We start from the raw sequence: 72,089 nt of genomic DNA, 5'->3' as shown, positions 1-72,089 counted from the left end.
CTTATATTAAGGACCAAAGGTAGTAAATTATGATGAATAAAGTATTAAAAATCAAATTGGTTATTGAACCAATTAAGGCACTATTTCACAATTTATTGATTGTTAGATCATCATACCCTTAGCATCCATATGCATTGCAAATGACAAGCCATGGCTCCTTCAAAGTTCCTGAATGCCATAGAAAAGCAAGAAAATGAGAGGATGGTTGGAGAAAAAGCTTGGAAAATGTTGGAGATGGGCATGACTGCTTTATATTGAATAAATTTTGAGGGTTGGATATATAAATGACTTGTATTTATATTTAAATTTATATTTTTGAAAGATTGACTAACACATGTTTGTGGGATTATTAATAATATTTAGTAAAAAAATAAAAAGTGACACCCTTTTGTACATTTTGATTTGCTTAGGGAGGAAAAGGGACAAGAATAATGAATGTTGAGTGTGTGTGTAGAGAGAGAATGAGTGATTGGTGAGGAAAAAGCCAACAAAAATAATATACACACACACTCGTGACTCTTCCTTTGGATGAGGCTGCATGTCAACCCAAAGTTTTTGTTGTTTTTTTGGATATGCCTTCAATTAATGAACCTTCCTCAATGTGTGGCATTCTCATCCCTTTGTTCACAACTACTCCCCCTCTCACACTTTTGGGTTGCCTTGGCTTAAGTACAAGTATGCTTACTCTGCTCTTCATAATTTTATATAAAATGCAACTTATTATAAATTTTATCATATATTTTTTAATCCTTAATATAATAATTATTTTACTAATTTGAATAATCTAAGAAAGTCAGATAAATCATTTAATTATAACGTATGCGATTTGACCTATGTATAAAATACTTTTATATAACATTAAATTATATATCAGTTTATAAGTTAAATAAGTTATTTTAGATAAAATAATAAATATGAGAAATAAAATGAAACGAGGTATTATATTTAGAATCAAAAGTAACTCTCTAACTAACTCCTGTGTTTAGCTAGGATTGGATGAGTATGAATTTATGTTTTGATCGCTGAGTTAGATATTTTTCTATGTAGTTGATTTTAGGAAATGGCTTGCCTTTTGCTAAATTAAGAGAGTAAATTAATTGAAATGCATGTAAACTAATTCAGAGTAGTAAGATATTTCCTTTTTCGGAAAAAAAAAAAGGAGAAAATTTATGTGTGTGAGGATGATTGGGATATCCCTATCATATATTGCCTGAGGTGAAAGCAAAAGCATTATTGTCATATTGTGAGAGCGAAAACAGTGATGGGGGAAGAGACCTCTTCGTCACGATTTCTGGATGACACTCTTGTTCCATCTCCCTAGCTTCAGGCCATTCCCCCGTTTAATGCCACTCTCAAGTTTAAATAAATTCGTGACAAAACTGGTATGTGCTTCTCAAGTTCTATTGTTTCGAGCAATTTCTTAATTCTATATACTTCATCCGGTTCTTAATACTAAAACTAGTTGATTAGTTTGAGAAGATTATGAAAACTAATTAAGTTAGTCATTTGTAATAAATAAGTATTGTTTTTTCTAAAATATCCTTACTGATCTAGTTTATTAGCTATAATTATCGTTACTACAAGGACTACTTTTAGAAAAAATTATTAAATATAAGAGACAAAGTAAATTAAAGTTAAATAAGTTCTTATAGTAAGAACCAGAGGTAGTAACATCTTTATAGCAATGCCACTCGTTACGTTTAGATAAGATTTCATATTGAAATCTGATGTCAACATGTTAATATTTTGAGTGCCTCTGTATTGATTGTAACAAGAAGAAAAATTGTTTAATTGGTTATGAAGTCAAAGAAGGGCCACCAAGAGCAGCATGAAATATAAATATTCCATATTCCTTCATACTTTAGGACCCAATTTATTCCATTTCGTTTAAACCATTTGCAAATATCTTGCAATTTTACAAATAAAAAGTTATTCCCTGCAACTTGTTCATCTATCTTCTTTTAGCATTTTGATATTTTTGAAGTCAGAATCTCACCATCGATCATGACTTCATTATATATTTTAGCCACTCTCACTTTCAAACCAACATGAGCCCCGGGATGTGAGAAGCTAATTAATGAGTACAATGCGATTAAATGACGAAAATAATTAACATTCTAGATTGAGAAAAAAATTTTCTCATTTGAATCTGTCAATATTTACATTTGGATTAGTGAATGACTGTGAGATAGTCTCCAAAAAATACAACAACATTAATAAACTTTATCCTATTAGGTGGGATTAATTATTACCATTATACTCCTCCGGTTCTAAATGTAAAACCCTTATACTAGTGTGTATAAAGGTATTAGTATAAGAATCTTACATTTAGAACCGGAGGAATACTCTAATAACAACTAAATATTTAAATAAATGGCTAACTAAAAGATCATGCTCAATAATTTTATTATATTAAAATTAAATACATAAACTGAGATAAAGTAAAATGTGATGTGAAATTTATATATATATATATATATATATGCAAATATATAATATTCAATAATGCCATAACATATTTAACCATTGTTTTGACTCAATTGAAGTATAATAATAAACATGAATTTTTTTCTATCAACAAAGTTTAAACCTTTGATCTTGTTTAAGAAAAATCAAGTTTTTTTCCTCCTCCACTATAACCACAATTAATCTATATTTATTTTTTTAAGAAATTTGGTACAAATTATATTTGAAAGATGCATGTGCTAGTGGTCCAAAGTAGCTGGGGCCCAAAAAACTCAAACAACAAACAAATGGCATATAACAAAAATTGCAAAACACAAAAGAATATGGCAAGGGGACCCACATAAGCCTAAAGTGGCAAGCACTAAAGGCAATCACACAAGTGTGCATGTGAATATGTTGATTTTGGTGGAAGCAAAATGGTTAGTGGTTGGTTATTTGAATTGAAGCTCACTTGGTGGTTCAACCAACAACAATTCATGTACTTTGCTTCTCTGGCCTTCTTTCTTCTCTCTAACAGATCCATCACAATTTTTAGAACATTCCAAAGTTGTATAAAAAGTCAAAATGAAGGACACAAATTATCTTCTCATCTTACTAATGGAAATTTTTTATTTTTTTCTTATTTTTTATTTATATGACTGTCTGATTGAGTCAAATTTAAGTATTGGTAGATCCAATTAGAAATACCTCTTCTAAAGACATTTTATGCATTCACACGAACTCAAACTTAAAACGTTATGTTCAAGCGATTAAAACATCTTTTATTAAGATTAATGCCTGTTATCTCTCATCTTATTTTTATTTTAACTTCAGTCAAATCAACACTGATAAAGCAACCTCCCAAAACAACCTTTTCTTTCATATATTTTAACTAATGGGTATATAATTTAGGGGAAAAAATCTTAAAAATCAGGATTCAAATATGGAGTTCCTTTTGGGACCAAGATTTACCCATGGGAATTTAAACATTCAGCCACAAGTGAATCATGCTATTAATTAATTCATTTATCTCCTAAAACTTTGTTACCGAATAGCAACATTTAATGATTTTTAAAAAAAGAAGTTAGGTCAGATTCATCATATTGTTGAGCTAACACGTCTTCCACCACAATGATAAATGAATTAGCTTTAGCACATTTAAGAATCATAAAAGATGAACATGATGAGAAGAACAAGATAATCTTTAATATCAAGCATATAGGAACCACAAACACACGGAGATCCTAGTCACTGGCTATAGAGTAATGATCTATATGATCACCAGAATATGAAGTTGATTAAAAAACGTGACTATATATATATATATATATATATATATATGATTTTGTAGTAATAATGACTTGATTTTAAGAAAATTAGAGAAAAACCTCCCGGTGAAAATTTTTATTGATAAGTAGGTCCTGATAGATTTTTATAAACAAAAAATATTAGTACTCTGTAAATTTTATGCATACAAAGTAGTAATAATTTGATTTAGATTTTCCTTCTAAAAAAATTTCAACCAAGAGGTTTTTCCCCAATTTTCTTCTTGATTTTTCTCCTTTTTAATTCAACAATGGTTTGATGCAAATGTGTATCTGTTTGAAAAGTAATTAGTGAAGCAGGTAGGTGATTGGTTAAGACGTCAAATTAGGTGAGATAGACACCCTTATTATTACAGCTCATCAAAGGCTGGAATTATATTCTTGATCTAAAACAAGTACAACAAAATCTCCCATATGATTAATCTCTATTAATTAAGAATGCTAAATATGAACATGACGAGAAGACCAAGATAATCTTTAATAACAACAAACATATGACAAATTATAGAGATATCCTAGTCACTAATAACTAGATCAGTGCCCAAAAAAAAGTCTTTTTACGTGAATTAAAAAAAATTATCTGGATTCTTTGATCATGGGTGTAGAAATTGCTAGCCGGTATTTAAAAAACAGGAAAAAAAAATAAAGAAAATCTTCTTCATTGTTTATATCAGTTGAAAGAGTTGCATCATTAATTGGGTTTCATAATGTTTTTTTTTTGTCAAAGGTTTCATAATGTTTAAATTTGATCTAGTAATGTGTTTGGGATACTTGAAAAGCACTTAAAAATAGTGTTTTCATACAAATTAAAATAAAATTCCTCTCATGCATTTATCTCGGACTCTGTGGAATCCAAAAACCTCTTATACATCTCAAATGAATGTGTTAAAGAAAGAATTTAAAGTATATCCGGAAAAAGGGATTATAATTTAGTGGTAACCATAACATGATTTTCCTCCTTTTTAATTCAATAATATTGATTGATGCAGATGTGTATCTGTTTGATAAGAAATTAGCAAAACAAGTGGGTGAGACATCACATTATTATGTGATATGGACACCTAATAGTAAACCCTACTATTAGTACAGCTCATCCGAGATTGGACTTCTTGATAAAAAAATAAAAAAAACAAGTACAAATAATCTACCACTATTAATTACTTAAATCATTGCCTTAATCTTTAATCCCTCACTTAATTTTTAAATCAAACTAATCTCTCTATGTATCATAAAAGTTTGTAATGATATCTCATACTTTTGTTATATCTTTTGATTTAACCAATGCAATTATATATGTTTTTGTTAGCGCGTTGTTAAATTTTGCTAGTGTAATCAATTTGTTTTACTAATCCTTTTAAAATTGGGAATATTATAAATGAAGATTATTTTACATTTTTTAAAATCTTTTTTATACTTGATTTTCATTCACATAAAATCAACTAATAGATATCAATAGATATGGCTTACAAAATTTACAATAAATTGCACAGTTTATAAAGTGGACTTCGAAATGTTTATCTTTTTTCACACCTCATCTCACTTTATTCTTACCACTTAATTAATATTGGCTTCACCTTTGAATTTCATATGCTCCATAAGGATCCATCTTTTTATAATACTCTTCCGATTTTAAATATAAGACCTATCATGTAATATAATTTACATTAAAAAATAAGTATTATATTTAGAGTCGGGAAATATAAAATAACCCATGACCCAAATATACGTGTCAATAAAGTTGGTTTTGATCTTATCCAGCATTTATTTTCAAAAAAATGTGACAAAAATCAACCAAAAGAACTATAACTGATACGAACATTACAATAGTTTAACAAAACAAGTGTAAAAAAAAAAAACAGAAGAATAATATTGTCGTTTTGCACATGTTGTTATGAGTCCTTCAAAAAGCAAAGGAGCTTATCATAACTAATCAAAGAAGAGATGTAATTATTGCTTTAGTAGGGAACTTCCTTTAGTTTAACCTCCAAAATTATTTGAAATTTAAAGAACAAAGTTCACTTCCTTACACGCTTTGACATATAACTTATTTAGTTATCTATGTTAAAGAAAGCTTAGAAGAGAGAGATAAGACTAATATTTTTTTTTTTTGACAAAAAGAACTCTATATATTTAATGGCTAATTTTAATAGAAGCCTCACAATTTTAGTGGAAATTAAAAATATCGATTACTCGCTCACATATTGTTAAAAAAGCTTTAAATGGAAAAGAGAGACCAAGACGAACATTTTTTTGGGGGGAAAAAATCCTATAATTCCACGGTACTGATCCTAATTCAATTTACAGGAACACTACTTAATTTTCATAATTTTTAATATAAGAATTAGATAACTAATTATAAATATTAATAAAATTAGTTAAGTTAGTTATTTATAATTGGGTTAATATAATTTTTTATCCCTCAAAAGGTAAAATGATTTAAATTTTTATTAAATTATAAGGATTAATATTTTAAATAAAAAAATTTGAGAGACCAAAATTAAAATTAAAATAAATTTAAATAATAAAAAATTATATTAACTTTTTATAATAAATATCTACTGTCATCTTTAAAATATTAGCGTCAATTATTTGCATTGGAATTACTTGTGATGATATTTTTTTTATAACAATCTGTCATGAAACTTTTAAAATATATAATTATTATAAAGACTATTTAAATAAATAAATAAATATGAAAAATATACATTTTTAATTAATTTTTGTATTAAAAATCAGAATTAGCACGTCACATTAATAATTATTGAGATGATGGTGATGGATAGTGACAAGTCTTGATCTGTGCCACGCACAACTGGGACTTGGATCTCACCTTCAAACCAATTTCAGCCACAAATGTGCGTGGCATGCTCATCTTTTATTTCACACACACACTGCCGATACTTATTTGCACTCAATTATTCACAAAAACTACTATGTGATGGAGTTCCCCAAATTTTTTAGGATCCTTTTTTTGTAATTTATGAGTTTTAAATTTCAGTGGTGAAACTAAAAACTTCACTCATTCATTCTGATTCAAGTTCAACAATAATCATAATGTCATTGTTCTTCTGGTTTAAGTAAAACTAATTAATATAAAATATAAAAACTTAATTATTCATAATTTTTTAACGATATAACAACCTTTTTTTAATAATTATTAGACCAAAACAAAAGAATGAGATTTCTGGGACTAAATTGGGCATGAAGCCCCAATGTGTTTGTACATATGAATAAATGCAGCCCTTGGGAGGGCCTGAAGAGCATTTGTGACTCTGAGGAACTGTACCAATGAATGATGTAACATCCTAATTTTTAATCTCCAAGACTTAAGTAAATCCATGAGTAAAGATTTATTGACATCATTTTATAGTGGTTAATTATATATATAAACAATTAAAATATTTATGATAATATGTGTGTATACTTATAGCTATTTATATATGAACCAATAAATAAAACAAAAAGGTTTAGAAGTCCCACATGGACTAAATGATATGAAGATGGGACTCTATAAGCTTATAAATAGATGGTAGTAAGAAAGAATTAAAAATAAGTTAGATATTTTCGCACAAAACTGAGACTGTCTTAGTAAAGTGCCATGTGCAAGTTCGTAAACCGTTGGATCGGATTAAAATTTGGTCTTCCAGTCCGAGACATCTATTTCATCAATTTCAACGGTTGGATTAGTGATTCAATATCTAAAGTATGAGTTATTAGATATGCATTAAACTCTTTATTTTCAGATTTTGTAGATAGAGCACTGAGTAGTAAAGTATCATTTGTTTAAATTTTTTCACCGTTAGATCAAGCTAAAATTTGGAGAATAGACTCAAGACATATAATATTTTAATTTCAACGGTTAGATTAATAATTAAACATCTGTAGTGAGAATCATTTAACTTGTATTAAATATGTTTTTCTAAGTTTTCGAAAATAGAACATAGGCTATAATTTGAAGGTTTTCTACTTGAGTTGCAAATAAATTATAATGACATGATTTAGAAATTTAAAGATAATATAAGCTAAAGAAACTTAAGAATTTAATCTAAAGCATAGTATCTATGTTCTTACTTCAGATCTTAGAAAAATTGCACGAACTAGAATTCTGAGTAACAATTCGGAAACCTTAAAGAGGGAGTTATGGGTTAAAATTTAATATGTAGCTTACCCATAAGATATTGTAGTAACATATATTTTCTGTTTGTAGATATGATATTTGGTTTGACGATTCCAAGTTCAAGGTCTTAATCTTTAACTTGTAAGCACTTGTTGGACAACATGTAACGTGAATTCTTATTTGTTTTCTCCTATCAGTTCCTTTAAGAGGAGTTTTTAATTAAATTGAACCCTTTAGGATGGGCTTGAATAATATGGAATAGAAAAGCTGTTTTGAAACTACCAGAAAACTTTACAAACCTTTGGAAGTTGCTTGATGGGAGTGATTTGTGAAAAATGAATGAATTGCTACAACTTTAGGACTGGATAGGAGCCTGATGAGTGATTTTTGGATGACATTATGGACTTGGGATGTACTATGTAGTCTGTTGTGGTGAAAGGTTATTTGTTCACCAAGGCGATTTATCCAAGCTGCTATTTTATTTGATCGTGATTTATATGTTAGCATGAGCTTCTGGAATGATATGTTTATGCCCTTGATTATCTAAGAATGCTATTGTATGGTATGATATTAAGTATCTTATATGGTTAATGTATGTTTTGAATCTCTTAAGATACATGTTCTTGAGATACCTGATAAGAATTTAGAACTGTCATGATTGTGATTAATTCGTTTAATATTCGGGGAGAGATGTGGTGATGGAGCCTGATATACATATATTACCACGTGGTTTGCCTCCATAGCGCGCACCATGGTTGGCCTATTAGAGAGGGCAGTATCTCCTCATTCGCGACACTCCAGGAGTATCCCGGGGCAATATCCCCTGAGGGCAGCATCCCCGTTAGGATACTGGGCAGTAAACCCATTGGGGCAGAATCCCCCTTTTCTGGAGGAACCCATGGCCCGCGTGTGCTCTGTCGACTTTGGCCGGTCCGCATCACACGCGTGGGAAGCTCGTGAAAGTTATCAGTCACATGATTAAGACTCAGCCCATGGGTTCAAGTCGGCAGGTATAAGGAGGATATAAGGCAGGAACCGAATGATGAATAATGATGATGAATGATGAGTAAAGCAAGCACATAAGTTGATATTTTCCTTTAGCTTATATGTTTATGATATCCGGTATCTGTTCTGTGATGGTAACATATTTAATGATTATCTTAATTGTTAGTCCCACTTGGCACCTCTTAGGGGTGCTGGTAGGTGAGGTGGGTAGGAGTTTTTGTTACTGAGACAGTAGTCTCATTCTGTTACATCTAAAATTTTCAGGTAAGCGTAACAAAGGAGTAGCAGCAGGGAAGGAACCGGAGGTGTGAGGTCACCTTCGTTGGTGATCACACCCCGAACTCTGGTTATGTTTAGTCATTAATTATTTGCCACCTAGGATATCATTATGCATCTCTTTTTATATTATGAATGTTGAAACATTTATGATTGTACATTTATGAGGATGCCTTCGAAATAAGTTAAACTTAATTTTGTTAGATTAATTGTGACAAACTGTGTCAATCAGGTATATGAAAGGCTTTTTATAACCATGTTAGGGGTATAATCCTTTCCTAACATGGTTATGCATAATGGGTAAGTATAACCCTTTTATAACCATGATATGTTATATTGCTAATTGTATGTCTTATTCTTTTATATCATGGTTATGTCATAATGAGTGAGAAAATTTTGAAAATAAAGTTTGTAACCTGTTTTCTTTAATTACCATGGTAATGATGTTGACATTCCTATATTGTATTAAGAATGACAAGTTTCTAGATAGGGTGTTACAGATGATGTCTGAGTTGGCCCATGGCCCCACGTGGCCTTGCTGATGTGTCAATGTGTCATTCTTATTATTATCACTTTTCCACTTGTCTTGCTGACGTGTCTGCCCCTTGCAGTAGAAGCTTTCTCGCCTTATCCTCTTATTTCTCTGCCTCTCCTATGCTCTCAAATTCCCATGTTTTCTTTGTTTCCTTGCTCTCATCATTTATTCAATTCAACAATAACGAGCTTGATTTTATTAAATGAGGTCAGCTATATGGATCGCTCTGTATAATTATACTCTATTAATGACTATTTTTAAAATAAGTTGTTAGCCGTAAAGTTCTGTTTAATCATTTCATCGTTCATTGAATAAAATTTAAATAAATAAACCGTAAAGTGTAAAGGACAAGCAAGTCACTAATTATTATTTAATGTGGGGTTGTTACAAAAATCTTTCAAAAAGAATGGAGCACAAGAAACGTGGATTTGGTGCAATCTTAATTTAAAGATCATGCTTTATGGAAAAAAACTTCAACAAATAAAGAGCAAGAGTGAGGGGGAATTAATTTAATTAAAGTAAATTAATTTTTTTGGGTACAATAAAGTAAATTAAATTAAACAGATTGGGGGAAATCCGTAGGGACCAATTCATATTGTCCACCCATATAGAACATTGGGCCTTGGGCCCATTGAGGGGGACCATATCAATGTATTATGCATGTGTTCCATTTGTTATGTGGTGAAAATGCGCTAAACCTTGGGAAAAATAAGAAACGTTACAACAGGGAATTTAAAATTTCAAAACATTAATATAAAATTATATGAAGGCTAAAGTATATTTTTAGTCCTTTAAATTTAAACAAGATTTTATTTTGGTCTCTTAATTTTATAAAGTAAACTTTTACTTCTCTAATATTAAAACTGTTAACAAAAAAATGATCATATTGAATTCTTAAATACTGATAAAACATTACAAAATACTAACATATTAAGTTTAATATTCAAAATAACCATGATTGTTAAAAAAAATTATCATTTAAGACTAATAATTTTAGAATTAAATGACTAAAATTATATTTTTTAAAGTTAAGACACCAAACTGAAACTTTAAGACTAAATGTATACGTTAACCATTATATGAATAAAAATTTTCATTTCTTTTACCAAATAATAAAAAATTTCATTCATACCATTAAGCCATCATATTTATCTGCGTCTAATTTTTTTCACAGAGTCTTTAATGATAGGATATTTCCACAATTTAAGTATTGATTATATATGGGACATTGTAATTGTGATTTCACCCCACATAAAAAAAAAATAAAGTTTATATATTATGAATAAAGGAGAGAGAAAAGGGTAGTTAAAGTGGGGAAAATAAGAGGAGGATATATTCTTATGGATATAAAGGACATGACGTATAGGGTCCAGGAAATGATTCCATTATATTTGCATATTTCTTCTTGTTGATCTTTGCTTTTGTTCTTTTCTTCGCATTATTTTAATGTTCCTTTATCTGAAGTATAGTCATAGAGAATATTATTTTTTTATTCCACTACGTAGTGCATATATGTTCATCAAAGTAGAGTTTCTTTACAATAATTTATCACTACTTAACAATTATTTATGCATTATCCAATAACTCATGTGACACCTTCACTCTCATTCCCTCTAATTAAAAAATTTACATTATTCTCTCTCAAAATCTTATAAAAATTTATTATTTTCACACGCATATATATATATGAATTATATAATTCTTATTCCCTTCAACCATTTTTTTCCTGAAATTTATTATTGATTTTTGTAACTTGGCATTTTCCTCTCTGTCCCCTGTAATATTTTCCTAGTTTCACACTGTCCCTTTGTCCCTTGAAGCTTGAGAATAGTTACTACTTCAGTTTTATTCAAAATTCAAAATCAATTTTTATTTTTTTAAAATAAAAAATATGTACTATCTATCTTCTGACAACCAAATAGTTTGACTTAGAAAACATCACATGTATTGATGCCAGATAAAAAGAAGAAGAAAGCAACATGCCATGTACTTGACTCTTCAGGAGGCATTTTCAAATTTTCAATCAAATTAAATATATACATATATATATATGATAAAGTTAAATAAGATAATTAAGTTGATTAAGAATATAAACAAAACCAGAAAAATCAAGCATGATTAATATTTTCAGCCAAATTTACTCTTAATAATGAGATAGATAACAATGAAAAAGAGATTAACCTATTGAAAAGTGGACTTGGCATATTTTTTATTTTTTTCCCCATGAGTTATTTGATATATTTATTTTAATGGACCGAAATAATTCTAAAACTGTGAAAAGGAGGAGAGAAAAAAAACAGGAAGTCAAGACGGATCATTATTACTCCTCCGGTCCTTAATATAAGACCCATTTAACTAATTTGATTAGATTAAGGAAGTTAGGTAAATTAGTTAATTATAATAAATGTGACACATTTTTCCTAAAACACCATAATCATCTTTCTTAATACCCTCTCTTCCTCTTCTACTTGATTATGGTTGAGGGAATATCCATAAGGATAATTTAGAGAAAATTGATAAATATGAGAAATGGGTCTTATATTTAGAACCAAAACCAACTCAACAATTGGGTCTTATATTAAAGACCGGAGGAGTATTAGATTTGTAAATATGGTCAACACGGTTCTAATGTTTGGTCATCAAAAGCCTTTGCCTGGGGCCTCGGGCCCTACCTTTGGGTGGACCCCAGCAATTCAATTCTTAACTGGCTCCCAGCTAATCCCCAACGACAAATTATTACTCCAGTTAAAAAAAAAAATACATATATTTTTGGGAAAATTGCAAAAAAAGATCTTGGAATTGCAAAAACGCAGATAGGGACCCTTGACAACTTCACTATGGGTTTTGACAAGAATAATATGCCCTGAAGTTGTCAAAACCCATAGTGAAGTTGTCAAGGGTCCCTATCTGCGTTTTTGTAATTCCAAGGTCTTTTTTTGCAATTTCCCCTATATTTTTCTTTATGGTTCTTTTAAATTAAAGTGCTATGAGTGTGGATTAATTTTAGGTTATCTAGGTGAAAAAAGTGAGTAAAACGTAGAGGATAATGACCTTTTTTCAAAAATCATGTTGATATATGCTGTAACAAAAAGGTGATTTTCACTGGATTTCATAAACAAAGTACATTATTCAAATTATTAATATAACACATGACTTGATATATATATATATATATATTTTATATTTTATATCAGCCAATAAGCGTGTTGTTTTTTATATTAATAATTCTTTTTTCGGGAGAAAAAAATAATGCCACAGTTGAGATTTTGAAATGAATAATTAAAAATCCTTTTTAAAAGGTGGCCTATCTATTCATTTCCCTAGTACATGTGTATGTAATGTTGATGGTTCTTTTGGAATGGAATTGACAATTTTTTTTATAAAAAAAACAGAATTATGAGTAACTTTGGCTAAAGTCGCTACAAAGGATATGTGGTTAATGAAGTAAATAATAGAGATTTTAATTAAAGTTGACCATGTCTTGGAGGCTAATTCTCTAATAATTATGTTGACATTGATCTAAGGTGAACTTAATTTTAGGGATTTAAAATGGTCTCTATTTTTCCCAATCACAAATTAATTGCATATAATAAGATATAAAGATTAGGAAAAGTTAGGATGGACATGTTCCTACGTGTAAAGAGGGAAAGTAGGTCCCATACATAATTTTGTTACCTTGTGTCATTATTTGTTGCATAACGCAACTCTGAACTCTCTTTTAAGTGTGTTTTAAAGTTTTAAGTATGTCTTGTTTCTAACGAGTTTTTAGAATCTAGTTCAACTAAATCTTTTATTTATTTTTTTTAACATGACTCTCTTGCAAATATAACAGCCTTGTGAATGATCAAATTGTATATATGATTTTGAAACTCTAAAATGATTAAATTTTGATTATGAAATCTGCTGAGAAGAGGATGATATGGTAAAAAGATGAAGATTATTCAGACTGGTTTGGTTGGGATCTGAAGCTTCAAAATCAAAGCCTAAAACTAAAACTAAAACAAGGTTTAGGCCCACATCGAAGCAGATACAACAACCAAAAGATTAAATTTTCTTTAAAAAAAAAAAAAGATTATTAGTGGAAGACAGAATACATCTATTTAATATGCACCATTGACTTTTGATTCACTTTCATGGTCCCATTTCTGAAAAATCTCAGATAAATAAATGCTCTAACAAACATTTTTAAAGGAAAAAAAATACTTGTGTACGGCGCCAGATATACTAATTACAATGAGAGCTTTGATAATTCCCTTGTAAGTAGGAGGGGATAAGTGTGATCATGCTTATAATCTCATGTCATTAATATCTACCACTCTAATTCAAAAAAAAAAAAAAAGTGAGGCCCTAATTCACTATATGTCTTTCAAAATTATATTCCTCCGATTTTAAATGTAATACTCTTCCGGTCCTTAATATAAGACCCATTTAACTAATTTGATTAGATTAAGGAAGTTAGGTAAGTTAGTTAATTATAAGAAATGTGACACGTTTTTCCTAAAATACCATAATCATCTTTTTTAATACCTCATTTTCCTCTTTTACTTGATTGTGGTTGAAGAAGTATCCATAGGGGTAATTTAGAGAAAATTGATAAATATGATAAATGGGTCTTATATTTAGGACCAAAACCAACGCATTAATTGGGTCCTATATTAAGGACCGGAGGAGTACTTATTTTATGATACAATTTATTACTCCTCCGGTCCTTAATATAAGACCCATTTAACTAATTTGATTAGATTAAGGAAGTTAGGTAAGTTAGTTAATTATAAGAAAAGTGACACATTTTTCCTAAAATACCATAATCATCTTTTTGAATACCCTCTCTCCCTCTTCTACTTGATTATGGTTGAGGGAGTATCCATAGGGGTAATTTAGAGAAAAATGATAAATATGAAAAATGGGTCTTATATTTAGGACCAAAACCAACTCAATAATTGGGTCCTATATTAAGGATCGGAGGAGTACATTATAAAATGAGTCTTATATTTAGAATCGAAGGAGTAGTAATTTTCTTCAGACTATTCCTAATGATTATATATATTAAAGGGATTTTGATCAGTGAATAGATTCAATGTATATGATTAAAGGTGACATTTTAAGAAAATTAACACATTTTTTATAAGTAGCTTAGCTAACTAATTTTTTCATACCTGTAAATTAGTTACAAAGCCTGTAAATTTAGGACAAAAAAGAAAGAGTATAAAATAATATAATTTTTGGAAAAAAATTCAACCCTTCTATGAATTCTAGATCAGATTCAATGTACGTAATATTTAACACTAACATTAATTTTTTAAAAGAAAAATATGAAACATAATTAAGAAAAATGAAATTTATTTAAAAAAAATCACAACGTACGTTTTCATGGGGCCATGAGATGTGATTGACAAACAAGCTTCCCACTTGCAAAACAGCAGCAATTGATCATTGCTTGACTCATAAACAAGAGAGAAGCATGTCGGCTTCAAAAGATACTTACACTGAATACTTAATTTTAAATCCCTAATCATCCCAAACAAATGAAAATTAAAAAGAATGTTAAAAAAAAAAAAACATTCAATAAGAAAATTCGAAAAAAAAACAATTGAATTTTGTTGAGCGAAAATCAATTAAATTAAGGTTCATAAATTATCTCTTGATTTCAATACTGAAAACGAAGTTTTTTGGGGGGGGGGGGAAGAACCTTTAAACTTTAATCTCCTACCTCCCATGATTATAATTAAAGAATTGAAAGAAAAAGGAAAGCCTAAAGCTTGTGAAAGGATTTAATGTTTGGTAATTAATTTAGCCAATTTTCACCTAACATATTAGGCGATTTAATTAATAGAGAGTCTATATTTGAAATTGCCCACTAACGAGGGAAACATCATTTTCAATCTCAGTTTATATAATGAAGGACATCATCAACACTAGTCTCTCTTTTGTCGTTATCAAAGCAACAAAAAGTAAAGTTTCTTCCTTTCTCCCATAAATTATTCATTGCATGCACCGTCTTCAACTACATAAAACTCAAGTGCTATTCATTCACCCAAAAAATAAAAGGTTTAAGTGCTATTTTTAAAAATTTCTATGATAATAAAGCAAAACGATATATAAGTGAGATGGCAAAATATTTATATATAGAGATATAAGTTCCATTTTTTAAGTTCAATGCTTATATCAGGTTCTTCATATTCATTATATCAAAATTTTTAATCATGATGACGTGTTCTATTTTTAAAATAATATCTTCAGTCCTGAATATAATATTTAATTTGTAATGCAAATTACACTAGAAACTAGACCTTATATTTAGGAACAGAGGTAATATTATGATTTAACAACATTTATAAATTCATATGAAACAGAAAAAAGACCCATGACTATGTGTAATTGCAAAACTTGGCATAATAAATACTATCTCCAGTCCTTAATATAAGATCTTGTTTGACTTTTATTTTGATCCTAAATATAAGATCCCAATCCATTTTGTCTCTAATATTTGTGTATTTTTTTTTTTCAAGATGGTCGTTCTAATAATAGTAGTTTTAGCCAACACATTTGATTAGTAAGGATATTTTATGAAAGATAACACCTATTTATTACAGATAACTAACTTAACTTATTTCTTTAATCTCCTCAAATTAGTCAATTAACTCTTATAATTAGGTTCAGAAGTAGTATAAGGAACTTGACCTAGGTTTTTTTTTAATAAATAAACAAGAAGTTATTGTTACAGTTTTCTTTTCTTCTTTGGGATAGAATGTTAGAGTTTTATTTAAAATTCTAAAAAATTACAACAAATTTGAACATCTTCTGCCATTATGTTACATGACTTCTCTCCAATGAAGAGAAATTTTCAAAAATATCTTACTCAATTTGCGATCCTATCTTATTTATAAATTTCTTTCGTGGAAGTCATAATGTTTTGCCGTGAAAGAAGTTGCAACACTTTAACAAAATCCAATTTCTACCAAACTCACTCACTAATGTCACTAAATATATACTGCTTCCGGTCCTAATTATAAAAGTCAGTTGACTAATTTGAGAAGATTAAATAAGTAAGTTGAGTTAGTTATTTGTCTTAAATAGGTGTTGTTTTTCCTAAATATCCTTACTAATCAAGTGTCTTAACTAAAACTATAATTATTAGAAGGATTATCTTAAAAAAAATTGAGTAAATATAAGAGACAAAGTGGATCGAGATCTTATATTTAAGACAAAAATAAAAATCAAATAGGGTCTTATATTAAGAGCCGGATGTAATATTAGAGTTGATTATGTGCATTTGTAAACATACTTTGAAATAACCCCTTTTTTTTTTGGATATATTGATTGATCAATTGAAAACTATCACTCATATCATCAATCAATTAATATCCTATAAAAAGATTAGATTAAGTTTGCGGATGTCTTGTTCAACAAGCCATTAATAGAGAGTCCATAATAAGGAGGATTTTTCCTTATTTAATCTCTTGTTATTTATATCAAACAAGATAAATGTGTAGAAATGGTGTACACCCAACAACACTACGCGTTTATAGATGTATATTCCATGTGCTTGGTGTTTCCCACATTAATTATATGTTTCAATAATTTTGTAGAATCCAAATATTTGGATTTATTGTCCAATAAACAATATATATGAAGGTTTCTTGATTCCTTTGACGGAAAGCAAATCTTATCCACTTTCACTTTTTCTGCATTTCTTTAGTCTTCTGGGTTTCTCCAATTCCAAACATTCTCTGCAATTCTGGTCAGGTCCCCATGTTTGCACAACATGAATCCATTTTATTTTCTCAATATACAATATTATCAATTTGAGCAGCTGGACAAATTAACTCATTAATAGAGCATGATATGTATTAATTATAATTAGTCTGGATAAATCATTTTTATATTATCAAATTATGCATACTTGTATGAAGTAACAAGTTAATGGGATTTACTATCAAGTTTTAATACATGGGACAGAAACTTTACATAACGTATAAGGTCCTATGGTGAGGTTATAAAATATGGTTATTAGTCATTTATGAAATAAAGTTTTTAATCCATCTTCTTTGTTAAATAATTAACATGGGAATGTTTGAGACTGAGAATTACTCTTATGTCCCGTTTAGCATGAAGTATTGAAAATGAGGGATATGGATTAAGATTGTTATTGAAAAAAATTATTAAAATAGTATTTACAATGAGTAATTGTTTATTATATGAGATTAGACAAACCCATAAAAGTAGGATTGGAAAACACCACTTTACTCTATGGTATTCCCTAATCTCACATACAGGGGTTTGGCTAATCTTATATAACAAGCAATCTCTTATGTTAAATACTCTTTTAATAGGTTTTCTCTATTCCAATCCCAATCCTTAATTTTTAATGATTCCTATAAAAAACAACCTTAATGTATATAATCGATGATAGAGTTATGTAAAAGTAACTCGATATGTTTTATAAAATATGAGATCGACTTGAATTTTATGAACCGAAAAAAAAAACCATATTAAAAGCATTACCATTTAATTTAATTATAATAATATTTAAATAATTATAAATGACTCGTACCAAATACCATACTTTGAAAATTACGCCTAATGTAGAATATGACACTTGGATTGGTAGGGTCTATGATTAGTTTTAGTGTATTTTGGTAGGGTTAAGGAAGGGGTTGGTGTTGGCAATGATGGAAACGCTAGTGGGAGAAGAGTATAGATGCAATGCAAGCATAGGCTTTCTTTTTTTGTTTAATTTTTGGAAAAATTTAATTAAATGGATATGGAAGGTGCACCAGAAAAAAAAAATCACTTTATATTGCTTCCTGCTTATAACTAAAAAAAAAAAAACACCTTTTCCTTCCTTCTTTCTTTTCCTTTCTCCTTCCGCCAAGTAATCCATCCAATCCCTCTTTCTATTTCTCCAAGTCCATACGTCTCTTCTCCCTTTACCCCTCACTTCTCATCAATTCCGTTTGGCTGTGCTGATAGGAAAAGAAAATGGAAAAGTAATGTTCCGTTAAAGTTTGTTTGGTATGCTTCATACACTTTGCCATCAATTGAAGGGTATTATGAGAATAGGTTTCCACATTGTGCTTTGACACCAATAGGCGAGTGAAATAATGGTTCATTACACTAGCCATATAAAAAGCCTTTGCTATCTTCTTTCTTTTTTAATGAAAAGGATATTTTTGTTATTTTACTTCTTCGAAGTTCCCAATTTTTTGTACCATATTTTTCTTAAAAACCAAACCATTTGAAAGGTATTCCTAGGAGATAAAAATAATAATAATCATAAAATAATCTCTCTCTCTTTTTCATTAAAAACCTTATTTTTTTTAGCATTCTTTTTTTTTTTTTGTGTGGGGGAAAAGTACTATAATGTTAGTTATGGGTTTGCATTTATGAGTGTAGAGAGAATTATGAATGAGATAGAGTGGTTGTGGAAACAAGTGGTTGCTGCTGAATCATATATACGAATGGCACAGTTATGAATCTCGAGCTTAGCTCTTTATCTTCTGTCTCCCTCTTATTATCAACACGCTTACAGCTGTATTACAAAGCTACGACTCTTCAACCCCTTCTATTTTTTCATTAAAAAGTTCGTCACGTTAATACTCCTCGGGTCTTAAATATAAAACTTTTATACTAGTACATACTCCTCCGGTCTTTAATATAGGACCCAATTGTTGAGTTGGTTTTGGTCTTAAATATAAGATCTATTTATCATATTTTTTAATTTTCTCTAAATTACCCTTATAGATACTCCTTCAACCATAATCAAGTAGAAGAGGAAGATGGGGTATTAAGAAAGATGATTATGGTATTTTAAGAAAAAAGTGTCACATTTCTTATAATTAACTAACTTACCTAACTTCCTTAATCTAATCAAATTAGTTAAATGGGTCTTATATTAAGGACCGGAGGAGTATAAGAATATCATATTTAGAACTAGAGAAGTATTATATTTTTATTATAATCAATTTAAACACATAAATATGTTAATGTCGAGTTCGAGCTCAAGACTTCAAACATAACGTATAACAACTTGTTATTAAATATAATAACTTGTTTTTAAAGAAAATTGACTCATTAGAATTCAATTTTCCACTTATTATTTTTGTGGAAGTATGTGTGAGTAGTTCCTCCTATGTAGTTGGGAAGGTATGGCAATTAATTTTACCTTTCATATTTTGAGAAAAACAGATAATACTTCTTCTTTTTTTGGTTTAGATAAAAAGATCAATTATATAAAAACAAATACTACTTTTATCTTTATTATTTGGAGGAAAGCAATTCCCCTTCTACCTTATGTATTAAAAAACATTGGCTTATTGCTTTAAACTCGATCACAAATTTATAGCCTCAACTCCCACCAAATTATAGATGGGGAAAAAAGTCAATGTTGTCGAAAGTGAATTGAGCATTAAATTAGTTTTTCTTAATAAAAAGGCAAATGATATTAATAAAAAGATCAACACCACAAGTTCCCAACTAACAATGATCAGCAAGAAAATAGATATAAAAGATATAGGAAAATAGTTTAGAACTTTTAACATTTCGAGAAAATAAGTGTAAGAAAGAAATAATGTCGTCCATAATTATATTTCCTGATCCCGCTATTATACTTTTAAGATGAGCAAATTGCTTTATAACGACCATAATTGTGATTGGAGAAGTATAAAAGCAGGAAAAAAAAAAGAATTCACAATCTAGAAAGCATCTAGTACTTAACAATTTGCTTTAGTGAAAAAGATTGTTCTTCAAAATATAATGTGATGAATTAACATTCAAATTCTCTTTAAAAGAGGTGTCTACATTCAGTACCCAACAGTGTCTCGAATATAATCGAATAAAATTGTCTCCAATAAAATGATACATATGTTTAGCAAAAAATATTTTTTAAAATAATACCTAAGGAAAAAAAATGAAATTAAACATTAATTATTCATATATTTTTAAATAATACATCCGGTTACATCCAAACAAATATAATTCTTTTTAATCTCACGTATACCCGACTCAAATACTATTTATTGTCTATTACATCACCAAAATCATTAATTATGCTAGATCAATTATTCAACTAAACTAGCATAAGCTTTCGTAATTAACCAAAAATACTGATAAATCATGAAATATATATGCACTATTAAAGGAAAACCAACCAAAAAACAAATAAGAATACGAAATAACATAGTTTTGGCCTTTTGGTTTATTAATTTTGTTAACAAGAAAAAAGCGGTTATTATTATTTTATTTTATTTTTGGGAGAATTACAATGAGATTCTATGCAAGAAAAAATACAAAAAAAAATCCCAGAAATTGTTATTCTTCACTTTAAAACTTGTCATTGTAAGTTGCTCAAGTTGTTATTGGACTTTTTAGTAGTTATTTTTCTAATTTGGAACTTGATTATAATTCTCTTTTTTTATTTTTTCTGCGTGTAGACGGCGACAAGAAGTTCACGTGACTTTGTAAGTGGGAGAAGTGAGCAGGAAATGAAGTAGGAACCGACCGTATTGGGATTGATCCTTTGGTTAGAGAATCTTTCTGTCGTTTTGTATTTTGGTGAAAATCTCACTGTCGTTTTAAATTAGAAGGAACATAACAGGGTTGGGAGGGACTGCCAATCATCCCGTGTTTTGGAAGAAAACTGTTTTTCTTAGTGCTATTTTATCACTCGTTTTATTAAATTTTTGACACGAATATTATTTATTATTTTTTTAGAACTCTATATATCAAATATGAATAATAAAAATTGTTGAATTTTAAAATAGTGTTAATGATGCTTCAAATTTTTTTTAGCTCTATAAAACACAATAGAAATGATTTATAAATAAAACTAGAGGGATAATGTTTATTTTAATATATGTTTTCTTGATGTGAAAAAAATACAAATGAAGAAATTAAAGTAAAATTTATTTTAAATTTTTTTATATACATTTGTGTTTCTTACAGATATTATATGCATTTATGGTAACATTCAAAAATATTTATCTATTTATAAGTACATTTTTCATAAATTGAAACAAAATTTCTTTTACATCTCTGTATCCTATAAATACAGTAAAAGAAATAAAAAATTCATTGGATGGCGCGGAGCGCCAGTTGAAGTGAAGGACAAGGAGTGGGTCCCACTCTCTCCCCGAGAGCCTCCAACAGAGTCTTCACCTCGCAGTGTTTAAAAGCAGCTGCAAAGCACCTTCGTTGTAAGCAAAATTCATCTCTTTTCAAACTTGTCAAAATTAAAGCGCTCTTCTTTTCTCTGAAAAACCTCTCATTTTTTCTCTCTTCACTTTCCTTCTTCAGCTATCTCTTCTTCAATAACGTTTCACACTTGAAAAAGAGTAAATTAAGGAAAAGGCCATCCATCCAAGCATATAAAATAAAGTGCAAGGGAAAGGCCAGTGCTTTACCAAGCTGAGGGAGAAGAACATTACTTTTTTTTTACTGTTCATGGTACTCATGGGCTTCTTCAAGCTCACTATAATGTGGAATGTGCTGCTGGTTCTGGTTCTAGCAAGTTCACTTGTTGGTTCTGCTTCAGCTTCTGTGTCTTATGATCGCAAAGCCATCACTATCAATGGCCAAAGAAGGATTCTCCTCTCTGGATCCATTCATTACCCAAGAAGTACCCCCGAGGTATTCATTTCACTATTACTCTGAAATGTGCTTCGTCAATCTCTCTGCTTCTTCATCATTTCAAGCTCACCCATGGCTCCCTCTTTGTTTTTATCAAATGGGTAGCTAAAGTTTCTATCTTTTTTATCGGTTTCAGATGTGGCCGGATCTTATTCAGAAGGCCAAGGACGGTGGTTTGGATGTTATCCAGACTTACGTTTTCTGGAATGGTCATGAACCTTCACCGGGCAAAGTAATCAACGATTGCAACTACTTTTGCTTTTGCAGTTTTAACAGTGCATTTTTTATTTGGGTGGAATAGTAACAATAACTAATTTGTTTACTGCTTTTCCTTCTTTATTTTAGTATTACTTTGAAGGCAACTATGATCTGGTGAAGTTCATAAAGTTGGTGAAGGAGGCAGGCCTTTATGTTCATCTGAGGATTGGCCCTTATGTCTGTGCTGAGTGGAATTTTGGGTAATGAAATGGAAACTTTGATTTGCTTTTGTGACAAATTAAATTTTTTTTTTTTCATGTCTGAACCATATATATCTAAACACAATCAATTTGATCTGTTTACAGGGGTTTTCCTGTTTGGCTGAAGTACATTCCAGGTATCAACTTCAGAACAGACAATGGGCCTTTCAAGGTGAGACAACTCTCATCCCTTTACCTGTAGAATGGCCAAAACAAAATCTCTACCTTTTCCTCTTTGAGTAATCTGATTAGCTTCTAATGATTATTTTAAATTTTTATATTGCTATGGTGAAGTTCCAAATGCAAAAATTCACCAACAAAATCGTCAATATGATGAAAGCAGAAAGGTTATTCGAGTCGCAGGGCGGTCCTATAATTCTTTCCCAGGTAGACAAAACACCCTCTTTGCCTTTTGCTTAATCTAATAGCTTGTTTTAGAATATCTAGTCTCGTCCTTGAGAAGAAAAGAGAAAGGGTCCCCTGAGTTATATTTTCAAACATTTTTTGGTATACAGATTGAAAATGAATATGGACCTATGGAGTCTGAAATTGGTGCTCCTGGTAAAGCCTATACTCAATGGGCAGCTCATATGGCTGTAGGACTTGGTACGGGTGTTCCATGGGTCATGTGCAAGCAAGATGATGCTCCTGATCCTATTGTAAGTGCATCTCGGCTGTGTCTTTCTCGGAATTATTATCATTGTCATTATTATTTATTCTTTTTTCCTTCTCTTGACCAAAGAAATGTTTCATATGCATGCAAATTTTAATCACTGAGCTTCATACTTGAAGGTTGAAACTAAAACTCCCAATTTTTTAGCTTCTAATTTCACGGTAAATTTTGACAGATCAACAGTTGCAACGGCTTCTATTGTGATTATTTCTCTCCTAATAAGGCCTATAAACCAAAGATGTGGACAGAAGCTTGGACTGGCTGGTACAATAATTTGTTGCTTGTATTTGGCTCGTCATTTTTTTTCACTTCTGCAGTCTTACTGAGAACAAGAAACACAAAAACCAGAGAAGTAACCTAGAAGTTCCTTCCCTGAATGCAGGTATACTGAGTTTGGAGGTCCTGTTCCTCACCGACCAGCTGAAGACTTGGCGTTTTCAGTTGCAAGGTTTATACAGAAAGGGGGATCATTTGTAAACTATTACATGGTATCATCTTTGTCCCATGAACTCAATAAGCAACCACGTGATTTTGTTTTTTAAATTTATTTTTTATGACAGAACAAAATCCCTTTATTTTTTCATTTCAGTACCATGGAGGAACAAATTTTGGTCGAACTGCTGGTGGTCCATTCATTGCTACAAGCTATGATTATGACGCACCTATTGATGAATTTGGTATGCACAGCGATCTTATGTATGACCAATAAGCACTGATGTGTTTCGCTTTTAAAGCTTCCAATTCAGTAGTTACATCACTTGACGTTAACTGAAAATTGAAGCCTGTTTTTATTCAGTTTTATCAATTTTGTTGTGACCCTTGGGAATGAATAATGTTCTCTGTAATTCCACTTTAGTATGCCATGCTCCAAAATGTCGTTTTTTTGTGGGAGCAGAACCCATCTGTTGATGTGTGACAGTGAAAATATAATATTTGACTGGGAGACGACTTCCATCAGCCAGTATTTCGGTTTGTCTATTAGTGTAATATGTAAAATGAATACTGTTGACCATTCTGCTTGTTGAATATCTCACATATCTAGTTGATTTTATTCCTTGTCAGTGGTCCATTTAGTCTCTTATATTAATATATACCCAAAGAAAAAGTAAACTTATCGTCATGTAGAAGTAAGCTCATCTAGTTTCTCTCCTGTATAAATTTTGAGTAGCAACACTTCTTCTTCCTTTATGCAGGACTGCCTAGACAGCCAAAGTGGGGCCATCTGAAGGATTTACACAGAGCAATAAAACTCTGTGAACCTGCTTTGGTATCTGCAGATCCTACTGTATCACGGCTTGGAAACTATCAAGAGGTCTAATAACAAAGTTCACCCCCCCAAAAAAAAAAAAAAAATCAATCCTAAGAACTAATAAGTTTCTTTTAACTTTTTGTCCAGGCTCATGTCTTCAAATCAAAGTCAGGAGCTTGTGCTGCATTCCTTGCAAATTATAACCCAAGATCTTTTGCAACAGTGTCGTTTGGAAATATGCATTACAACCTACCCCCATGGTCTATAAGCATTCTTCCAGATTGCAAGAATACTGTCTATAACACTGCAAGGGTGAGAAAACAAATTAAATGGCTGTTTATTTCATATATTTAGCTGGGTCAATTATAACAGAGATTTTAGTCACAGACTAGATTGACCAACTGATCAAGTAAATAAAATATCTCTGTGCAGGTTGGGTCTCAGAGTGCACTGATGAAAATGACTCGTGTTCCTATGCATGGAGGACTTTCTTGGCAAGCATTCAATGAAGAGACAACCTCTACTGATGATAGCACCTTCACCACTTCTGGCCTTTTGGAGCAGATAAATACAACGAGAGATGCATCTGATTACCTGTGGTACTCCACAGAGTAAGAAACTCATAACTCTGCAACTAGCTTTCTCCATTTATTTTCCCTACTATCTTTGGCTAGACTCTTCATTGATAAAGCTGATTATTCATTCCTTGTTCAAATTTTAATACTCATTCCTTTTCTTTTCAGTGTTGTGATTAATTCCAATGAAGGCTTTTTGAAGAATGGAAAGGATCCTGTTCTTACAGTCTTGTCTGCTGGACATGCTTTGCATGTTTTTGTCAATGGTCAGCTGGCAGGTGAGCAGCATAGCCTTTTTATGCAGAATACCGACACATCCATTTTTTTATGAACAATCCCAAGAATTTAAAAAATTATTCCAATTCCATACCTTTTCTTTCCTAGTAAGATCCATTTTCCTTTTTTAAATCCAAGGTTTGTTTGTGGGGAAAGTCACTTGATGTATGCTTCAGGGGAATTGATAGAATTAGAAGGCATAATCGTTCAGTATCTGATCTGGTGATTTTTTACAAGCTTGATGGAAACCCTTAATTTAGCTTCGTTATCTTGCTTTTAACAACTCTACCACGCTGTTTTATATTGCAAGCTTATAATTTTTTGGCTGAGCATTTTACTCTTTTCTTATGGCAGGAACTTCATTCGGAAGTTTAGAATTCCCAAAGCTAACGTTTAGTCAAAGCGTGAAGTTAAGAGCTGGTGTTAACAAAATCTCCCTGCTAAGTGTTGCAGTTGGACTTCCGGTCTGTCTGTCTATCTCTCCCTTTCCTTCTCTCTCTCTCTCTCTCTCTCTCTCTCTCCACACACACACACACACACACACCCCATGCATTGAAGAATATATCCTTTCCCTATTTTGATTTTCCAGCAATAAAGCTGAGTTATGAACTTGACTAAATAACCCTGTCCTGATTTTTGTTGACATACAGAACGTTGGTCCACATTTTGAACGATGGAATGCTGGCGTTCTTGGCCCAATTTCATTAGACGGTCTCAATGAGGGAAAAGGGGACTTGTCATGGCAGAAATGGTCCTACAAGGTTCTTTTTTTGAAACGTTTGTGTGCTTCCTGTATCTTCTGTTGCTGGATTTTCCTTAAGATTCACTGGAGGTTATGCTTCTTTCAGGTTGGCCTTAAAGGTGAAGATATGGGTCTTCATTCTCTCAGTGGTAGTCCATCAATTGAGTGGACTCAGGGATATTGGGTTGCAAGAAGACAGCCATTGACTTGGTTCAAAGTGAGGACCACAAAGACTCTATCTTTGGTTTTGCTTAAAAACATGATTATACTGACCTTTTCATAACTTCTTAACATCCACTCTTTAATTGCATTACTAGTAATCATCATTAATAATACTAAAAGTAGTGACATAACTTAACATCCTTTTAATATTATTACAGACAACTTTTGATGCCCCGCGTGGAGTTGCGCCGCTGGCTTTAGACATGGGCAGCATGGGCAAAGGTCAAATTTGGATAAATGGACAGAGCCTTGGTCGCTACTGGCCTGCCTACAAAGCCTCTGGAACTTGTGGTGACTGTGATTATGCTGGAACTTATAGTGAGAAGAAATGCAGTAGCAACTGTGGCGAGGCTTCTCAAAGATGGTGAGAAATAAGTAACTTTCGCTGAAGTCAAATTGAATGTGTTGGATCTTATTGTTCAAAAGATTTTAACTTAGTCCCTATAGTTCTACAAATCTCAGTCTCTGCTGTGAATATAAAAACGTCATGAAACTTTAAGGACAAAATCAGTAATTTATCTTTTTCTTTCTTTTCTTTTTTTGGTTCAAAAAACAGAAAAAAAGGAAATGCTGGTGAGGAGCTATTAGCAAACTTACTAGTGATTTATGATTTCAGGTATCATGTTCCTCAATCATGGCTGAAGCCAACTGGAAACTTACTCGTTGTGTTTGAAGAAATGGGTGGGGACCCCAATGGAATATTTTTGGCTAGAAGGGATATAGATAGAGCATGTGCTGCTATATATGAGTGGCAACCAAACCTCATAAGTTATCAGATGCAAACTTCTGGTAAATCTAGCAAACCAGTGAGACCAAAAGCTCATTTGTCATGTGGCCCGGGCCAGAAAATCTCCTCCATCAAATTTGCTAGCTTCGGCACTCCAATAGGGTCCTGTGGAAACTTCCGTGAAGGAGGCTGCCATGCGCACAAGTCATACGATGCCTTTCAAAAGGTATTAATTCTTCTTCATTCTGTCGTTTATTGTCTGTGCTTTCAATTTCCACTTATTTGAAAATTTCTTTCCATGAAAGTATCATTTTTTCAACCCCTACTGTTACAAAGAAGCACTTAGTATTTGGCCAAACAGATAAAACAGTGCCTAAGAAACACAAATTTCAAGGCTTTGTTTACAAAATCTTATTACTTCAATTCCGTAGGCCATGTGATCCTTTTAGTTTACTGCTTCTTTTGGCTTCTTCTAAGTTCCTACTTGGATCACTATTCAATATTGAGTTTGCTGTTTCAGAATTGTGTTGGGCAGAACTCATGCACAGTGGCCGTGTCTCCTGAAAATTTTGGAGGAGACCCATGTCCAAACGTCATGAAGAAACTCTCAGTGGAGGCCATCTGTACCTGATGAAGATGATGATTATTATTCCCAGAAAACCAAAATGGGGATAAAGTTACCAGGGTGATCTTCACTATTGTGTTTTTTTTTTTTTTCCTTCTTTCCCCCACCGTGCATAGATCTTTTAGTGATCAACCAAGTCTACCACTACAATACAAGATAGCCCTCAAGCATTGATTTGCTTTGGCTCTTTACCAAGGTGAAGTTGCAGAAGAAACACAACACTCCTTGGTTAAAAGTCTGTAGGGAGATTGCTGATAAGATGATTGTGGATTTCTGTGAATAGAGTATTGGTATTCTATCTTCTGCCTAATTCAAAAGGTTAAGAAGTAAAACTGAAGAATCATTGCTGCTAGATGCACATTGAGACGATGGTAATTGAGTCCATGTGCAAAAAAAATGTTTCCTGCTGTTGTTTCAGTGTTGAAGAAGCCTCTTGCTTCCTGTAGTATTATTTTTAATTCCCTCTTGTAATCTTCTGAGAGGCAATTTTAGTTGCTTCTTTCTTTCTTGTATGAAACGTCCCAAGCCAATAAGATCTGGTACATCATTTTGATGTGGTTGTTGAATTCAATTATTGCCTTTTGACATTAGCATCATCTTACACTTAACTCACGCCTAGCCTATATATAAAAGAATTCATGAAGGAATCAATATTTTACAATAAAATCAATGGGAAAGGTATGGCAATAACGTGCATATATAAATAATGATGAGCCAAAAAAGGGTTATCTTGGTTAGTCTTGACTTGAGAATTCGGCAACCTGCTACATCAGTAACATCAAGGCCAATGAGAAGTATATAGACGTGTGTGTGTGTGTGTGTAGAGAGGGAGAGAGATAAACAGAGATAAGTAAGAGTAGCTGTTAGGTTGTAGGTCAATTTAGGCTAAGTAAACGAAATCACTATCAGCCATGTTGCTTGCTAATCATGATATGGTACTGATTTTGCTCAAGTACAAGCTTTTAATGATTCGGAGACCTGAACGCTTGTGACCCTGCGTGTCATGAATTTTTTTTTCTGGGGATGAAACACATGACGCGCGTACACATGTAGTTCAGATTGTTTCATGCTTCAACTTTTGGAGGTGTTTGGATAGAAACCAAATTATGGTTTCAGAAATATTTTTACGATTTATGAAATAAATATATAGAAGAATTTGTTTCGTTTTACGAAAAAGTGTTTTTGAAACTATAGTTTGGCGGTTGCCAAACACTCTCTTTGCCTTCTTGCTTCATCAGTAGATATGGAAATCTGGACAACCTAGCTAGATTTCATGTGTAATCTTTTTAAAGATTTTTATTTTATTTTTATTTCTTAAAAATAATATACAAAAGAAAATAATTTTCTCCCTATATATCTTAACAATTCAAAGAGATTGTTGACTGTATTTAACATATGAAATAAAGTAATGAATAAACATGTATAATCACAAATTATTTGTATATTTATTTACCATCATTGATTTTACATAATCATATTTTCTGCCAAAGAATATCCACATGTAATTAATGTGATAATTATTAAATTTAATAAGGAAACAAACAAAATTATGTTTTGTAATAAAATATTAGACAAAAAAAAAGGAAAGGATGTCCATTCATATTATTCATTCTCATCTGAACTCACTATAAAACAAAGACACATTCCTTCACATGAAGTACAACCAAATCGAATCTAAGCGAGACGGTGAAGCACCATCCGTTCAACTGTTCAATTCCCTCTGAAAATCGGCAAGATATTTTTCAGACAAAAATGATTGATTTTTGTTGAACAAAAGAAGGGTTATAATTATCATCTTGGTTTTTTTAAAAAAAGAAAAAAAAGGTTCCTATTTCTAATCTAAAAAAGATATGGCCCACCATCATCACTTTAGCCCCAAACTGAAGGAAACAGATCAAAAATTGAACCTTCAAAGCGGCTAAACTCGCTGCGGAATTTCCATTGCTTTGCTTTCACAATTCTTCTTTCCCTTTCCCCCCCTCTCTCAATGACACGCTTTTTCTTCTTCTTCTTCTTCAACATCTTCCATGGCCGCTTCTTTACCTTCCTCACATATCTTCCGTCTCTTTCATTCTAAACAATCAATCATTCCTCCGTATCATCATCATCATCGCCAAATGCACGATCCCTTTTTCTGTGTCGCCCTTCTCATCTTCTCCGCTTCTCTTCTCTCTTTTATCTTTACCGCTTTCTCTGTTTATAAGAAGCTCTCCGGACCGGAACGAAAGGGGGCGGCCCGGAATCCGGATACGAACTCCGACCCGACGTCGACTGTGGAGCATTCTGTGTCGGAGGCTGGGGACAGAGTTCGTCAACCCAACGAAATCGACCCGAACCATTCGCTCTTGCTCGAGGTGTTGCCATCCGATTCTACGAAATGGACCAGTGTGCTCGACGAGAAAGGTGGCGATGACCCAAATCGAGACTCTACGGATGAGGGCCAGACGGGGAAGAAGAAGAAGAGGAAGGCGAAGAAGAAGAAAGCGAATTCTTCGGTTGAAGATGGAGGCGAAGGGTTGCGAGCGAGTTCGGATTCGGATTCCGGGCTTCGGCTGGAATCTGTTTGCTTGTACCCGTTCACCTCTTCTAGTAGCCCTATGCAGAGGAAGATCAAACAACAGTATGATGAGCTTGTCAAGTGCCACGAGGCCAAGAAGTTGACATTACAACAGGTTATACCCAGTCCGATGATTGTTTTAGTGTTCATCTAACTTTATGTGTTTGTATTAAAAGCCATTGTTTTGATCTTGACTTAAAAAGAAGTATCTTTTGTCTAGGAATCCATTTCTGGTTTTGGAAGCGGGTAATTTGTTGATAGATGCAATTATGCAGCCTACAAATGCTTGCTTTAATGTTTTTACGACTTTTTGTTTCCATATCTGCAATGCGGAGTTGAATTGCCTTCTAGGTTTTACCAGTGAATCACAATATCTATTTAACCTTGGTGGTCCAGCTTATTATGCCGTTGGGCTGATTCCAAAAGTGAAGCAATCCAATGATATTGTCCTAATATCAACTTGAGTTGCTTGATTAGGTCGGTCTGTGTAACATTTTTTTAGCTTGTATAATATAGAATTATGAGCTTCGTATTGGGTGATGCGGGTGGGGTGACCTATCACCTGTTTGAAATTTTGCAGAAGCAGTTTCTGAATTTGGATGAGTAGGTTTGGGGAGTACATGGTCAGGATCTTCGGAGGTATGCTATAAATATAGCGCAAATGTATAGAAATAAAATATGCATGATTAATGTTTGGTAACATTACCTAATTTTATATTAGAGGGAGTAATAGATAATTGTTTAGATTGCCAGAGAGAGCTGTTTTGGTATAAATATGCTCTTTTATGTAAGGTTGTGCAAGGAAAACAAAAAATATTTTTCGTGTGTAGTGAAAAGCAGAAAGACAAACTAGGCTATGATCTGTTTCAGTCAGAAAAAACATGACAAAGTATTCTGTGTTGCGAACTGCATCCTCTATAAAATCTAGGTTAGCCTCAAAACATGATTGAGATGCTAAGCATAGCCAGAGTTGCAAAACGTGCCATGTGTTTGAGGCAAATCAGAAGTTTCTATATTGCTTTAAAATAGATGAAATGAATCATGATCATTTTCTAGAACAATTTTGTTTTAAGATATAAACCAAAACCTTCATTCAAAACTCTAAGTACAACTACAAGGAAACGTGCAAGATTATCTTTGAGCGTAACCCACCTCTAGACTACTAGATGGATTATGGTAGAAAAAATCATCCTCTATAATACGAGCTACCTAGCTGAAAAGTGAGCATTCTCATTCTACTCTCTATATACAAAATTAAGGTTTATAAACCAATTTCTACACAGCATCTTCCTAGTTTCAACAATAACCTCATGAAAAGGGTGGTGACCATGAAGGTCTCTTGTGATTCTATTGATTGCTTCAACGCAAGGATCCTGGTCTTTCAAATGAAAATGCCTAGAGCTGTCAAAAAATGAACTGTAATTTGATCAGACTTTTAAATTTTGGTTATTTCAAGGAGCAAATTTAGCAATGAAGCATGTTCTGCCAGAAAATGAAAGATTTTCCTGTCACTTTTTATTTTCAAAATATGGATTATTTCAAGATCAGATGCTGGCAGCAATTGTATTTGAATATAACCACCTTACAAGTTAAATAACCTGCTCGTTTGTGATGCAGGTTGTACAGTTTGCTAATAGTTTGGTTGATGCTAGGAATGAGCTACAGCACAAGTACGTCTACTTATTCTAAAAATGCTTCTTTTGTAGAATTCTGTGTATTTCATTTGTCCTCTTGAAAAATTATTCAAAGATGTTATATCATAGTGTTCTTCCTAGTTGATAGAATACAATGACATTGTACATTCCCTGAAGTCGATCCCACTAGCTGATCCCACCTAGCGGAGAAAACCGGATAAGGCTTCTTCTTCTTTGTTGTTGTAGTTGGCACACTTGCAACCACAGGGAACTCAGTAACCTGAATGTGGTTATATATGTATTCAGTCTTTATGATAGGTTAAATTTTAGTATAATTAATTTGCTGTGTTTGTGACTTTCGCTTATTATTTGAAGCATCTGACCTGTATTGTATGGAAATGTATTCTCGTGAAATTTGCATCCACAATTCGAATTGAAATTCGGTTTAGGAGTGCATTCAAATTCTTATCAAATGAAAAAACATTTTAATTTCCCCTGTTATTCTGATTGCTTTTTTATCTTACCATGATAGGGCTGGTACAATCCAACGTAAGTTTGTTATCACAAAGGCACTACTATTTAAGGCAGACAGGTCTTCTTTTGACCGCCTTCGTCAACAGGTTTGTTAGTTTGCAAGATCTTTCAAAGTAAAAGTTTCCGTCATCTTGAGGATGCAGTCACTTCCATTGTGTAACCAACTTTGTAATATTTTAGATATACAAGCTGGAACTAGAACAAAAGCGACTAGAGGAGGATGCTTTTGTTTACAACTGGCTTCAAGAACAGCTTAAACTGTCACCTGCTTACAAGAAGGTATAGCCCTGTAGTCTTCAACTTCTCTATTCCACTGTCGTTGCTAATTGAGGAAGAATTTTTGTAAGGAGATGGGTAAAGCCTCCTCTCTAAAGGCGTTCTTCTAAACCTTGTCGCAAACAATGCTGATTCTGCAATCCTCTCTGCCTTTACAGATGCTTGAAATTGGAACTTGCATGGAGAAGGAAAAATGCTGTGAACCTGGGGAGAACGAAGAAAATGAGTTTGCTGACATTTCATTTGAAGAATTATTAGCGCAAGAAAAAAAGGATTCATTTTGGTTAGTTGATTTCCTATATCAACCTTTTTTATACCAACCTTTTTATACTTTGGAAGGTTTGGTGTCTCCATTCTGTTTCTATCCTTAAAATCAGTTGCTCACCTATAATTCCTCTTTCCATACCTGTGTAGGCAAAAAGCTGCAAAGTCCAGGCAATGCTCGAGCTCATGAATGACAGTGCTAGGTTGGCTGACTGTAACCGTTGTTACTTTAACATGTGTACATTCAAATCCCACGTTTTTAATCTTGTACTGTCACAGAAACGTTCATTTTGGTTCTGTTTTTGTGGAATAGTTAGATGAAACAAGAATCTCTGAATTTCCTATCGGTGCTTAGAAGGTAGAATATAGAATGGAATGGAATGGAATGAAATCAAATGGAAAAAATTATGAACTAAAATTATCTATTCTCAAAAGTAGCAAGTGAAAGAATTATTGTAAAATAGCAAGAATATACTGGATATTATATATCTTGATTAATATGCGAGGGAAAGAAAATACCTTCCTCAAGACGATGTTCTTCTCTGGTTGCAAAGCAGGGGAAACCTTTTTTTTTTTTTTTTTTAATGCCACTGCAAGATGAGAGCTTCCTAAGTACATTATGGAGCATCTAGAATGCTTGATATTGGGTTGAAAAACTTATTAAAAGAATGTTTAGTATGATGAATTGTTTGTTAATTGGGATTGAGTAAATCTATATAGATGGCGTTGGGGAATATGATATTTTAGTGGGTTTGCCTAGTCTTAAATAACAAGTAAATTCTTATATTAAATAAGTTTTCTCAATCTTAATTATTACATTTTTAATACTTTATACTACCTCTGATTCTTAATATAATATCCTGTTTGATTTTTATGTTGGTCTTAAATATAAGGTTTTAATTCACTTTCTCTCTTATATTTTTATATATATTTTTTAAAGTAGTCTTTTCAATAATAAGAGTTCTAGTCAATACACTTGATTAATAAGAATATTTTAGAAAAGACAACACCTATTTAGGACAAATAACTAACTTAACTTGCTTCTTTAATCTTTTCAAATTAGTCAACTGGCTCTTATAATTAAGACCGGAGGTAGTATCAAACAAGACTTATAAGCGTGTCTATTGTGGGTCATACCATTACATTAAGAAAATTACGTATTTAAATTTGGACTTATTTATTTGCTCAATTGGTTCATGTCATTATAAACCAATCCACCATGGAAAATCCTTATAGCTCCCAAAAGTGTAATTTCCCAGTAGTTATAAACAAGGGTGCCAACTTGCCATGTGTTCGGCTAAGGGGTTTTGGACTGTGGGCTAGTTTTACAATGAGTTAATAATAAGAGCCCGTTTGGTAGACTGAAAATTTGGAGAAGGAAAAGAAAAATCTTATTTTCCACGTTAGGCAGCACATTTTCTGGGAAACCAATTGCTGGCGGTGCTGGATTTTTCCTTATACTCCTCTTGATCCTATTTATAAAGTACTTTCAATATATTTCACACAGACAAGAAAAAAACCTTAAAATGTATTAACTCTTCATTAAAATATAATAAATTTTTAACTTTACTCATATTTAATATATATCTTTTAAAAAAGATAACTACTTATATTATAATAAATGAAAGACAAAATAATATATTCATACTGAAAATTTAATAAAATGATTTATAAATAGGATAAAAATCTTTCTCTTTCGGTCTTATAAATCGGATCAAAAGAGTATATGGGAAGCGCTCTTCCCACCCTTTTTGGTGGGAGCCGATTTTCAGTTCCAGGCGGGAAAATCCAAAAGACAGATATGCCCATAAAAATAATTCATTATTGTCCCGCCTTTAATTTTCTTCTCGTAGTAGGCTATCTTGTTTGATGAAATGAGGAGCTGAACTATCTTGTTTCCATGAAAAGCTGCAAAGCACAAACTTCTCATCGAAGAGACTCAAAGAAGAGCTTGACACCTCCCCGAATAACCTGCACCAATGACAATGAAGAAAGCGGTGAAGAAAATTTGCTCCTAGTCTTCATGCTCATTCGGCCTCCATAATCATGCTTTTTGTGTTCAGAAAATATTTCTTTAAAGTGTCCCTTTGATTTAAAAACTTTTAGAATTCCATCATATCTTTTTATCCTATGCAGGCGTTGGCCAACTAATGAATGATCTTTGTCGGTGACATGTTAACTAAAAAAAGATAAAAGAAAAACAAAGCACAACAGGAAGAAACCTAACGTAAGAATCATACTTTCACCATGATCAGCAGCCACAACATCTATGTTACTTTCCCCACTCTCATCCACATGATCTGTGAAGTCCAGTTTTGTTTCAGGTGATTCATCCGACACCCTATTTTTCTTTGCCATTTTTTTCTTTGGCTCTACCTTTGAGGCTTTGGTAACATTATCTGTCTTCTTTCCTCCTTTTGTTTTAAGCTTCTGAAGCCTATTTACATCAAAAGCTCCAAGATTGAAACTTGCATTCTCTTTTTCGTTAGTGCTACCATCTAAGTTAGATTCTTTACTAGCAACAATATGGTCATTGGATTTCCCATTCTCCATCTCATGTCCTTCGATATTATCACCATCCCCACCATCACTTTTTTTCTTATTTCTTCCTTCAGGCCCATTCTTTTTGTCCCTGACCTTGCTTCTTGCTGTTAACTAAAGCCCTGCCACTAGGATTTAATTTCTTCAAATCCTCAGCCCGAGCCTCAGCCTCCACCTTTAACTGTCTGAAAGTTTCATCAAGATCATGATACACTGTCCTTTTCGGATCATAAATCTCTGAAAACTCACGTTTCACCATAGCAAGCAGATCTTCCACGTACAACAGATGAAGGATCCGTTGATACACAGCCACAGACACAAGGCCAAGCTCATTATGGAAGGTCCATTTGAGGGTGTAAGCTGCACCAGGGGCGTCATAATTATACGATGCAGCACCAGATCGTTCCTCCAAAAGACAAGATCGGATCAATATCAATCGGAGATCCTTTAAGAGAATTTCCAAGCTCTTTACAAGTCCAGAGGATCAATCCTCCTCTTGTAAATATGAGTAACTGCTCTAACATCTTCAATCACCTTCAAATACCCTGCAAAAAAATTTCAGTAATTCCCATAATGCAAAAACCAAGAATCTACAAAAAACCATAACATGAATTGATTTCATTCAAACAAAACAGTACTCGAACTTAAAAAAAAAAAATCCCCACTCTAAATCTTTGAACTAGACATATCTCAAGACAGAATTATATTCAATCACAGAAAAGTAGAAAAATTTTCCAAGGTTGAGTTGATTAGGAAGGGAAAGATAATAGAAGAATTTGATCTTGAGACGCATTGTTTCTTTCATACAGATAACAAGGAACATGTAAATAATTAAAGAGAAAATTCGCCCACCATTTCTTGGGGCTCAGAGAGCAACCTAAGAAGAAATATAAAATGGAAATATAAAATGTAATGTCATGTAAAAGTATACTCGGTATGTAATAAAATATAAAAAGACCATAACACCCCTCTAAAAAAAGCTATCAAATCAGGTGATTGTTAAAATAAATCTATCTCTCTCTCTCTCACGCGCGCACACACACTCTCATTATTCTTCTTCATTCTTCATACCACCCACGTCCTCTTCATTTGCTGCTGCTACCATAACCTCTATCTATCCCTCCCTCCCTCCCTCTTTCAATTCTTCTTCCAGCTACTGCACCAAAACTAATAGCTAACCATACCTTTTGTGATGCTAATTTATACTTATATAAAGCAAAATGAGATAACAATACCATTTTCGGTATTCATTTCTATCAGAAAACCCAACAATTCCACCATACAAGAAACTGGACTATACTAGTATGATCATGACCACAAACGATGACCCATCAACTTCTATAAATGCATATAGCAATGAAACTTGATTGCTCCTGACCAGATTGGATAATGTAAATTTCAAATAGTTAAAAATCCACATAACCATGAAACACGATAAAAGACCTTCATGTGATTATATTCACAGCAAAACAGCAAATATAATCAATGGAGTGAAACAAAAAGATCAGGGAAGACGAGAAAGATATCTAGTCCAGGTCTCATGAGTATGAAAGAACATGAAGGTCAGGCTTTTTCATCATCAATTTCACACAAATAGTCCGCCGCTTCGCACAACAAACTAGAAAGATAAGCAGTCCAAGTACTCCTCTAGATGAAGATTACGGTTGGGTTACTGTTCCAGACTAAAGTTGATTAACATTTGATAACCACGCCGGACTTGGAGAACCGCTTGTCCTTAGTTACCCCATCAAAAACAGAATTAGATTCAATTACAGAAAAATTTAAAATAAGGAGATGATGATGAAGGACGGGTCGGTTAAGTAGGGAAAGGCAGACGAACTTGGTATCGAGAGGGGTTATTTCATGCAGAGAAAGGAAGATCAAAACAATAGAGGAGAAAAAGGTACCATCGATTTGTTGGAGCTCAGACAGGGACAAATAAAACGGAAAATAAAATCCAGCTAAAGCAGACGAATGACGGCTATATATACACGCACGCGCGCACGCACGGATATGTATAAAATCTGCCAACAGAGAAAGGTGCTTTGGGAGCCAATCAAAAGCTCAAAAAAAAAAAAAAAAAGGAGAATGAGAGCAAGGTCCAAAAAGTAATTATCAAATTTTTTAATAACAACTTAAACAGTTTATAATCATAAAATTTAAAATATAAAATAATAATTTTTGAGATTTATTTTATAATTATTTTTTTGAGACTCGATTATAATTCTCTAAAAAAAATCAAATATGTATGGATGCTAAAAAAATTACAAGAAAAAAATGTACAGTTATACTTATAAGGAGAATTGTTTTGTTGCCCTAAAAAAAACATAGTTACTGAAAAAAAATTAATAAAAACAGCTGTTTGTAATGACAAGTTTAAGTAAAAATAATTATTCTCTTGATATTGAGATTTATTCATAATTATTTTCTTTTTTTATATCTCATTATAATTCTCCCTTATTATAATTTATAAATATCATTATGGTAGGGATGTCTATAACCCTAAAAAAATTTGTGACGATGGTCTTGAAAGTTATGGAGGAAAAAAAAATATCATGAACTCAACAAATTATTTTTAAAAGTTTATTTATAAAATCTCATAATCTCCTAAATCGTTTTTTTCAGAGAACTTTTTGTAATGAATATATCTTTTCTTGATTCACTCACTCATTATAATCTCTCTAAAAGATTCGAACCAATAACCTCACATTTAAAACCTATAACTATAATTAATATGTAAAACCTTTAAGATTTATATACTACTTCTGGTTCTTATTATAAAACCTCGTTCATATAGTCTACAAATAAGATTTTATAATTATGACTGGAAGTTGTATTATGCAATTATATAAGTTAATTCTTCTTTTTACATTGTAGCTCTTGCTTTTATAACTAAAGACTATGAATTATATCTTTTATACAATTATAAATAAACAAGAATTCTGAGAATTAAAGCGGGGAGAGGGGGAGAGAGAGAGAATTCACCTCATTCTCTCCCCATACTTCTTTCTTGCTTTCATTACATTTCTATCGTGCTTTCATATCTTATTCATCTTTTCCTTTGGTTTCATAACATACGTTGAAAAAGAAAGACGGGAAATGAAAATCTGTGCAAAGAAGGGTTCCTCTTTCCCCTCCCCGTATTGGGCGTGGACGGTTTGATAGAAACCAAGTGAAGAAAAATAAAAATAAGTTGCCAAGTGTCAAAACAGAAAGTAGCCATAGAACGGTTTCTTTGTTTGTTTATGTGTTTTTTTTATTTTTTGATATATGAGGAAAGCCAATAAAAGACTACATTTCAATTAGAACAGACAGTGTCGTTTAGAACAGCATAATATTTCTCATATTTACTTAAACACTTACATCCTTTATACTTATATGTAATAATTTGCACAGATAAAAAAATAGTTAAAATTAGTTAAAAATAATATTTTGAGATTAATTTTCAAGGATGCAGAATTTGTTATGGTTAGATTTTAAAAAAAAATAATGATTAAATTACATTTTTTTTATATCAATATTCCAATAAGATCATTGACGACTTGTGTTTTGTATTTGGTTTGTAAATGAAGTGCACAACCAAACAGGACATAAAGTCAACACAAGACACATTGGTACAATAGTGAACTCTCATGTCTACACTTGTGCACAACATTAACTACTGCCATATAAGTTCTTGATTTGCCTTGTACAAGGCAGATTAATATCACAATATGTTTGCATACACAGTGATTAACAAAATAGCAGCATTAACTACATTATGAACAACTAACGCTTTTTCTTCGGCACAACAAGAGAAGGCTTTTAGACCAAAGATTCAAAACTATCAACCAAATGAAATGTTCACCATTTGACAAGGATTACGGAAGCTAGAAAACACTTCGATGAATGAACGAGAAAGTCGATGTCTACCGTCTTCTTCCCCCTCCCCCCCAACAAAAAAAAACACTATGTTACAACCTTCAGTGAATTCCTGAAACTACATCAAAGTTAGAGAATTTCCAGACATGTCATGTGTTGTTGCATCCCATAATATGGGATCTGTACTTATCCAGCTCAGCCAAAACCTCATCTTCTGGTCGATAAATCAGATCAATCATCCTCCATATCTGCATCACAATATGGACTTCATTTAAAATATCTCCAAATATTTTGTCGATTTTCAATGTAAATGGATAGAGGAAGCAAGAAATTCAGCAATTCATGGAGAGTTAGCAGAAGCGTGTAATGCAAAAAATTCCCTTACCTGAAGGGTACCACCACCTCCAGTACTTCCACAATCATCAGAGACACTAACAATGGTCCACGGGTCAGAAGCATTCCAGTTGAAGTCAACAACCTTGTCCCTGAATGAATAAGCAAATGTTAACGGCTTTGCGTTTTACTTATTAACCAAAAAAAGAATATTATAAGCCGAAAGATTATTGCCAGATCCCCAGAATGCCAGCCCTATATCAAAATAGTACTAGTGACTTGATACGCATTAACACGCATGCAAATATGTGCATGCGTGTGTTAATTTTTAATTTGATTTCAGCTAGGTCCAACCAAAGTCCTTTTGGGTGGGGAGTATTGGCCTCTAGAATGCCAGATTGGGGTGGAGGCAGATAATCTTTCCTCATTTTCAGTTTCTGTTTCAGTGTGCTTCCTTTTGAATCATCTGTGTATGCTTTGTGTGAGTTTTCTCACATTGTAACTCTTTCGTTTCGTTTAAGGGGAAGTGTATTCGATTAATATAAATCAGTGTCAGTTTACTGTTATTCTGCTTTGGGCTCTATCAAGTTCCACCTCAACTGGCTAAGGAATAAAGACGAAATTTCCAATTGTTGTCTTTCTTAGATGGCCCAAATGACATTTAGAATGTATCAACACATATAAAGTTCATACCTATGCCCAGCATGTCGAAAGAATAAACCAGGAGGGGCGTCGGGTACTTTTGGACCAGCAGAATCTGACTTTTTACCAACCTAAGCAAATAAAGATCAGTGTTACACCACCCAAAAAAAAAGAAAAAAGAAGAAGACTAAAAACATTAATAATGAATTTGATGTAGGAAAATTAAAATGCCTTTGTGTGTAGGTAAGATACACTCTTTCACACGTGGAGGCTCTTCCATTCAGCATTTAAGGGTTTAGTTTATACCAACCACATATTCAAGGTTGTAATGTCCATTCCATCCTAAAGACTCATTACATAAAATGCTTGTGAATGCAAAAAATTTCAGTAACATTAGCACTTGAAGGATATTCTTAATTTATTGGCCTGAACAGCAACGTAACATCCAAGCCCCCGAACTAGATTAAATTAATTCAAAATGCAATGTGCATTTCATGATGAACAACAAGGTAGTGAAGGACAAAATGAAGCAACCCTATGAGTTAATTTGAAGTATTCAGACCTTCTCATGATCCCATATGTTTACAATGCCATCTTCAGCAGCACTTCCAAATACAGATGACTTGTCAGGACACCACTGAAACAGATGAATAATTATAGAGTAACAATTACAACCATATTCCCAAAACTGTCATGCATTTCAATAGACCAAAAGGGAAGAAGAAAGGGAAAAAAAACGACATGCGTTTGAAAGCAGCAACTTAATTGAAATCAATAAGGCACTGTCCCAGTAGTCACCTGCACACAGAGGACAGCTGCATCATGACCCTCAAATTTATAAACTGGAGACCCAGCTGCACCGTTAGTAAATTTCCGACGATCAAACATATGAACTGTATTATCAGCCGAACTGAAGTGAAAAGAACCAAAAATCAGACAGAGGATCCATAGTCCTATGAAGTGCTTTGGCATTCGAACAGGATAAGCAATCCAACTACAAATTATGTGCATGAAGAACTAAAAGAGATAGTCCAAGAATAACACATAAGATCATAATTTTGACTATGGAACTGTAAGATAAAATCATTTAATAGGAGGCAGGAATACCCAGTCAGAATAAAATTGATATCATGAGGACTCCAGTCAACACAATGAAGATCTCCATTATGCGCCTTCTCAACCTGCTCAAAACATAACCATAAAATAGGAAAAAGGACACGAGAAAAAAATGAAAAAGTAATAACATATTCATATTTAAATTATTATTTTTCTTAAAAAGAGTTGAAAGGACAAATTACCAAATAAGCAAGACAACAAAACTTGAGTTGGCTGTGAATTTAAAACTACAAAAAGCAGCATGACAGGTAGGCCATCTGATGACATTGTGCACTTTTTCTTACAGGGAATATTAAGATAGATAAATTTCTTGCATCTGTAGCTCAAGGAACATATATTTAAAAAAAGGGGAAAAAAAATTAAAGTCTCCGTACTTTGAATATGAAAACGAAACTGCAATTTCAGTTGAATCAGCAATTACCACAAAAATTTCTGAGGCCGCCAAGTTCTAAATGCAGCCCATCAAAAAATGAACAAAATAAATGCAGTAAAACAGCTAACAGATATAGAGATTAAATCAGTTCTTTCCACACCACCTTGACTAATATTAGCTTGTTGGCATGTTATGCTTCTAAACTTCTACTCATTAATAATAATACTGTTAATAAAAAAAATAATATTTAGAAGAATAGATGAAAATATACTTTAAATGCTGGAGTGGATCCCAATCGTGCATCCCAGAGTATGAGGCAAGAATCATCACCAACACTACAGAACTCGTGCACACTTCAATTCATACAGAAAATTGTGGAAGAAATCAGAAAACAGCAAAATGGAAACACGATGAATTAATCAACAATGAATAACAAAATTAAACAATGACGAACTCAGTAAGTCTGGTCCCCTTAAACACTGAATGGCAACTGAGTGGGAATTTGGAATTTTGACATTACAGTCCATTTTCTGATCTATTTGGAAATAAATTACTACTTTAATTAAATGGGGATTTTGAATAACACAATAAATTCTAACGTCAATTATATTAAAACTCCATTTAGCAACCAAAATTACTTGCAGAAAGTGTGATTAAGTGCAAATGATTGCTGTGGATAATAATTTTTTAGCTACACATAATTGGCACATACAGCTCGGTAAAGAAAGAGGAATTACCTTGACGGGCAAAATTGTACATCCTCTACAGTTTCCTTGTGTCCCTTGTATATGCCCCGTGGCCCAATACAAGGGCCTTCTATTGTTTTCTCACCATTCCCTCCAGCCTTAGTGCCTTGTTTAGCATTAGACGCCGCTTCAGCAGCTAAACTTGCAACATGGTCATGAATGCTCCATAAGATCACACACTTGTCCTTCCCTGTCACCCAAAGTTCTCACAAGGTAAACAAAATGCAATGACAGTATACAAGATACATTGTCCAGAAAGAGAAGAAAGTTATATTCATCAGCCATATAGGCATAGTATGTTGTATCTAAAGGAGCTTTATAATGCCTTCAACCCCTTTTGTTTTTGGGTTAAAATGAAGTTCTTTTTGTAAAAAGGCCTCTAACCATCATTTCAACTATTAATAACAATGCTTGGCATGCCAGTATAGCACTATATAAGTTAGAGTTGAAGATGTTATCAAAGCAAATATTTGGCATCAAGTTTTACCACAAAATCAGAGAAATTCAAGTGCTCATGAGCATTTGAGAAATGTACGAGAATCTAAATATATAAAACATGAAATGGTGCTGGGAGATAATAGATCTTGAGAATGTGCTACAACGCCACTCTTTTGTGACAGTGACAGTGACAGTTAGTGCCCCAATTTCTTCTATGAGCATCACAATATGGACACGTTTTCCAATTTCATCCATTCATGAAAGCACAGGAAACAGTCAACTCCCATTCCTTCCAGATACAAAATTGAATCAGCTATCTTCCGAATCCCATGCAATACACATGCCAAAATGGTAAGATTAATTTCAGAACTAATCAGATACCATATGGTAATTAAGTTATACATTTTTATTGACCTAAACAGACAAACATGCAGCACTCAATAATATTGTGAGTGTTCAATTTAAAACCATATGCATGTGGCACACAAAGTAATGGCCCACTGCAGCTGCATTTGAACCATATGTCTTTTCCCGTCTTCTCTTTCCTACCCCACCTCCCCCCCCCCCCCCCCAAAAAAAAAAAAAACCCTGGAAGGGTTGGTTTAGAAAGGGGCTTCAAAATTTGGCAAGGTTTGATTCGCCAGGATAATTCAATAGGAATTCAGCCACACACTGTGTGCATCTGGTTTGCAAGGGTGCTTCAAAAATTTGGAAAGGTTTGATTCACAAGGGTGATTCAATAGGAATTCAATCACACACATCATATGCATCAAGGCAAAATCTGGGCGCACTAAGCTACGCCACCATTGGTGCTGTCTCTCTTCTAACCCTTGATATAGGAAACCAATGCTGCATAAATACATACACTATGGTTGCAAGGTCAATGGCAATGGCAGTGAAGGGTACTATGATAATCTGCAACCTCTGAGCTCATTTTCTACCACAGAACCCAAAAAATTAAGGTCTTTATCAGATATTCATATATTAAAAAGTAGAGTCTAAAGATCATAACCATGATAAATGAATTAAAAAGATTCCTACCTCCAGAAAGAACGAAGGGTTCAGTTGGACACATAGCCAGAGCAAATTCAGCATTATCCTTATGCCCAGTCAGCGTCTGCAAAAAGGTGCAACCAGGATTTCAGTTTCCCAATACATGAACTGAAATACCCAAAAATCAACTTCATGAATTAAACATTCCATGTATTTGATAAATTGCAATATATACTGTTCAAGAAACAAGAACCATTATTTAGTTCCAAACTTTTTACAGTTTTATAGTAATGAAAGCAATAATTAATATAAAGTTACTTGTTTCTTGATCATTAAATTTTTACATTTCAAACAGAAACTAACCAGATCTGGGCGGGAAGGAGCAACTCCCAGGACAGCATGGCGATTAGCTTGAGTTTCAACATTCCATATCAGTACCTGTTTCACCGATGGAAGAGCTTAATTCCTTCATCAAATTTATAATAGCTCACAAACAAAGTAAAGGATAAAGTATAAGATTAAAAAAAAAAAAAAAAAAGCCAATATACCCAATTCCGGATTATACTAATTTGACAAGGAAAACGGAAGCACATAGGTATATGCTTACCTCAGGACTATCCGTGTGGGTGGCCACTATCTTGCTGTCTTGAGGGAGTTCCCTGATTCTGTTCACCTAAAAGAATATAATACGCAAAAAGCAATACAATGTTTAAGTAGTTACTCCTCACTACAGCAGCAGCAGCTAGCCTTTGTAATGACATTTGCAATAAAATTTCTCTATTTGCTGAACTCCATGTGTGTATACGCATGATTTCCTCATATTCAAAGTTCTTATGATCAGCCATTTGAAAGTTAAATATACTTATCAGATAACTCAAGTACTTGCGAATGCACAAAAGGCATTAAAAAAAAAAAAACTCATATGAATTATGTGACATTGAAACAGTAATAAAGAATAGGAAGCAGTCCAATATTGAATAGGAAGGACTTATAAAAATAAAGCATACCTCGCCAGGGTGTATGATAGTTTTGTACTTTTTCACAAAAGGAGAACGTGATTCTTCATTAAACTGAAAGATCAAGAAAACAAGAAATAACCTGCAACGGCTTAGATGCTAACTTCATGACCATTGTTAGAGATGTTAATAACACCATTCCCAGGCCTTCTTTTAACAGCTTAAGCTTTTAGCAACGGAATGGTCCCAAACAATCACAAAATTAAACAGTAAATAAAATTCATGGAGAGGGGAAAATGAACTGACATTACCTCTGATATATGCTCAGCTGCTGCAACCCTAGGTTTTACAACCTCACAATTTGCTATAACAAGAGTATTTGGTACACTTCCATCAGTCTGAAAGTAAGAAGAAATGTATGGAAATCAAATCAAACAAATAAACATAACATAATATCAGAATAAAGATAACGAAGTAAAGGAACAAAAAGAATGTACACATGAAAAATTAGCTGGATTTGAAAATTGACAGCTTTAAACCATACTATGAAATAAATCATACTGAATTTATAGGATAGTATGTTTTAAATCTTGGCAACACAAACAGGGGTGATGGTCAATTAATTTTCACATCAAACTTTCAACAATAAGATATGGTTTGCCAAAAAAAAGGTGGAAGGATCTCACAATATTTCCAATGAAACTATTGTTCTTTCCAGCCAGGCTAAGACTTAAATAAAATGCTGCAAGAGAATATTGTCTCACCTGTTCAGAAAGATAGAGACGTTGACGGTTCTTGTATGTAGCTTGCTCTAGTTGAGGACCCCATCTGCATAAGAATGTCATAGGAAAATAAATCACCATGGGAAGAGGAGGGTCATCTATCAGGTGTTGAATGGAATTAAAATCAGTAGAATATCCCGGAATTATACAAGTCAACACTTCAATCTATCATTATATCATCTTCAAAACTTAGTAGTTCACAATCACGTTCTCCCACACAGATTACATTGACATCACGAATAAATTTTCATGCAATATCTAGTCAGAGCACCATTTCCCACTGGCAATTAATGTCAAACTAAGAATGGTCTGAGGGTCAACAAAAGTAAACAAAGAAAAAGCTGGGACTTTAAAACTTACCTTAATACTTTTTTGCAGAGTGAAGAACCAATAATTGAAATAAAGAACTAATATAAAACTAGGTACATTTCAGAAAAGCCGTAATCAACACATCGGATTTTTCTTGTCCGAGTATTCACAGCCTTCAAGCATTAAAAGCAATGAAAAAATGAATTAAAGTTACAAGCTCATTTCCTACACCCACGACTCGTTCAAAAAACAACTTGAACATCCCAAAAATCGTGCTTCATTTATCTTCCCCCAGGTCAAATATTTCCCACCCAAAAAGGTCATTATTTTCCAACATACAAGAAAACCGACATTATTAAAAGATGAAATGAAATCAAACAAATGAGGCGAATGCGAAGAAGCGGGCAAGAGGGTAAGCACCGGCATGAGAGAGAGGGCCAGACGAGGTTGTGGTTGGCGAGCCAGTCATAGAGGACAGGGACCAGAGACTTCCATTGAGTGTATCTTTCATCCACCGACAGAGGAGCAGAGTCCCTGCTGGATTCCTTCATTTCCCGCCGGGGACTTGCGAGCAGGTGAGTGTGCCGACTGGATTTTGAGAAGTTCAGAGCTTTTTTGCTGTTTATGTTTCCCGCCTACTGGTAGTGCCTGTACGGCGGGGGAATTGGGAAGGTGGGCTCGTCCCTATCGCGTGGCCTCTTGACCATTTTTGTGACACATCGATTTTGCCAGAACCATTTTTGCACCCAGAAAAAAAGGCCTCTTTCGTTGTCTGTTTTAAACAACATAAAAATAAAGAATATGTTTATAAATTTATTTTGAACTGTAAAATAAAAGAAAAGACACCAGTGAGAGTTAGCTTAGTTGGTAAGTACCTCTCCAACTCACCTAAAATTTTTGTAAACAATAAAAAAGAAAAGAAAGGGTAGGAAATATTGTATTTTCATTAATGACAATTATATCAATAAATCAAACTTTTATCTTACCTTTCCTTTTATTTCATTCCTAAAATAATGATTTTTGATTTAAACATATTTTTTTAAATTTGGTTTTCAAATCTTATTTTGAAATATACTTCCTACCCCCTTCTTATAGGAAACAACTATCAAAATCATGGGTTTCAAAACATTAGTTTAGATTTAGTTAAAATTAATAAATGTGTAAGATATGTATATATTTTTCAATTATAACCTTATTTATAAAGAGAGTACATGAGAGATAATAAGTAAAAATTTGTGACGAAACAATAATAAGTGGCATATATTTAATGGGGTAAAAGTGGAAAGACGGGTTTATAATTTTAGGGGGAAAAATTGATTCTTATGTTGCAAACACTACTATGAGAGAGATTGTTTCTTATTAAAAAAAGAAAAAGAAAAAGAGGGAGTATTATACTAAGAATATAAAAATAGAGAATAATTATACCAACAAAATAAGAGTAGAGAGTAGAATCAAACAAACCCTTTATTTTTGTTGGGTTACTTAAGATATTAAAATAGGTGTGTTCGTGTATTAAAATATTTGTGTATGCCACCTGACTTCTATTTAAAAAAAAAAAAAGATAAAAAATGTATATACTACTTGGGGGAAAAAATGGTCACTGGCCAAGGGGATTTTGGCCTTAATTTGGGGACAGGTGACACGCTAGCAGAGGTATGCGATACGTTTATAGTTAATGGAATCAATGTTCTGAGTAAGAAATTCAAATATGTCTATATATGTCAGTAAAAAAAAAGAGAGAGAGAAAATCACAAAAAAAGACTCTAGAATTTGAAAAACACAAGAACCGGTGACAACTTTACTATAGGTTTTGACCATAACATATTATTATTATCAAAAGTCATAGTGATGTTGTCATGGGGTTTCTATCTGTATTTTTCAAATTTTAGGATCTTTAATTACGATTTTTCTAAAAAGAAACGGATATTAATATTGGTTGCCACCCACTATCTGGTACTATGGTAAGCAAAAAGAAAGATGAGGAAAAAGCTATGCTTCGCTGGTTTGGTTTGCTGGAAAGCAAGGAAGATATGAAAGGTCATTTGAGAATTCCACCCACAAATAAAAAGAAATGGGACAAGAGCATGTCCGGCTTTATGTTTTAACACAAGTATTCTTTCGTCAGAATTGGGCTTTTGGCAATGACATTATAACTTGAGGGGTGTTTGGTAATCTCCAAACTATGCTTTCAGAAGTACTTTTCTGTAAAATGAGGCAAATTCGTCCACATATTTACTTCGTAAACCGTAAAAGCACTTCTGAAATCATGGTTTGGTTTCTATCTAAACACCCCTTTAATGATACTTGCGGAAGACCACAGGTTTGATTCCACCGACTCTCTCAAAAGTATCAGTTTACCTTTTTTTTCTGAAAATCCAAAATTTTGAAGTTTTCGTTGTGACATGTTAGCAATGACTACAAAAAAAAAATTAAAACATACAATTGGATACTGTTTTTTTAAGAGATATTTAGTAACCTCTTAGTGGCACTTTCCAAAATTAAACGAGTCCTTTTTTAGGGAAGCGAGTAACAGAACAGCCAAAAAAAAAAAACACCATTGTAATTTAGGAGAAGATAGAAGAGGTGAGACCAGGGATCAATTTTACCTAACCATAATGCTTCAGATCTTACATTGTGCGTTGCCATGTATAGGCACAAGACGTATGATTGTTGGGCAATCGTAATGGCGATTAAAGACAGTTTAATGACAATTAAAGTGGCATTTACAAACGTTTATTAAAGATGGTTTAATAGAGTTAAAATGATACTACCTCTGGTCCTTAATATAAGATTTTGTTTGATTTTTGTTTTGATCATAAATATAAGACCACAATCCACTTTGTCTCTCGTATTTATTTATTTTTTTCTAAAATAATCGTTCTAATAATGATAATTCTAACTAACAAACTTGATTAGCAAAGATATTTTATGAAAGACAACACCTATTTATTACAAATAACTAACTTAATTTGTTTTCTTAATATACTCAAATTAGTCAGCGAGCTCTTATATTTAGAATCGGAGGTAGTATAAAGCTATTAAAACTAGTTATTAATGAAATAAAATCGACATGTAAATGCTCTAACAATCATCCTGTTAGTTCTAAGACTCCTTTCTGTTCGTATGGTTGAACAATAAAAAAAGAGTGAATTGGGTGTTGTAAAAACTTTGTAGATAATAAAATAATCAAACCCGATTAATATAGGTAAAGTGAAGCAAAAAAGATGTCACCTATTGCTTGAAAGAAGAATAGGAGAAAAATACACACAAAGATTTATATTGGTTTGGTCCAACCTATCCTACGCTCAGTTTCTATGAAAATTTATAACAATGGAGTGTTTTTCTCTCCCAATAGACTAAATGTTAAATACAAAAATTCGATAAATCTCTCAAAGAATGTTTGCAAAGAATGTTCTTTTTGTATCTTGTGATCTTTCATTGTTCTAGTTATTCTCTGCTTTTTCATTCAATATATCTTCTATTTGTAGTTCATCTCTTAAAATGTGTATTAGACAAGCTTTTCTTTGAAGCTTAAGTCCGTAATAGTCGACTCAATTTAATGTTGTCTAACATTGTATTTTGCTCTCAACCTTCCTATTGGATCTTAGATATCCTGCAAAGAGTACTATAAAACATATTCTAAAATAATTTTGATAAAACACTCTTCTTAAAAATACTTTCAAGAACTTTTTTGTTTCAAATCTGATGGAAAGAGAGTAAAAAATGACTTAGAATATGTCTTCAAAATATGGAGTTAACCAATAAAGATACAACATGAAAAGTCAGTCTAACTCAAATAAGATTGGAATTACTTTTGACTTGATGTATATTTTGAATATATTCAACTCCACTGCTCAAACATATAACGTAGAACTTTGTGGCAAACTCGAATAGACAAAGTTTAAAAAAATGACTTTCAGTATATTTTCAATATATTTAAGCCAGATAATTAAAGAGGCAAAAGATAAATTTAGATAAAGAACAAGATCCTTTTGATTTGGTTCATATTTGAAATTTATACAAATTGATCATCAACATCAATGAAAACGTTTAAAACTGATAAACCAATTAAATGATATGGCTTTTTGAAACTCACCGAAAGACAATAAGTTTTACTTACATTTCATTAATCAATTAAATTTTCTGCAAAACAAATCCTTCTGTAGTTTTGTAATTATCAAGACAATGGATATAACAGTCCTTTTAGTTAATTTACTAGCTTAAGTTTACATGTCGTCTCAATATACACTAGGATATATTAAGGCTTTCTCAATCTCGAGGTTTCTTTTGATGCACTCCCATACAACAACAGATATTACATATGCATTACAACTCGTAGAATCAAGGTTGCAAAGCTAGAATTGGTTCCCCGAAGATTGGGAAAATGTCACAACCTATTGATAATACTCCTCCGGTCCTTAATATAGGACCCAATTTTTGTGTTGGTTTTGGTCCTAAATATAAGGCCCCTTTCTCATATTCATCAATTTTCTCTAAATTACCCCTATGGATACTCCTTCAACCGTAATCAAGTAGAAGAAGGAGAGGGGGTATTAATTAAGAAAAATGATTATGGTATTTTAGAAAAAATGTGTCACTTTTCTTATAATTAACTAACTTACCTAACTTCCTTAATCTAATCAAATTAGTTAAATGGGTCTTATATTAAGGACCAGAGGAGTACTACTTCCGATCCTTAATATAAGACTTCGTTTGATTTTTATTTTGATTCTAATTATAAGACCCCAATTCATTTTGTCTCTCATATTTATGCATTTTTTTCCTAAGATAGTCGTTCTAATAATAGTAGTTCTAACCAATACACTTAATTAGTAAGGATATTTCAGGAAAGACAACATTTATTTATTACAAATAACTAATTTAACCTACTTCTTTAATATCCTCAAATTAGTCAACTAACTCTTATGATTAGAAGTGGAAGTAGTATAACATAGTACAAACAATTGAACAAACAATGAAATAAGGCAAAGACCTGGCAGCCCAAAAAGACCATAAACAAAAGATTCCATCAAGTACATCCTGCAACTAGAAAATAAAGCACATACCACAGGTTGAAAATTAAAACCGCAGTAAATAACTAGCACCTCTAGTCTATCATCCAAATCATTATTGGAAGATCCTAATCTCTCCTCGGTGCATTTTTTTATATCTTGAGATACAAAGGCAAGTAAAAAATTGAGGGGGAAAAAAAACCAAAATTAGATAGCACTCTTAGCAGACACACGGGAACTCATCAAAGAGCCTGGACAAACATTTGCAAGTAACCATTTGCAACATCGAGTATCGGCGCCAATTTAGAGGGATATGCCCAACCCTTTTAAGACCAGAGGGACTGCTCGGAAGCTCCAATACTTTCTTCATAATTACTAATTACTAATTTCTGGAATATTTGGATAAAATCTAAACTACTACCTTCAATCTTAATTATAAGAGCCAATTGACTAATTTAAGGATATTAAAAAAAGAAATTAAGTTAGTTATTTGTAATAAATATGTGTTATCTTTTCTAAAATATTTTTACTAATTAAGTGTATTAGTTAGAGCTACCATTGTTAAAAGGGCTATTTTGAAAAAAAAACATAAATATGATAGACAAAGTGGATTAGTGTCTTATATTTATAAGCAAAATAAAAATCAAACAAGGTTTTATATTAAGGATCAGATGTAATATTATTTTAAAGATAATTTTAAGATATACAAAATAAATGTGTGTGAATAATTTTATCTTGATTTGCATGGAAGTATTTTTCTTCCACTGCTTTCAGGAGTCATCAAACACCCCGAACTTATTGTCATCTATCGTGTGTATATCGGTCGGTCCAGAAAATTTTAAAGCACAATAATGTAGGCTTGCTGTAAATACACACATTTTTTATGATTATTTTTGGTTTGGTCATCTTTCATTAATTCTTAGAATGTGGCAGTTCATTGGCCTTTGGTGCCCTCCCCGGCTCCCCCTTTTCCTTCGTATGGCTTCCCCATTTCCATTTACTCAGGAAAAAAAAAAAAAGGAATAGAGATTCCAAAATTTTCGTTAAAAATTAATAATTAATAATAATCGCCCTTTTTTGGAAAGGAATGTCTGTCGTTGGATTTAAAACTCATTCGTGTGATCCACGGACGTAAACGACAGCCGAAAGCCGGTAAGTGGGGGCCACCACAAGTCGTGACCTCCAATTAAGTTGCTCGTGGATCCACGCAAGCATGGACGCCCACACCCATCCGCACCGTCCACAGACTCTCGCTTGCTCCCATCTGGGAAAATCAAAATTATAAAAAAAAGCGCTGGTCGGCCAATGGGACCCACTGATTAGAGGCGGTGGGCTGTGGGGTCCACTGCCACCTGGCTTTCCATATTTATTCTCTTGGAATTTTCCATCTCATCTCCTGTTACAAAATTATTAATAATATCCATATTTTTGCAATAAAAGATTCTGAACTCTGCAAAATTATAAAATTTTCAGAAGAATAATAGCTTTTACCATAATCAATTTCAGTTTCAATTAAGAGAGTACTTGGATAGAAACCAAACTATGGTTTCAGAAGTGCTTTTACGATTTACACAATAAATATGTGGAGGAATTTGCCTCATTTTACAGAAAAATACTTTTGAAACCATAGTTTGGAGGTTGCCAAACACCTTCTAACACAATGAGTAAAACTACATATTAATATAAAAATTGACTAGAGATGTATTTTTCCATATCTTACGGAGTTTGGAGAGAACTTCTTATAATATATTTATGTGATACTAAGTAATATCGGATCAAATTTAAACATTGCCCTCAATTAAAGAAAACGAGTGTAATTATAAACAGTTTAGCTTTGCCCGAATTTATATTTTATATTTGAGATTGATTTGATTTTCACTTTTTATTTTTGTCTGTATGAGTTTATAAAAATAAAAAAACTTAAAATCATGATTTTTTATCAATCAAGTCATGATTGGTATTATAGTTTTGTTATGTTGTTAACTAAATAAAATAAGATGGCCCTGCTTAAAGTGGGGAAAAGTAGATGAGGCTGTGATGCTTTTTCATCCATAAATAAAAAATATTATTACCTCTAATCACTTATTTAAATGATAATGGTTCTCATTACTTATGCTAACATTAATTGGTTGATAATATTTCACTTAATTGATGTTTTTCTGTTAATTTAGTAGGATGCACCAAAACAACCCTTACATTTAAGTATAAAGAGTTTAATTTTATGTTCCAAAATTATGATAAGAGATTAATGCTGAATTAAATCTGCTCAAATTTAACGTGATAATAAATATTTTTATGATAAAAAGTATTTTTTTCTTATTTTTTTGGGCAACTATGGTCTGCTTTAATCATCAATGTTTCCCTCTTCTGTATGAATCGCATTAATAATAATTTGTAATTGATAACTAATAATGGTCACAGCCTTAACTCTTAAGATTTGAATGAGTAAGCTGATGAAATCCCAAGTCTGTTGATAAGGTTTAATCCATATTGCGCGTTCTCATTGTTTCCTCATATTTCATATTGTCCTTTTACCAATTCCTTAGTTTCTTAAATGCGGGAATTATATTTTGATGAAAAAAGGCAGGAATTATATAACTAATTTATAATAGTAAAAAATAAGTTAAATTAATTATGTATAAAATTTGTTTTAGCTTATCTGACATACTTCTTTAATTATTTGCACAAAAATTATATCCATTGATAAATTTTTTTTCATATTGACAGTTTTTAAAAATTTATAAATTTGGAGTACAAAATAGATTGTGAATTTGTGATATTATAGTTAAAATTAAATAAAATTATCGACTAATTGGATGAAGAATATAATATATATTATTTAAGCATTTCTTGCAACATTGGTTTTATTCAAGGTAAAAAAAAAAAGAAAAACCAAACTTCGCGGTAATTATTATATATGATGTATTTTATATTCTCATTTTTTCCCCATCTTATGATTCTTTCTTATTATTTTTTCCAGCTATGAATTCGTGAAATTAAAGTCAAATCTGATTGATTTCCTGTTGGTGGTAGTTGGGGCAAAAAAAGATGGGAAAGTTACACTCATGTCCTACACAAGACAATTAATTCAAAAAAATCCCTTAAAATCCCAAAACAACTCCCAAGTTCCCAAAGACCTGTGTGTAATAAATTGTAATTGTGAAATTACCTATTTACCCTATTTATTTACAACATCAACCGTGGCTGTTGACAATCCGATGAGAAGTGGTTGACAACCTCGGCAGTGCCCCTAGTATCCCACAGAATGAGTTGTCAAGGGTACTACCAGGGTTATTTACAACTTCTCCTCGGGTTATCAACAGCCACTGTTGAGGTTGTAAATAAATTATTGCAATAAAATTAATGAGAATAAATAGGTAATTTCATAATTTCCATTTATTACACGCAGGTCCCTGGGGATTTAGAAATATTTTGAAATTTTTAGGGACTTTTTATGAATTAATTATCTTGTATGGGACTATGTGTAATTTTCCCAAAAAAATTCGCTGTTGGTGTTAAGTAGAGTCTCTTGCGCAATTGTATTCCTGTTTATTAGAAGATATGAAAGAACACGATTGTTCTTAATTACTAGGATTTAGGAGTTATAGTTGGGTTAATGTACAAATTTACATAGAAAATTTTTACTTAAGAATGCATGCACTTAAAAATTTCTTTAGGTATTAATTTGTCTCAAAAATTTAGTATCATAACAAATTTATTCTAAACATAAAAAAAAAATCTTGCGTTTATTATGAGAATAGTGATATTATCGATATCTTTAATAATGAAGAGTAACGTTGTTATAATTTTAAATTTTTAGTATAAATTTGCATTAAAAAAACCTTTCAAGCACTTTTATGAGTAGAAACTTTCTAAATAAATTTATATCTTAATCTTTTATAATTCATTAAAAAAAAGTGTATTAGTGATGATGGGTGTCATATTTTTCCATCCATCATCGATATTAGCGATAGTGGTCCGTAAATACTGACAGATGATAGATGATTGAACTCATAATTAAAATTAACAAAAAATTATAATCATAAAAAAAAGTTTAAAAGAATTAAATTCATTCGTGTTTATTTTCAATGCATTGGCAACGCAGCATAAAAGATGGTATTTTTTCATTTTGGGATGCATAAAATAGCAAACAAAAAATCAAAAATCTTAACAAATTGTTCTGCCGAATCTCAGAAAATTAAGAAAAAGATGAATTCTTGAATGCCTAAAAATTTCACCACAGCGGAAAAAGCCATCTTTTTTACAATGCAGATTTCGCGTTTTCAATCAAAGGCACAAACAGTAAATCTTACTTTTTAAAAGCCAAGGCCAAATATTGAAGACCCTTCTGAGATCGCGATATCGTCTCTCTTTCCTCCGATCTTTTCTCTTCCTCAATTCGATCTCCTTGGTACATTTCTCATCAGCAGTCATTTGCAGCTGAGCCCATTTCAATCTCAATGGGTAGGCTTCTTCTGCTCTCAATTCCCTTATGGATCTGTTTACATGTCTGCTTCATGCATCTTTGTGCTCTGGTTTAAGCTTTCTTCAGTTATTGGTTTCTATAAATTTTGTGTGGCTTGTGATTCTGATTTCCATCCAAACTTTTTTTTTCTCTTTTTAAATAGACGATGAACGTTAACTATAACTGAAACTGGCATTTATTCTTGTATGCGTTATGGGTTGTTCTCTAAAACTGTTGTTTTAATCTAATCATTTTCAGTTTAAAGTGGTAAACTTTATAAGGGTTATGGGTTTTGGTTTGATGTTAACAATTTTGACAATTTGATCCATAACTTGAGTTTAGAAAGGGTAAAGTTACAAAGTGAATGTGAATAGCTAAAGTTACAAAGTGAAGGTGAATAGAGGCTTGCTTAATTATTGTTACTTTATAATATTGAAGATTTTTTCCCCGGTCTTTCAGTACTTGTGAAATTATTGGTAACGCATTGATGAATAATCTAGTTTCAGGATTCAGTAACCAACAAACAAGTTATGAAAAAATGTTTATCTCTTGTAAAGGGGAAGTAATTTCGCCACTTCTTAGCAAATTTTAAAGTGGTAACTTATTGTTTAGTTAATAATTTATATCGTTCAATCGTGGTTTTGATATTGAAATCCATCACAAGAATACTTCCTTTTTTCAAAAAAAAAAATAGCGGTGCTAGCAGCGATATAGTTGCATCATCTCCTCTGTTTCTACTTTCCCTGTCAACTTATGCTGAATATCTTCTTTTCCAGGGGCAAGCGAGAATTTTTGTTCAATTCAGCTTATTGATGGAGATGGTACATTCAATGTTGCTGGAATTGAACAATTTATGAAGGAGGTGAAATTGGGTGAATTTGGACTTTCATATGCTGTAGTTTCTATAATGGGTCCACAAAGTAGTGGTATGCTTTCATGCCTCTGAAATACCATTCCTTCTTCTGTTCAGTAGCTTAGTGCTTATCATGCTTGCTTTATCCAGTCTTTGCTTCTAAGGATCTACAAATTATGATTGTAAATTTCTTTAATTTTATAATTCACACTGAATGCTGGAGTTTGTGGGATTTAAGAAGTACATGAAGGTTGAATTGGATGTCATGTCTTCAGTGAGAGTTATTAGTAACAACTCCATCCAGTTGACAGTTGATTTAGACTTATCACCTCATTAACTTTTCTTATGAGATTTTCATCTTTTCCTCAATGCTTCTTTTCCATTATAATATACTTCTTTATTATTCTTTATCAAAACGCACTGTATCTAAAATATTATTTTCTTTGGTCCGGACAGGTAAGAGCACTCTATTAAATCATCTGTTCAGAACTAACTTCAGGGAGATGGATGCTTTCAGGGGAAGGCATGTTCTCTTAGCTCTCACACGTTGTATTAACTTGTCTAATCTGTCTAGTTATTAACCCTATGATACATGCTTGTTCTCAGGTCTCAAACCACTAAAGGAATTTGGATGGCTAGATGTGCTGGCTTGGAGCCTTGTACAATAGTGATGGATTTGGAGGGCACAGATGGAAGAGAACGTGGAGAGGTGCTTATCCTTTCAGTATACCTTAACTTTAATAACCATGACTGTGATGTGGCGTTTATTGCCAATTTCCAGTCCCATTTCAATTTTATATACTGAAAATGCACATATGGCAATGTGTCTATAAATTCTGTTCCTTAACCAAAAATGAAAGAAAATTGAGAAACCGATTGTCCCTGCCCTTTTTTTTTTTTTTTAATCTTTAAATGTTGAAATTGTCTTTATCTCAGGATGATACCGCTTTCGAAAAGCAGAGTGCTCTATTTGCTCTTGCTGTTTCAGATATAGTGCTCATAAACATGTGAGTCTTTCCCCCCTCTATTCATATATCTTTGATGGGGACTTGTGTAGTGAACTTTGTGTGAGTCCAGAATCTGCGGATGCTTGAAATTATCGTTCCAATGGTTGTGTAACTTAACTATTTTCCCTGCAACTTTTGTAAAGGTGGTGTCATGACATTGGGCGTGAGCAAGCTGCAAATAAACCTCTTTTGAAAACTGTCTTTCAGGTGTCTGCTGTCAACCTTTTGACTGACTACATGCCTTTCTTGAATTTCAAAAGTTGTTACAAGGCACACTATTATTTGCTTTCAGGTCATGATGAGATTGTTTAGTCCGCGCAAAACGACATTGATGTTCGTCATTCGTGATAAAACAAGGGTGTGTAGGCAAATTTGTTTTATTATCATCATCATTTTTAGCATAGCCCTTTCATAAATGTTGAAGCATCTATATATCTGTATTCTATATGAGGGCATCTTTAATATAACCTTTACTAAAATGTTTAACTTTCCATTGGATAGACACCCCTTGAAAATTTAGAGCCCGTTTTACGAGAGGATATCCAGAAGGTAAGGCAGTGCTTTGATCTTCATACAATGTTGTTGATTGATATTGTTCTGTTTGTTATTATTCAACTTTTTCCCATTGCAGATATGGGATTCTGTTCCTAAGCCACAGGCTCACAAGGAAACCCCGCTAAGTGAATTTTTCAATGTAATCCATTATCCCTTTTTATTTTAGTAAATTGACAGGTCTTAAGAATCTTTTGGGTGCAATTTTATAATACTTGTTTATATGTGGTGACAAATGTCAGGTTGAAGTCGTTGCCCTTTCTAGTTATGAAGAAAAGGAAGAGCAATTTAAGGAGCAGGTATTTATTTTGCATCTGATGTCTTGTTTAATTGCTGATGGTATTAAATTATCCTTTATCAGGACCTTTGTCTCTTCCTTTGCATGTTACTGAGCATCTTTGTCTTTGTTTATGCAGACAAGTTATTCTATTAATTTGCCTTTCATACAATGTCTTCTAATTTGCTTATATCTTTTGTTTTTGTTCGTTATAAATGTAGGTTGCTGGCTTGAGGCAACGATTCCATCATTCTATTGCTCCTGGTGGACTTGCTGGGGATAGACGTGGAGTAGTTCCTGCTTCTGGGTTTTCTTTCAGTGCACAGCAAATTTGGAGAGTCATTAAGGAGAACAAGGACCTTGACCTACCTGCTCACAAGGTGGTCTTTAAATACAGTGCTGCTTTTTGTTTTTGTTTTAGTTTTATTTTTACATGTATATTGATTGATGATTGATTTAATTTGATCATTTATCCATGATTCGCTATGCAGGTCATGGTTGCTACTGTACGCTGTGAAGAAATTGCTAACGAGAAATATGCTGCTTTTAGTACGAATGAGGTATCAATATTTCTTTTCATTCAATCCCATAACCATGGGCATTGGGGCAGTCCAAATTATTGACATAATGAAAATTGTTCTGGAATCATTAGGAATGGTGTCAATTGGAGGAGGCTGTGCAATTTGGCCCAATTCCTGGATTTGGGAAAAAGCTCAATTCAATTCTTGATAACTGTCTTTCAGAGTGAGTAACCCATTTTATGTGGCATCTTATTTTAAGTAGCTTGGTTATTGAACAATGAATACCATGTCTATGCTATGTAAGCTTTATACTAACTCTCTTTAACTTTTGACGTGTTTTGACAATATTTTATCTCCAACTTTTGACTAGATGAGCATTTTCTTTTATTTTGTTATTTTTTTATGCTATCGTAGTTTTAGAAGTCAAAGTCTTAAACTGTAGTTTGATATTATTTTGCATGCTCATGTTTAATGTTGTAGAACATCTTGATGTGGTTTCATGTATATTCAGCTATTGCTTTTCCTTTTAATGCAGGTATGATATAGAAGTCACTTATTTTGATGAAGGCGTGAGATCTGCAAAACAAAAGCAGCTTCAAGAAAAGCTGTTGCAAGTAATTTTTCTTAAATTGATTCTTGCACTGTCATGGTTTTTCCATTTCTTTCTTTTTTCCTTTTCATCATAACTAGATGCCTCTCTCTCTTGCAATGCTCAGGATAGACGGTAACTTCAAAGTATCTGGAAGATTGTACTCTTTTTTATAATATTTAGATTTCGTTGCAATGTATGGAAAAATATTGAATAGATAATAATAAAAAAATTTAAACAAAGCCTAATGAAATATGTAAAGAGGGATTAACAAATGGAAAAAGTAGTGTGGAGCCTATCGCACTATACATGACTTATAAATAATGCGACTAGTTTTTATTTTTATCTTTTCAAATGAAATTCTTTATTGATAAATTAATGATAATGGTTAAGTGATAGAAAAAAGTTACAATTGAGACTTACTATATAACTACAGGATCTTGAAACTTTAGTTGTATGTGTGAGTGTGTTTGCTTTCCCCTTCAAATGCTATTGGATTGTGATTTTTTGTGTGACCTATAATATTTGTATGTTTCTCTGATAGCTCGTCCAACCAGCATTCCAATCTGCACTGGGACATGTAAGGGCTGGAACTTTTGATAAATTTAAAGAAGCATTTGACAAGGCTTTGAATGGAGGGGAAGGGTTTTCTGCTGCTGCTAAAAACTGCGTTGAGTCTTGTGTGGCTCAGTTTGATGAAGCATGTGCAGGTATTTGAAAATTTGTCTGTGTTTGATAACATATAATTAAACTTGAATGCCCAAAGATATAATCACTTTTTTAAGATGGAAAAATGACCTGGAAGAAATGTACAAGTGAAGAGAATTGTGTGAAAAACTGCTAGCTTCTTGGTTTGTTCCACTAAGAACTAGCTTCTTGGTTTGTTTCACTAAGAATTGTCAGAACTTCTAAACTTGATGCTACTGTAATGGTTATTGTAATTAGGTTTCTTACTAGCTCAAGTAAGTTACAATGTGAGGCTGCTGCTGTTATCTTTGCAGATGTTGTTATTGAAAAGGCAAACTGGGATACATCTAAAGTGAGGGAGAAACTGCGTCGTGACATTGATGCCCATGTTGCTTCTGTGCGTGCGGCTAAGCTGTCTGAATTGACATCATCATATCAGGTGCATGTCTTACAGTGATAGTTCATATCTTATGGAATGCATATTAATTAATCTCAGTAAAGATTTTAAAGTTTGTTAAACAAATTTAAAATTCTATGTTTGAAATCACTAGATATTATAATAAAAAAATTTCACTGGCCTTCTCTTAACAACTTAAGCTTTTGAGTTGAAATAGTGTGATTGTGTGAGGCAGAGGCGGAAATGGGCAGATTGTGAATTGATTTTGTTGGACAGGTAGAAAATAATGGATTAGCCTATTTATAATTGATGAGAATGTTTTAAATAGAACCCCAATTCATCCACATCCTATTTTTGGGATGATAATCATTTTGTCGATTGATCTGTTTTAACATCCATCCAATCTGAGTTATTTGAAGATTAATTTTCTCTCTCTCTTTTTAGGTCCAATTAGACTAAAATGACTGTTTGGGTCAATTTAAAATAAATGTTTTTGTGCTTTTCAAGACTACTTTTCTCATATATTTACCTGATGTAGTACAAAATAACTTCTCCACAGCTTATCAAAATGGGCACTAATTATGCTAGCTATCTATTGAAGAAATACTCAAAAATCGTCACTGAAGGTTCATTGGAAGAGAACTTAAATATACCATCAAATTAAACTTGATAGTTATGCTGTAAAAAACTGAAGGTTCATTGCATTTATGACAAAGCATACATTTGACAGTTTTTGATTTGCTGACTTTAGTTCCCGGTTGGTTTGATTTCAACTTCACTGGTTCCTAATATAATATGAATTGAGCAAGAACTTCCATTCACAGTACGCTTATGATACAATGTATGCTGTTGACATTTTGTTTATAAATTATATCAAGTAATAAATAATCTGACCGCTCTTATGCTTAATGAATATATATGTATTTAATACTTGAATTTTGTCCAAATCACTTCCATTTGTAATTTGGTATATTTACGTAGTTGACAGGATAAATAGTTCTTGGGAAGTTTTCTGATAGCTGTACGCTTGCAGGAAAAATTGAAGGAGGCCTTAGCTGGACCTGTTGAAGCTCTTCTAGATGAAGCTAACAGTGATACTTGGCCAGCAATAAGAAAACTTCTTAGACGTGAAACTGAATCAGCTGTTTCAGGTTTCTCTGCTGCAATTTCTGGGTATGATATGGAGGAACAAACACGACAGAACATGATTACGAGTTTAGAGGACCATGCAAAAGGTGTGGTGGAAGCCAAGGCTAAGGAAGAAGCTGGAAGGGTTCTAATTCGTATGAAGGATAGGTATAAACCTTTTGCACATTTGACTTATCTTGTTATTCTTTCATGAAACTTCTATGGCCCTGTTTGGCATGGCATTAGAAATTACTTATAAGCACGTTTCACGTAAGTTGAGATAGAATTCTTCCACATGCTTATCTCGTGTTCCGTAAATCATGATTAGAAAGTTATTTATAAGCTATTCTAAATGGGTCCTACATTTTAAGCAGCTTACCTTCAATGTGAAAACAGGTTTACAACATTATTCAGCCGTGATTCTGATTCAATGCCTCGTATTTGGACGGGGAAGGAAGACATTCGAGCCATTACTAAGACCTCCCGCTCTGCTGTATGGCATCATTATGAATATAATGTTTTTAGCTTGAGCTCGTATTGCTTTTGGATATATGTTTAACAGAGTTAAATGTTTGCAGTCCTTGAAGTTGCTATCTGTGATGGCTGCAACTCGTTTGGATGATCAAGATGTTGATAATATTGAGAAAACATTAGCATTTGCTCTGGATGATTCCTCAGGATCTATTACTAAGGATAGGAGCATCACGGTTGTTGATCCACTGGCTTCAAGCACATGGGAACAGGTCAATTTTTATTGCTGAGCCTAACAAATGTATTCAATCATATCACTGTTTTAACAAGTTAGGTCATCTTATTGAACATCAAGTGATTTTAGATATCTAGAAATTCAAATGTGGCATGAATGTCAACTTTTTCCATGAATTTACCATTTCCCTAATTCCTTCAGTATCTTGATGTTGAGGTCCTTGAGTAGTTAATTTACTCTCTTAATGCCTATATTCATTAATTAAATTCATGTAAAAGGTAATTAATGTCAACATGTGAATTGCTTAGATGCATAATTTAGTGCACAACCTGTCATTTCTTGTTTTGTGATTGTTCTGTTGGTTCGGGTCTTTGGGATCACTTCTATATAGGAATTGATGATCAGTCGTGACTACAATTTCTTCGCAGGTTCCTTCCTCGAAGACATTGATCACTCCTGTTCAGTGCAAATCATTATGGAGGCAATTTAAGATGGAGACCGAGTATCATGTCTCTCAGGCCATATCTGCACAGGTAAGATTTTTCACATCATTTATGTTTTTGAGTCTTTTGAAGAGGTGTAGATGAAGACCCAAGAAGGACTCTTAAGGAGGTTACCGAATGTGACCTTTTTTGTTGAATGGTATATCTAAAAAGTTGGTTGTTAATGGAGCGGAGTGCAATCTATACAGCCAATCCTACTTAGCAGGACTAGACTCATTGCTGCTGTTGCGTTGTATTTATGATTGAAATATGTCTATGATAACTACTCATGAATTTTCTGATACTTCTTAGTTTCTTTTGTCTATCATCTATCTAAACTGTTAGCCGAAAACACACAGCTTACCTTATCAGATATATGCAGCTTGGTAGACGTAGGCAACAGTTTCATTTAAACATTTAACTTTCTTTTGACCTGATTTAAACATATGTCTGAAACCATGCGTTTATGTAATCTATGGTTCCAAGCATGTTCTATTTCTTAGTTTTTTGGTTAAGTTTCCATGTGTTATATAAATATAGCCGTCATGGATGTTTATACATATTCTGCTATTTTTGTTGATGTAATTTTATCCATTTCAGGAGGCCAACAAGCGCAATAATAACTGGTTACCTCCTCCATGGGCAATTGTTGCTTTGGTTGTTCTGGGATTTAATGAATTTATGACCCTTCTAAGGTACTTGTCAACTGTGCTGCTCTGATATCTTTCAATATTGTAAGGAGTGAAGTGCTGTTTCACTTGCTGCTAACACTTCTCATGCCTTATCTGAAGAAAGTTCAAGAAAGACTACAGGAAATTTAGACTTATTTGATGTAGGAATACATGACATAAAGTTACATGAAATTTGCTTTCTTCGTAAAAAATCTTTTTTTTCCCCCCTTGGGATATAAAAGAAGAAATATTATGAGAAAGAAATTGGGTGAAGTACAATAGCAGGAGATAAGTTTAATCCTCAGAAACCAAAATCAGAAAAGCTAGAACAGCAAACAAAAATCACTTGTCAAGAACTAAGTTAAGCTCACCATTCTTCATCCTCTCTATTTAAACTCCCCTAAAAGGACCTTAGATCAGCACCATCAAAGGCCAATAATCTGATCAAAGGTCACACAATCAACTTAATTCTCTGAATATTCGGACACAATCATATGCTTCTAGAACAGTAATAAACCAACAACTGTAATGCAGGCAGCTGGACTGTGTAAAAAAGATCGATTTAAAAGGGTCATTTTATGCATGAATTATTGAATAAGTATTCGAAGAGCATATTATGTTTACTTGAAAGCAATGACAAGAAAGCCTTTTAACTGGTTTCACTCACATGTTATTTTGTGGCAGAAATCCGTTGTATTTGGGTGTTATCTTTGTTGGTTTTCTTCTTGTAAAAGCCTTATGGGTGCAGCTGGACATTTCTAATGAATTCAGCAATGGAGTTGTGAGTATTTATTTTCCAACCCCTCAATTCTTTATTTTGTGGTGTCTTTAGTTTTACCCCCTTTTAAACTTGGTCGCTATCTTTTCTAGTAGTAGGAAGTCTGCTTTTCTTGTCGGGTTTATCCACTGAACCATTATGGTTCAGGTGTCATTCATCTTCAAGAAAACTTGTTAATAGATATACATCATTCATTTAGGACAGGTTTGTTTAAACTTGAAGAAAAAGTGATTTTAGTTAACTTGAGTTGTTGGGAAAACATTAAACTAGTGGTGAAAATTTTGTTCGGAAAAAAGTCTGTATTTAGCATTTTTTATGTTTTTGTCTAAATATAAAACCTATTCCAAGTAGCTTACCAAAATAAGCTTTTTGCAACATATCCCTCACGTGTTTAGCAATATTTCCAACAACTCCCTCATATTCCCAACATCTTTCTCATGTTTAACCTAGCTAAGATCATTTTTTTTTTAATCTTAAATGAACTGGCCTTTAATTTGGTAGAAGAAGTATGGTATAACAACTATTTATTAACATTTATTTGATTTTGGAAGGAAAAGAGGGGTTTGATAAACAGCTAGGCATTTAGGCCTCCTCGGATCTTGGTTTTAGATGAATTTTTTTAACATTCTATTTGTCTCAAAATTTTTAGAGTTTTCAGCTATGTTTCTGACTTTTAACCTGGCTGTGTTTAAGAGAAAATCTGTTGTTCATAAAGTATGCTAAGGCCATGTGACTTGTTCTCTTTTGCCCTGTCTTGTTTTAAGCAGCATAGCGTATGTAGTTCACATCTACACTGGAGTAGTTAATTGGGTTGTGAAAAGTCCTTTAGCCAATTGACCTGCGCCTTGCCATCTGTTTGTTTTCAGTTCGGCAATAGCATTCATTTGCCTTATTTCTTGTGTGCTTGCAGCTTCCGGGACTCATATCCTTGTCCACGAGATTTCTTCCAACTGTTATGAACATTATCAGAAAACTAGCAGAGGAGGCACAGAACCCTGCACCTAACAATGCACAGAGAAACCCATCAGGAAGCAATCACAATGCTGTTACAGCTGGAAGCAATACGTCATCTAGTGCTTCTTCTAACGCAAGTTTGTCTGAAAAAGCTTCGTCTAACGTAACTTCATTGGAAAATGGTGGTGAATACTCTAGTTCATCAAAATACGAGTAGGCACAGAAACTCGTTATTATGACAAGCAATTTTTTCCTGTGAAGATGTTGATGTCTGCGGGCTGCATGTTGGGTTTTTGGTTGTATCTACGAAATTATGATTTCGTGAGCATTCAAAGAGTAAGCTATTCAAAGGCACTGGTTTTAGTACAAGTGCCAAATAGAGGGGGCATGGTTCATTCCAAGGCATCCCCCGTTATATAGTTTTCTATAATCAAATTAGGTGCTTGAGATAGTTTAATGTTTTTGCTGATTTGTGCTCAGTTTTGGTTGTAAGAGCTGTATCTGTATTCTTATTGAAAATTTATTCTTTAACCCTTGTATTTTTTCTCTCCATCTTGATATTTTTCTACACGGGGATCTTTATTTCACTTTGGAAGATCTTTCATATTATTGGTATTATGAACTGTTCAAGATGAAAGAGGGAAAAGATTATTTACTTGAGAGTTTGAATTTGACGTGTGATAAAATTATTGCGAAGAAATTATTTGTTTGGTCAGAAAAAGATAGATAAACTGAATCAGTTATAAATAGACATGAAAGAAAGTGACGCGAGTTTGATTGCAAATTTATGCCTGTCACAGTATGGTATAACCTTAATGGTTGAACTGGTTTACATATCATATGCGGATGAGGGTCAAATAACTCATTTTGATTTATCATACCCAGTATTTAAATATATTAAGGAGAATGACCCCAAGTGGACTAGAAAATGATCTGACCCAGTCGGATGGACATATCAGAAAAATGTCTAGTAATGTAAAATTCAATGTCAAAATTTGCAGTTACTCTTCTGGTTCTATTTATAAAGTGCTTTCAGCATGTTTCACACAAAACAAAAAAAATTTTAAACTTCATTAACTCATTTAAAAGTTAATGGCTTTCCAACTTTATCTCTATTTAATATATATTATACCTTATATAAACAAAGTCAATAGAATAATAAATGAGAGGTAAAATTGTACATCCATACAAAATTTCTCTCAATGTTTTATCAATAATATCAAAAAATGCATTCTTTCTTTGTCTTATAAATAGGACCAGAGGAGTACATTTCAAGGGGTAGTTTCTAGGCATTATGCACTTTGCTGAGTGATATTCAGTTCTTGTATTATTTTCTTGCTGTGGATTTTACCTGTTGCAACTGCTGGCATTAAACAATTTTAAAGCATTTTATATCTTTTGCAAAATATTATTTAAAAAGTAAGCGTAACAATTTCATGAAAAACATGTAGAGCACATTCAATATAACTCATGAAAATTCTCGAAATAGAGATTTGCTTGAATTTCATAAATTATTAATATTGCTTTTTAGCTGTACTCAGAAGTCATATACAATACACTATCATACAATATTTTATGTCTACTCAAACAATAAGTCATTTAACTTCCAAAGGGTGTTTAACGTCTTCCTTGGCAGTTAGACTGCCCAAGACCAAGTAGACGTTATACCTTGGGCGAGCCTATCTGCAAATTTGAATGAAAAAAAATAGTTTGCTTTGAAATAACCATTTCCATATTTCTTATACCTCCGTGCATCAATCATGGACTCTCAAGGCCCAAAAAAAAAAAAACCCACCTTCAAAAATATCATCATCAACTTCTTGGAACTTTTATGGCCAAAAAAACTTCTTGGAACTACGTAAAAACTAGTAATAAACCATATGAATCCGTGAAGTGAGAGTAAGACATTTAGGCTCTGTTTGGTTAGAGAGTTATTGAGGAGAAAGGAAGAGAGAGAAGAGGAGATGAGATAAGTGTGTTCGGTTGGAAAAAAATAGATGAGAGGAGAGGAAAAATATTTGTCTTTTAGTGCTCCCCTCTCCTCTTTATGCTCCCCTCCAAATTTGGGATTTTTTTGAAAGGGAGAGAAATATTATGTCTAATATTAACTAAACTATCCATACTAACTTTTTAATATTTCAAGTTTGTCCCTCTTATTAGAAATTTTTTTTTCACTTCTTTCTCTTTTCAACCACTAATAATATTTGATAATGATAATAAAATATTATAATTATATAATACATACATATCATAACATGTGTGTATTATAATTATATATTATAGTGTGTGTATTATAATCTCAGATAAGCTGCAAACATGCATATATATTAGAGTAAAATACTCTAACCTCCCTTGCATTTTGTTTTAATTACACATACCTCCTTTTTATTTTGAAAACATACACTTAAATATAAATCGTTAACTCCGATAAGAATATTTCAAAAAGATTTTTTTAAATTCAAATTTATATTGAAATACTTTCTATTTGCTAAATTACCCTTCATAATGCCAAATTCCAAAATCTTGGTTAAAACTATATCGAAGCATTTAAGATTTTCTCCTTTACCTAAATTTTATTTATTTTATTTTTGAAAATTGTTGTTTGTTTAATGTTTTTACTGGATTAGGCCAAAAATTAAGTAATTTAGTTAATGCAAACATAAATTTAAATGATTTATATAAGTTTTCAAACTCACATAATTTATATTATGTGATGAGAAAATAAGTATTTAAAATATTTTCTAACCATTTAAAAAAATCTTAATTTTCAATATTTTAGGAGGAACTAAAATGATATAATTTTATAATATAATTGAAATTAAAAATTTTATAACATATTAAAAATTTTGAAAATACATGTACTATAATTATTTTTTTGTATCAAAAATTATTTTTTTTAAAAGATATAAATGTTTAAATAACATTTATGTTAAAAAGGGATATTTTAGTCAAAATAAAAATTAAAAAGTCAAATTTAATGGTTAACTAACGGTTATATAGATGGAAATTGAATATTAAAAATATAATGAAAGTTTGTGTAACATACATTTTAATTTGAAAGAAAGTTTATATATGTTTTCAAAATAAAAAAGAGGTTTCTGTAATTTAAGTAAATTGGAAGGGTAGTCAATATATTTTACTCTATATATTAATATATACATATCATAATATATGTGTTATAATTATATAATATATACATATGATATATATTAATACATATAATTAATGAGATAGAATTTAAACTTCTTATCATATTTCCTAATTTTTTTAATTTTATCATAATTTTTTTATCACATATAAGTGAGATAATTGATTTTTTCTGAAATTGATAAATTAAGAAATAATAATTTTGATATAAATATTATAATAAAAAAATAAAACAGTCTAAATATAGAAATAAAAACGTATTTATCAATTTATAATTACTTTCCCTCCCCTCCTCTTATGAACCAAACAAAAAATTTCTCCTCCCTTACCCTTCTCTCCATCCAAACAAAACCCATGACTTTTTTTTAATTAACCTCCCCTCCCTTCCCATACCCTGAACCAAACAAAGCCTTAACCACGACGCTGCTTTGGAAGACGACGGAATATTTGATGAACCTTCAAGTTTGTTTTAGCAATGCCAGGACAAGGACCATCCCCGTCTGTTTGACCAGCCAGGAGCCATGGCTGGATAGGTGTAAATCTTCTACGAAGACGCGGCAAATATGGCGGACACCCAGACATTAGTATTGCAGCCGTGGCTGTTGCAGCTTCAGTCCCTTGTTCGTTTACTTGGATGAATGCCTTATGAAATATGTTGAAAACATATAACTGATTTTCTCCGCCACCATCACAAGAACAAGTCACCATCTCTGTCAACTTCCCTCCAGAAAATGGCAATCTTATCCCTAGTTCCCTCAGCATTTTGGAAGCTTCCACCTCAGAAGAAATATTAAATTTTGGGGTCGTGCTGTCGTTAACATCCATTAGATCTTCCCCATAGTGTTCAGAAGTAAGTGCAACCGGAGAATGGAACTGAAAGGAGAAAGTGCGCTTTTCTTTGCTTTGCTTTTTATATGTGTGGAGAATATCATGAATCTCATGAAAATGGCGAGCAAATTGTTTCATCTTCACAGCCATGAACTGAGCACTGACTACGTATTCCTTCTTACCAACCTTGTCTCTACGGATCATAGTATTTTTCTCATCCCATGCTCCTCGAAAGTGTTGCGCATTTGTAAAGACGAGCTTGACTGAGTTGTTGAGAGAGCCCTCACGAATAAGGTCTTTAACTTGGCCACTTGTCTCATTTTCCACCCACGAATTAATTTGTTGCCCCACATGAGCAGCCTGCGCAAATTATATATAGCCATTTCACAAAGCACCTCATCAACTGTTGTTCTTGATTCCATTAATTAAGTTCCTTAGATATGTACTCCAAGAGAGGTTAGCAAGTGGACAAACACACATGAAATCGTTCTATTCTCTCAAACTCAAGCCTTAAGGCAAGAAACAGGGCACTCGTACGAATTTATATTTACAATTTACAAAGGCGAATAATATAAATGGGTTGTGCTCGCCTGTGTATATCTATATCATGCATCAATTAATATAACACTTAATGAGATGATGATTTTTTCAAGAGACAAAAAACAGGGGATAATTTGGAGTTGAAACTCAAAAGCAACATGCTTTTATTTTCAAGTTTTGGCATGCCTAACAGTTAAGAGGGTATGGTACGCACCTGACAATGTCATGAGTAATATGAAATTTAAATTCGATTTAATTAAAGATAATTTGAGAGGGAACATTACCTGGGTCTGAAAGTCCACTAGGTTCACATCGGCTCTATAAGAAGAGTCGAGAATCTGTTTAAAAGAGGGCTTGAGAGTAAGGGACTGGTCAAGCCATAAGGCATTGGAGCAACGCACACGAGGGCCAACGGCGGGATCACCATCGGCCAAGGTGACGTCGCAGAGTTGAGAGGCCAAGGAATTGAGATGATCGACGGAATCGGCGTTGAAGAAGTTGACAATCTGACGGCGGGTCCAACCGCGGGAGCCGGCGGCAAGGAAGCTAAGCACCACTTGTAAGGACAAGGGTGAAACCACCCTGCATTCTTCCAATTGTTCTTTCCTAAGTAGATAGTTTCCCAACGCCTCCGATTGGAAGAACACGTCGTAAACTCTCGAAATTCTCCGACCTGCTCCTCTGATTCTGGTGTAAGGAGCCGTTTGGTTGAAGGAGAAGAAGAAGGAAAGGACACTCCTCTCCAGCCGCGGAGAGGCGGAGAGGCGGTTCCTGGGACGAAGGAGAATCAGCCGCATCAAGGAGATCAATGGCTCTTTGAAATGGTTTATAAGAATTTTGCATATCCGTTAGGTTATATAAAACTCCACCCAAATAAGAATCTTCTGGAGATCATGTTTATGAAAGTTTGAGAAATTAAAAAAACACTTTTAATTTTAAAATACTGATTACTTTTGCAATAATTTTACCTATTTTTTATAATATATTTTGACATGTCAAAATCATATATTTATTATTTTAAAATTTAATAAGTATTTTTATGGACAAATTACAAATTTCAAACTCCTTTATATTTTGACTCTTGTAGAGTACCGTGCAGCTACGGTGCAAGTAGGCTTTGAAGCTTTTCTTAACTTCTTTTTCTTTTTAGCTTTTCGCTTAATATTATTATATGTTCCTACCGCTTAATTTAATTTTGATTTTGATTTTTATAGTTTTAAACGTAATTTATTTTTATATTTCTCCTATCTTAAAAGACTCATAAAAAAGTAAAGAAGTCAAAATCAAAACTGTTAAAAAAATATAAGTATAAAAACCAAAGTCAGCTAAAAATATAACTTGTTAAAATTGTATAGATGAAAAACCTTTCCAAAATTAAGGAAAAGCATCCGTTTAGAAATTTTTTAAAGAATTTTTTTTATCTATATTTAATAGCATTAATTTTGTCAGTATCATTAAAAAAAATTCAAATTCTTATAAAATTACAAGAATTAACATGGTAGACGAGAGACATCATAAGAACGGTAAAAAAATAATAATAATACAATTTTAAGTTGCTCAAGCTTGTATTCATTTAGTTTTGGTCTCTTAAATTTTAAAAGTTTTGGTCCCTCAAATTTTTTTCAACATAAAATATTAATCCCTCGAATTTAATAAAAATCTAAATCATTTTACACCCGATAAACATAATTAACAGTTTTAGTCAAATTTTGTCAAGGCCCTTGTAGTTTACCATACCCAAAAAACTGTCAAGTTTTGAATCCTTCTGTTAATTAACAGTATTAAAAAAAATAATATATGTGGGAAAATAGTTTATTTCTTAAGCAATTTTTTTCCAGTGACTAGGCCTTTTTTTTCCTTTAAAAAAAAAAACTGGTGCATACATGATTTCGGAATGGGAGAAGGTGGAGGAAGCATTCGCAATGCCGACAAGCTAGAAGCCTCCATCGTTGCTATTGTTATGACCAATCATTCATTGGAGGAGATGGAACCCAGAAAGAGGACGTTCTGATACTTGAGGTAATACTAAGACATCACTTAATTTGTTTTGAAATAAACACGTTACATAGATTTTGCATTTACACAGGAAATTAGAAGACGAGGCTTGAAAAATTGCAGTGGTGGTGGGAATCTCAAAAACTAATGATGATGATATGCCGGTAAGCATGCTTCAATTAAACAAAGCTGTTTAGGTGTGATACAATGTTAATTATTATTTTAGGTTATAGACAAGTCAGTTGGCTTTGATACTGCCGTTTGAGGA

At 32.6% G+C, this 72,089-nt stretch overlaps 5 protein-coding genes across 6 annotated transcripts; 3 read left to right on the top strand and 2 right to left on the bottom strand.

Annotated features, from left to right (window-relative positions):
- The first annotated feature begins 19,206 nt into the window (after positions 1–19,206).
- On the top strand, positions 19,207–28,448 carry LOC114747914 (beta-galactosidase 1). Of its 2 annotated transcripts, XM_028936257.1 has the most exons (20): positions 19,207–19,219; positions 22,134–22,330; positions 22,467–22,562; positions 22,676–22,788; positions 22,894–22,960; positions 23,083–23,175; positions 23,304–23,447; positions 23,637–23,725; positions 23,844–23,949; positions 24,051–24,138; positions 24,655–24,773; positions 24,858–25,022; positions 25,143–25,321; positions 25,454–25,563; positions 25,916–26,025; positions 26,212–26,322; positions 26,410–26,520; positions 26,684–26,889; positions 27,142–27,478; positions 27,773–28,448. In XM_028936257.1, exons 2-20 carry the CDS (start codon positions 22,145–22,147, stop codon positions 27,881–27,883), a joined length of 2,541 nt encoding a protein of 846 aa, XP_028792090.1. In that variant the 5' UTR covers positions 19,207–19,219; positions 22,134–22,144; the 3' UTR covers positions 27,884–28,448. The 2 variants fall into 2 exon arrangements, with proteins under 2 accessions (XP_028792090.1, XP_028792089.1); XM_028936256.1 differs by lacking the exon at positions 19,207–19,219 and having other exon boundaries at positions 21,925–22,330.
- A 1,366-nt stretch (positions 28,449–29,814) lies between these two features.
- LOC114747915 (uncharacterized) lies at positions 29,815–33,563 on the top strand. The gene is made up of 6 exons (XM_028936258.1): positions 29,815–30,549; positions 32,052–32,104; positions 32,601–32,688; positions 32,783–32,881; positions 33,037–33,161; positions 33,293–33,563. The coding sequence occupies exons 1-6, from the start codon at positions 29,905–29,907 to the stop codon at positions 33,330–33,332; spliced, it is 1,050 nt and encodes a 349-aa protein (XP_028792091.1). The 5' UTR covers positions 29,815–29,904; the 3' UTR covers positions 33,333–33,563.
- Positions 33,564–39,574: 6,011 nt separating this feature from the next.
- On the bottom strand, positions 39,575–46,967 carry LOC114747921 (WD-40 repeat-containing protein MSI4). The gene is made up of 15 exons (XM_028936263.1): positions 46,653–46,967; positions 45,906–45,969; positions 45,453–45,539; positions 45,193–45,255; positions 44,793–44,858; positions 44,549–44,623; positions 44,234–44,309; positions 42,746–42,944; positions 42,280–42,361; positions 41,627–41,700; positions 41,318–41,429; positions 41,082–41,156; positions 40,571–40,650; positions 39,930–40,029; positions 39,575–39,792 (listed from the first exon to the last, which is right to left on the bottom strand). The coding sequence occupies exons 1-15, from the start codon at positions 46,781–46,783 to the stop codon at positions 39,694–39,696; spliced, it is 1,383 nt and encodes a 460-aa protein (XP_028792096.1). The 5' UTR covers positions 46,784–46,967; the 3' UTR covers positions 39,575–39,693.
- An 8,602-nt stretch (positions 46,968–55,569) lies between these two features.
- Positions 55,570–65,749, top strand: LOC114747920 (protein ROOT HAIR DEFECTIVE 3-like). Its single transcript, XM_028936262.1, has 23 exons — positions 55,570–55,708; positions 56,486–56,635; positions 57,019–57,085; positions 57,169–57,271; positions 57,499–57,569; positions 57,713–57,776; positions 57,862–57,927; positions 58,071–58,118; positions 58,201–58,263; positions 58,364–58,420; positions 58,620–58,778; positions 58,890–58,958; positions 59,051–59,142; positions 59,455–59,533; positions 60,053–60,218; positions 60,510–60,634; positions 61,626–61,888; positions 62,117–62,213; positions 62,299–62,463; positions 62,855–62,959; positions 63,509–63,603; positions 64,264–64,360; positions 65,268–65,749. The coding sequence occupies exons 1-23, from the start codon at positions 55,705–55,707 to the stop codon at positions 65,526–65,528; spliced, it is 2,466 nt and encodes an 821-aa protein (XP_028792095.1). The 5' UTR covers positions 55,570–55,704; the 3' UTR covers positions 65,529–65,749.
- A 3,120-nt stretch (positions 65,750–68,869) lies between these two features.
- On the bottom strand, positions 68,870–70,623 carry LOC114747917 (serpin-ZX-like). The gene is made up of 2 exons (XM_028936260.1): positions 70,111–70,623; positions 68,870–69,646 (listed from the first exon to the last, which is right to left on the bottom strand). Exons 1-2 carry the CDS (start codon positions 70,621–70,623, stop codon positions 68,870–68,872), a joined length of 1,290 nt encoding a protein of 429 aa, XP_028792093.1.
- Between the last annotated feature and the right edge of the window lie 1,466 nt (positions 70,624–72,089).

The sequence above is a fragment of the Neltuma alba genome, unplaced genomic scaffold (assembly GCF_004799145.2).
Source record: "Neltuma alba isolate B1F8T4 unplaced genomic scaffold, ASM479914v2 tig00005508_pilon, whole genome shotgun sequence".
Lineage (NCBI taxonomy): Eukaryota > Viridiplantae > Streptophyta > Magnoliopsida > Fabales > Fabaceae > Neltuma > Neltuma alba.
The sequence above is the reverse complement of the archived record's forward strand: the minus strand, read 5'-3'. Positions and strand labels throughout refer to the sequence as shown.

Bases quoted from the DNA above. Each gene is read 5' to 3' on its own strand.
- LOC114747914 (XM_028936257.1), top strand. From the start codon at position 22,145: ATGGTACTCATGGGCTTCTTCAAGCTCACTATAATGTGGAATGTGCTG. The intron at 22,961-23,082 runs GTGAGACAACTC...GCTATGGTGAAG, and splicing joins CAGACAATGGGCCTTTCAAG to TTCCAAATGCAAAAATTCAC. The intron at 26,026-26,211 runs GTCTGTCTGTCT...GTTGACATACAG, and splicing joins GTGTTGCAGTTGGACTTCCG to AACGTTGGTCCACATTTTGA.
- LOC114747915 (XM_028936258.1), top strand. From the start codon at position 29,905: ATGGCCGCTTCTTTACCTTCCTCACATATCTTCCGTCTCTTTCATTCT. The intron at 30,550-32,051 runs GTTATACCCAGT...TTTGTGATGCAG, and splicing joins AGAAGTTGACATTACAACAG to GTTGTACAGTTTGCTAATAG. The intron at 32,882-33,036 runs GTATAGCCCTGT...CTGCCTTTACAG, and splicing joins TGTCACCTGCTTACAAGAAG to ATGCTTGAAATTGGAACTTG.
- LOC114747921 (XM_028936263.1), bottom strand. From the start codon at position 46,783: ATGAAGGAATCCAGCAGGGACTCTGCTCCTCTGTCGGTGGATGAAAGA. The intron at 45,256-45,452 runs GTAATGTCAGTT...TTGATCTTTCAG, and splicing joins CAGCTGAGCATATATCAGAG to TTTAATGAAGAATCACGTTC. The intron at 39,793-39,929 runs GTAAGGGAATTT...ATTGTGATGCAG, and splicing joins GAGGTGGTGGTACCCTTCAG to ATATGGAGGATGATTGATCT.
- LOC114747920 (XM_028936262.1), top strand. The intron at 57,272-57,498 runs GTGCTTATCCTT...TCTTTATCTCAG, and splicing joins ATGGAAGAGAACGTGGAGAG to GATGATACCGCTTTCGAAAA. The intron at 62,960-63,508 runs GTAAGATTTTTC...TATCCATTTCAG, and splicing joins CTCAGGCCATATCTGCACAG to GAGGCCAACAAGCGCAATAA.
- LOC114747917 (XM_028936260.1), bottom strand. From the start codon at position 70,623: ATGCGGCTGATTCTCCTTCGTCCCAGGAACCGCCTCTCCGCCTCTCCG. The intron at 69,647-70,110 runs GTAATGTTCCCT...TAATTTGCGCAG, and splicing joins TAGTGGACTTTCAGACCCAG to GCTGCTCATGTGGGGCAACA.